Consider the following 71,931-nt stretch of genomic DNA (forward strand, 5'->3'; position numbering starts at 1 on the left):
TCACTGCAAAGGGAACTTTGTACTAGTGGCCCACTAAAGGCTGCTTTTCTGAGGGTAGAAATAAACAACATGAAATAATAGCTCTCAAAGAAAGGGTGAGCTGCACCTCACTGCACTAATCTTCAATGGCTTGAATACACACAAACATCAGACCTCTAATTACAGCAGCATATTTAAAGCATTAAATCCCCTCCCATGCAGTTATAGCAATATTGATGTTCTTATAGTGTATAGCTATTCCCTGGAGAATAAGCTACCCCAGTATAAGCCACCTTTATACCAATAAAACGTGCACAGAGGCCACAATTACATTGATAAACTTTTCAGTTAAAAATAAAACACACCCCTCACCAAAATAATTATATCAGTATAAAAATGTAGAGCAGTGGTTTTCAACCTGTGGTCCACAGAGACCTGGGGGGCTGCGGACTATGTCTAAGATTTCCAAAGGGGTCCACATCTCCATTTGAAATTTTTTAGGGGGTCTGCAAATGAAAAAAGATTGAAAACTACTGGATTAGACATAACACACCACTGATGAGAGTTTAAATATTAATACAATCAACCCAACAAAAGGATGAACAATGACATTAGAAAGAGATTTGAAGGGCAGGGACTATTTTGACATGTAAAAAAAATTTAAACATCATGATGCAGGAGGCACTCCAGATACTGCACCACAGAGACCCCCTGCTAATCATATTTCCCCTCTGTACCAAGCGTGGCTGGAGATTCAGAGGAGAAGAAAGAGGGCCCCTACACTGTACTCCCTCCCCATGCTGTGGGTGCTGACACTTTCCTCACTTTCTTGCTTAACTTCCCATTTAAAAGTGTCAACATTAATATCTACAAGCATAAAGATTTCAATGTCAAAATAATATTGCCAGTCCCCAGCATTCAAAAAAATCATGAGCTGAACCAAGCTTCTCCTCTCCCTCCTCCAATCCTCATTGCCTGGCTCATTGGTTTAAAAAACTCATGAAAAGCATAAGAACAGCCACCCTTGCCAGACCAATGGTCCATCTAACCCAGTATCTTGTCTTCTGACAGTGGCCAATGCCAGGTGCTTCAGATGGAATGAACAGAACAGGTAATCAAGTGATTCAGCCTATCATCCATTCCCAGCCTCTGGCAAACAGCAATCCCTGCCTATCCTGGTAATAGCCATTGATGGACCTATCCTTCATGAAATTATCTTTTTTAAACTCATGAGATTAAAAAAAAGGGGGGGGGAAAAGGGGGCTCTTTTAATTTGCCTTCTAGTTGACCTTTAGGGAGACTCGTGGCATGTTTTCAAGCACTTCTCTGCAAACGTAAGGGCTAGGAATTTATTGTTTTTAAAAATGAAAGCTGAGATTCTCATATAATAGCGAGAGTCGCGTGACACCTTAAAGACTAACAAATTTATTTGGACATGAACCAGAAGTGGGTTTCTGCCCACGAAAGCTTATGTCCAAATAAATTTGTTAGTCTTTAAGGTGCCACAGAACTCTCGCTGTTTTGCTAAAAATAGATTAACATGGCTACCCCTCTGGAACTCACATCATAATATGACCCCAGCACCTGGAGCTTTAAGGAAAAAAAACCCAGATATTGTGACAATTGACAACACTTTTGTATTTAAAGTTACAATTGATAGAGCAGAAGGGACTGGAAGTGGCAACAGCGTGTGGCTTTTAACCAGGTACAAACATCCATTCTGCAAACCTGATACATTAACGGCAAACATCACATATACCTCACAGCTTTTTGAGACTATCAAGAAATCAATAAACACATGCATTGCTTGCTGATGCTTTGCAAGTACATCTGCTCCTTTCTCAATGGAGTTTGCTTTTTTACAGTTAAGTAACAACAGATAACAAGAGGGAGAGCTCCAATACAGTGCAGTATTGTTCAGCCACAGAGAGGTGAATGGTTTAGGATTTCGCATTGAATTCATCCAGTATATTTTCACGGCATTCTTACATCAAGCAGAACTTGGCCTTTGCATTTCCTAAATAAATAGTTGAGCAGATAAGAACTTTCAAGCTAGACACAAATGGAGATTTCTTTTATTTAAAAAATAAAAAAAAAAGTGTTTGTACTACAGGGTGGGAAACTCTCAGAAATAGGTGCCTTTTGAGTTTTGCCCAAATGCAAAAGGGTGAACAGGGGTTGCTGCCACTTATTAGAACACATGAACAAAGCTCTCAGACCCAAACTAGAAGAGCAAACAAACTTTTTATTTCAAAAGATACACTATGAACAGGATTGTTTAAACTGGTCAAATAGAAATTGCTTGCTGATGCTTCCAAGCACCAGGGAAGCCAAAAACATTGACCCATACAATGTAGTGAGTTGTTGAGTGTACATGAAACAACATATAGATATAAAGAAGGAGCCGACTGAAGTCAATGGGATTTCACAAGTTACACCTAGGGTTCTATTTCCTCTTTATTACTGGAAATATGTGAAATGGAAAGAACCTGGTTTTGACTTTCAGAGCAAAAGGATGAGCTTTCAAAGCTTGCAATTAGATTAAAAAACAAAAACAAACACCAAATCTGATTTGGAAATCATTGGGAATGTAAACATAAAATCCCACAATGCCATTTCTACAGAGCAGCTTATCAGAACAGAACTGCACTCAAGTGGAGCTCTGTTGCACATATTTGTAATCTTGGTTTGTTCACATGAGAAAAAACTTAAGTCCCCAATGAGATAGAGTCAAGATAATTCTTAATGTTTTAAAATTAAAAAAGGAACAAGTCAGTAGAAAATCTATGTTACATTTCTGTAATACTTAGAAACAAAGAGGAAAATGAGACAACCACTTGCACAAGTCCTAATATTGATCTTTTATATTAAAAACACTTTTGCATTCTTATTTGAGCTCTAATTTGTTGGTACAATTATTCAGTGTTAATCTCTTTTTACACAAAAATGCTCAATCTCTATTATGAATTCTTAGCACTATTTTAACAATCTTTTATCCCAAACTGTACGTTAATTTCAGTAGTTATATTCTCTGGTTATAATTTCAAATAAGATTGCTTTCTCTTAATTTATAGTTCAGTTTTAATTTTCCAAGTCATAAAATACATGGTAAATTAACGTAGTTCCTTTTATTAGGTTAAATTTATCTCATAAGCAATATTTTGTTTCTGTACTAGACATAACTCTTGGTATTAAAAATGAAATCCCTGCAACTAGTTTTTGACTAGTTTGCAACTCTGTAGTCATACTCTGCACATTGACTAAACTTAGAGTGCTGTAATATTTTTTCCTTTTAACAACGTACATTAGACATCTCATTTTCACTTACCCCTTCTACAATATTTCTTCTTTCTAGCTAAAAGACCTGTTTAGTTTTCCCTCCATCCAAAGCCTTTGGATAGCCCTACCTGCTAGAGTCCTCTTTTTCAGGTAGCTTGAAGCAATCTCTTTGTTTCTGTCCCACTCAAAAATAATGGTGATGCAGGTAATAATGTTTCATTTGTTGTTTGCCTACTGGTTTCAGCATTTTCCTATGGTTTCCAACTTTGCTCTGGTCACACCTTTTCCTTGCCCATTTCTCTCGACAGAATTTTTTTTGCTGAAGCTATAGAATCATAGAATATTAGAGTTGGAAGGGACCTCAGGAGGTCATCTAGTCCAACCCCCTGCTCAAAGCAGGACTAACCTCAGCTAAATCATCCCAGCCAGGACTTTGTCAAGCCGCAGCTTAAAAACCTCTAAAGATGGAGATTCCACCACTACCTAGGTAACCCATTCCAGTGCTTCACCACCCTCCTAGTGAAAAACATTTTTCTAATATCCAACCTAGACACCCCCCCGCCACTGCAACTTCAGACCATTTACTTTTTGTTCTGTCATTTACTACCATTGAGAACAGTCTAGCTCCAGCTCCTAGCTCCTGGAACCCCCTTTCATGTAGTTAAAAGCTGCTATCAAATTCCCCCCTCATTCTTCTCTTTTGCAGACTAAACAAGCCTAGTTCTCTCAGCCTCTCCTCATAAGTCTTGTGCTCCAGCCCCCTATGCATTTTTGTTGCCCTCCGCTGGACTCTCTCCAACTTGTCCACATCCTTTTTGTAGTGGGGGGCCCAAAACTGGACACAATACTCCAAATGCAGCCTCACCAATGCCGAATAAAGGGGAATAATCAGTTCCCTCCATCTGCTGGCAATGCTCCTACTAATGCAGCCCAATATGCTATTAGCCTTCTTGGCAACCAGGGCACACTGCTGACTCATATCCAGCTTCTTATCCACTGTAACCTCTAGGTCCTTTTCTGCAGAACTGCTTCCTAGCCCATCAGTCCCCATTCTTAGCTGTGCACGGGATTCTTCCATCCTAAGTGAAGGTCTCTGCACTTGTCCTTGTTGAACCTCATCAGATTTCTTTTGGCCCAGTCCTCCAATTTTCTAGGTCACTCTGTATCCTACCCCTACCTTCCAGGGTATCTACCACTCCCTCTAGCTTAGTGTCATCTGCAAACTTGCTGAGGGTGCAATCTACCCCATCCTCCAGATCATTAATGAAGATGTTGAACAAAACCAGCCTCAAGACCGACCCCTGGGGCATTCCGCTTGTGACTGGCTGCCAGCTAGACATGGAGCCATTGATCACTACTCGTTGAGCCCGATGATCTAGCCAGCTCTCTATCCATTTTATAGTCCATTCATCCAACCTATACTTCTTTAAACTTGCTGATAAGAATACTGTGGGAGACTGTATCAAAAGCTTTGCTAAAGTCAAGGTATATCACATCCACCACGCCAGTCACCTCTTCATAGAAGGCAATCAGGTTGGTTAGGCATGACTCGCCCTTGGTGAATTCATGTTGACTGTTCCTGATCACCTTCCTCTCTTCCAAGTGCCTTAAAATGGATTCCTTGAGGACCTGCTCCATGATTTTTCCAGGGATTGAGGTCAGGCTGACTGGTCTGTAGTTCCCTGGGTCCTCTTTCTTCCCTTTCTTGAAGATGGGCTCTATATTTGCCTTTTTCTAATCATCAGGGACCACCCCCAACTGCCACGAGTTTTCAAAAATAATAGCCAATGACTCTGAAATCACATCAGCCAACTCCTTCAGCACCCTCAGATGCATTGCATGCAGCCTCATGGACTTGTGTATGTCCAATCTTTCTAAATAGTCCTGAACCTGTTTTTTCAGCACTGAGGAATGTTCACCTCCTCCCCATTCTGTGCCGCCCAGTACAGTAGTCTGGGAGCTGACCTTGTCCGTGAAGACAGAGGCAAAAAAGGCATTCAGTAGCTCAGCTTTCTCCACATCCTCTGTCACTAGGTTGCCTCCCCCATTCTGTAATCTTCCTCTTGTTGGTAACATCCTTGTAGAAACCCTTTTTATTCCCTTTCACCTCCCTTGCTAGCTGCAACTCCAATTGCACTTTGTCCTTCCTGATTTCATTCCTGCATGCTCAAGCAGTATTTTTATAATCCTCCCTAGTCATCTGACCAAGCTTCCACTTCTTGTAAGCTTCTTTTTTGTGTTTAAGCTCACCTAAGACTTCTTTGTTAAGCCAAGCTGGTCGCCTGCCATATTTGCTATTCTTTCTGCACATCGGGATGGTTTGTTCCTGTGCCCTCAATAAGGTTTCTTTAAAATACAGCCAGCTCTCTTGGATTCCTTTCCCCCTCATATTAGCCTCCCAGGGAATCCTGCCCATCAACTCCCTGAGGGAGTCAAAGTCTGCTTTTCTGAAGTCCATGGTCCATATTCTGCTGTTCTTCTTTCTTTCCTTTGTCAGGATCCTGAACTTGACCATCTCATGGTCACTGCTGATTAGGTTGCCACCCACTTCTACCTCCCCTACCCAATCTTCCATTTGTGAGCAGCAGGTCAAGAGGAGTACGGCCCCTAGTTGGTTGCTCCAGGACTTGCACCAGGAAGTTGTCCGCAACACTCTCCCAAAACTTCCTGGATTGTCTGTGCTCTGCTGTATTGCTCTTCCAGCAGATGTCGGGGTGATTGAAGTCCTGCATCAGAACCAGGTCCTGTGAATTAGAAACTTTCCCTAGTTGACTGAAGAAAGCCTCATCTACCTCGTCCTCCTGGTCTGGTGATCTATAACAGACACCCACCATATCACCCTTATTATTCTTGCTTCTAAGCTTAACCCAGAGACTCTCAACTGGCTTATCTCATTTCATACTGGAACTCAGAGCAATCATGGTGCTGTCTTACATACAGTGCAACTCCTCCACCCTTTCCCCCCTGCCTGTCCTTCCTGAACAGGTTATACCCATCCATGACAGTACTCCAGTCATGTGAATTATCCCACCAAGTCTCAGTTATTCCAATCATATCATAGTTTCTTGACTGTGCCAGGACTTCCAATTCCTCCTGCTTCTTTCCCAGGCTTCTTGCGTTTGTGTATAGGCACTTGAGATAACTAGCCTATTGCCCTACTTTCTCAGTGCAATTCAGGAGGCCTCCCCTGTTGCACCCTTCTCCTTCTGCTTCCTCTTGGTGTCCCACTTCCCCACTTATCTCTGGGCTTAGGTCCCCATCCAACCTAGTTTAAAGCCCTCCTCACTAGGTTAGCCAGCCTGTCTGCGAAGATACTCTTACCTCTCTTCATTAGGTGAATCTGGTCTCTTCGTAGTAATCCTTCCTGGAACAACATCCCATGATCGAAGCTCTTTGAGTCTTGTAGTGAATAGCCTGATTTGGCTCAGAAAAGGGCTTCTTAACCCCTTTATTCCAGTGATCCTCTTAAAATTCCTTAGAAGGAAAATTTTAAAAGCATTTTTTTCTTGCTAAAAGTCTGACATTTTCTGTAGAGTAGTTTGAAAGATTACTTCCAGCACTTGCTCCTCCTCACACATGCTTAGCTTAGGCTCAGAAAGAATAAACTTCAGAAAACTAAAATTACTTAATCTGGTACTTCTATCTCATTTTTCCCCACAGGCCCGTTGAAATAAATCCAAGAAGGAAACAAAACATTTCAGATAAAAGCCAATAAGTATTAAAGCAACCCTACCCTTATTTATCTGGCATCAGTAACTAGAATAGCTACCTGTAGAATCTTTTGGATGGCTACTATGAAAACTCCAAAAGTAAAAGTCCCCAAAGCAGGAGCAGATCCCTGGCTATAGTCACAGTCCAGTTGGGGTCCAGAGGCATGACTAAATGATGGCTGATTTCACTGCAGTCAATGACAATGCTGAACTTTGTTTCTAAAACTTTTTATTCCCTACTGGTTATTATTAATTTATTTTCCGCTCTGACAGAAGCAAATGTTGGAAGACTGGACCCTTGCAACTGGCATTTTGCATTAATGGCAAATGTTTGCTACAAGCAACGTGTTGTTTTCCATAGTGCCCTGTGTCAGCTTTTCCCAACACAGGTACACATTCTGAGCAGCCGGCTTGGTGACCATCTTACCTTTGTGCACTGTATGTAGACCCATTGCAGTCCCACACATTTAATAATAATAAAATAATAATACCACCACCTAACTCTTATAATGCATCTTTTCATCAGTACATCTCAAAGCACTTTACAAAGGAGGTTACTATCATTATCCCCATTTTACAGCTGGATAAACTGAGGCACAGAGAGGGGAAGTGACTTGCTCAAGGTCACCTAGCAGGTCAATGGCAGAGCTGGGAACAGAGCACAGGTCTCCCAAGTCCCAGCCCAGTGCTCTCTCCATTAGGCAACACTGTTTTAAGTTAAGCACATGAGTTTGCAGAATTGGGAGCTTAACTGTGTACAGAAAATGCACCTTCATTTCAATGGCTATTTATTATTGCATAGATTGCACCCTAAACGTGTTGAAAATGTTCCCAGGAGCAGAAGAAAATGCCTATCCTTTTAATCGCTGAACAACGTAAGTGGTAAGCTTTTAGAGCATGTATGGAGGGGAAGATTAATCATTTAGAGCCTGGTATCAAGGACTCTCCTCCTGCCCTCCAAATAATGTGTAAAGACAGATAAAATTCTGTTTGACCAGGTGACATTCATAGGCTTCCCAACACCGTACGTATATGTTTATTCACAAATGTTTACATAAAATTTCCTACCACTCTTTTTATAGTCTGTAGAAGCCATTTATTTCATGGCTGCACCCTACCTCCTTAGAATACCCAAACTATATTTGAAACTCATTGCCATTTAAGAGTTAATGTACATAGTAGGACCCTGCTATTATTTCCAATGTTGCATATTTTTGTCTTAAGTATCTGACTCTTCAAAGTGGTGTATGATATCAGGTACATGCAAGGGCTTTGATATTGAAGCAATGTTGATTAGCTTAAAGATTCCTTGTAATTTTCAGGGTCACCCAGGCATTTTCACTGGGAAAATCCTTGTTTATAAAGGCTCAGGAAAAATTATAAAGATGCAATCCAAATCTCACTGAAGTCAACGGTAGCCTTTCTGTTGACTTCAAAGGGCTTTGGATCAGACCTTTAAATGTACTTATGGCTACTGTTTTTTGATTGTCCCTTCCTTAACTATTCCACAGTGGATAAATCAGTTTCTGAATTAAAGCACAGACAATTTACTTGAAGGGCAGCCTACAGAAGAGTTACAATATATTTGTGTTAGTGGCCGAATGATCAAAGCCATTAGAAGCTGCTGGAGAAATACATAGCCTCTCTAAAAATAGAAACAAAACAAAAACATCATACTATGGAAAACTGGATATGAAGATTTTGCAGTTTTTTTAGTTGATTCACTATATAGACTCAGAAAATATTAAGATATTTGATAAATGCAGATTAAATAGGTCTTCAGTCAAATCCTGAACTAGACAGTCAATGCAGTAGACATACTGCACAAGGATTCTTTAATACCAGGGAATTGTCAAACACAATAAATAAAAATCAGATCAGGATTTCCAGTTTTAGGTTCAGCCCAATGAAATGTCAAAAAAAAAAAAAAAAAAAAAAACTTGGTTATTTTTGTTTTGTTTTTTAAATGAAGACCTATCTTGACATTATCCCTCATTTGTCTTTTGGCTTTGTTAAGAATCCTTTTTAGGATCAGGACCTAATGGACAGATTGCATTTACAAATAATCCCACTGATTTCCCATGTTAGTAAAGGAACTGCCTGGTTTGATCCCTTTGGAGGACTGGGGCCTTAAACTGTTCGGTGGGGAGGGGATCCTAAATCTTTCTTACACTCTGGAATTTTATCTCAAGGCATAGAACTTCAGAGGCACAGGACTCTTTTTTTATATATAACTTGAAGAAAATGTATTGAACTTGCTTAAAAACAATGCTTCCTCTTAAATAAGCAATACTCTGCCTCAAAACAAAAATGGAAAAGATCAGAAACAGTCTTAAAATAGAAAGCCTTCATATTCACTTTCTGATAAAAAATATCAGCATCATTTTGGTTGTGACCTCAATATGTAACATTTCAGACATTTGTATTTTGGGGAGAGGAATGACATTAGGAAAAAACTGGATTAGTGGGCATCAAAGCAGGAAATCTTATATATACACAGTGCCTCGTTTTTGTGGGGATGTCTTTGTTTAAGTCAGTTTAACATACAACAGAAATAATAAAGATTAATGCACAAAACATACATTATATTTATGTTAAAAATTGCTTTAAATGTCTATGCTATTGTAAATATTAAGCATTTAATGTCACTTAACTTGTTGATTGAATCTCAAATTTGTCTTTAATATAGAGTTTAATGAAGTATGTACATAAAACATTCTCTTTCACCTCTACAATATTTAATACGTACAACTGGAATTTGATTTTTTCAGACTAACATTTAAAATAAAATCTGAAATACTGAATACAGCTCTTTAAATAGTAAGCTGCAAAAGTGCAACTTTAAAACAAACAGATTAATTTCTTTCAATTAAATACCACATTCCTTAAAGCACTGCATGGAGCCTCAGCATGAAAACTATCAATTTCTTGAAAACATTTCATAATAGTGCTAAAACTATTTAATTACACTACTAAAATCTGGGTTACTCTCAAATCTTTTCAATATTAACATTTTTGATTGAGAAAATATTTTCTGTAACATTTCTTTTCATTTTAAAGTAACACCAGGCATCTTGAGTGATTTAAGCTAGAAGTAAAATCTATTATTGTCCTTTGATGGAATGAATGTAGATACAACATTCTCCTCTCGCTATTTTGTTTGATGATGGGGAAAATATCAGAGTACATCCTAGTCTCAAATAACTCTTATTTGAACTACAGTACCTCCAAATGACAGCACAAAATATCATCTTCTCTGACAACACTTCTGGGAGTAAATGTGGTAGAGTCACTTATTCCTGAAAGTATTGCTTTTAAAAGGGCAGTTCTTCTGGGAGTGTCATGTCTCAGCTAATAGAAGCTTTGGGCATCTATAAACTATATTTAGGAATATCCTTAATAGACAGCAGGTTATATGGTAAAGGATTCCTGATGCAATAAGTCCACCAGTCAGCCCATTTCAAATATGATTACTGTGCCTCAAGAACATTTGCTTCCATTGTGGGCGGCTCCTTCACATAGTTTGAAGCTGATAAACTTTTGGACCTTTTTTCAAAAGATAACCTTGGTCATTTAGAGAGCCAACAAAGCTTTCAAAATCAGATACCTGGAAGAAAAATAAAAATAGAAATATGTTTATTCAGTGTGAGAAACAATATTTATTATGTCTGATGTAAAGCAAGGTATGCTGCAATTTTTAAAAATGTTTAAAAATGTTTTACAAAAAGGAAATCACTGCAAAGGGGTTTAACTTCTGCCACACACCTTTGAATCACTTAAAGGATAAATAAAAGTTGACTGTATTTTTCCTTGCTTTATTTCACATCACTCTAAAAAATGTGGTTTATTAACAAAAACATCGAAAATGCTCCTGGTTTTGTCACATGGAAAATTAGTGAAATATACATAAGTAAAAGTTTCATGACAAGAGAAGGAATTTTCTTTTGCTAAGGGAGTTTTTTTCTGGAAGTTAAAGTGTGTTTTAAGGGGAGGGAGAGGGGGGAGGAAGTGTGGGTTAAAAAAAAAAAAGCATGAAAATCTTTTGCCAAATAAAACACCAAACACAGAAGCTCGAGGGAGAAATCCCAGCCCCTTTTAAATCAATAGCAAAACTCCCAATGACTTCAAGTGGGGTCAGGATTTCACCTTAAGTCTTTATACTATGAAAAGAGGTGGAATTTAGGGTGTGGCAAAACATTTTACACATAGTGAAAACAATAAATTGCAATTTTTCTTTTGTTTCACAAAAAGGTAAAAATAGGAGGAGTGAACTGCTTGTGAGTTTTGAAAAAGGATACCAAGCCTTTTACCCCCTAGGATACTGGTTTAGAATGGAAATAGTCACCAAATGACTAACTGATGGCCCATGTAAAAGGAGTTGGTGATCACAATTTAGGTTCTGTTGACCAGGTATCTACGTCAACACTCATAACAGCATTTAACCTGATTGGCAGCCTCATCAGAATGGGCTTGGAAACTGAAACTACTCTCTCATCCCTAGAGAAGGGCTCACATATGTGAAGAATGATATAACTCCCCACACTATAACAGTTCTGTGGATAGAGAAATTCAGTTTCCAGCACTTCTCACAAGCACTGAAATCCTTCTTAAAGAGATTTAAGAGGTCTCTTTTCAGTGGATGTTTCAGGTATTTCACCATGAAGTGAAAAGCAGAATTGGCTGCCAATTATATTCACTTAGAGAAAACCAAATGTGTATAAGTTGAGTTAAAGATCACAGGATATGTTCTACTTGCTGCTTCATGTGTTCTTGATATGTTTCCGATCTGATTAGCAGCACTTTCATATTAGGAAAGCATGGAACAGGAATGAAAACATGCAAGCATCAAAAGGAAGACCAGAACAGAAACACAAGAACATTTTCAACATGATAAGCAAAAATTTGGGGCATAAATTAGGGTGATCATAAGGATTATTATTATTATTAATAATAATTATTTGCATTATCATAGTGCCCAGGAGTCCCAGCCTGGACCCCACTGTGCTAGCTTCTGTACAAACAAGACTAAAAAGATAGTCCTGGAGCCAGACGAAGCAAAACAAATGGGGACCAACTTGTCCTTGGCAAAACAAGCCAGGGACAAACCTTAATAACAGCAGCAAAGTTAGTGCTTGTTGATGCAAGATGTAGTTAGTAAGGCTAGTGATATTAGAAACAGCTTGCAATGGAAATGACACCCGGACTGAGCTCAAAACAGCAGCAATATGTTTTGCTTGTCCCTGTTTAATGGAGAGAGAAAGTACTTGTCTGCCGTTTCTGATTTTAATTTCATTTAATTTTTCAGCTGATAATTCTAATGACTCCTAAACTGTTTTTCAAGAGAAACTTGATTTTCCCACTTACTTTTATTTGTAGCTCCTTTGCAATCTGCCGAAGCTGTTGAAATTCAAAGAGATTGTTGTATGTTCTTTCTGCAATATTATTGAGGGCAGAAACAAATCTCTTCGCTTGCGACCTATTGCTCATCCCAGAACCATGCTGTGAACGCTCAAAGTCCAGTTTCCCAAACTCATCAGAGTAAGTTCCTAACATGCTAAAAAAATACAACCAAGTGAGAATCAACAGGAGGTAAAGGCAGAAATGAATGGATTTGCTGGGCAGGGTCTTGCAACCTGTCTGAGATATAAGAAATATAAGAGTGAGTCATTGAGGTCTCTGGTTTCCAAGGGGCCCACAAATTGTGCAACTCCATTCACTAGGAATAAAGCTAGCAGTTTGGAGGACTTCACTAACCACCTTCAGCCTTAATCAGTTCACGGCAAGAATTCAGCCTATGAGATGATGAAAAGACATTCAGAAGTGAATCTTTCTAACAGGCAAATATGATGGACTCTTCCCTGTACTATTGTGTATCAGTATTCTTTATGAGTTGTCTATAATCATAGTGGTCATGATCCACATGATAAAATTATCATAAAATACAGTTTTGTACATTACTACTACCCCATTCATGCAAAATCAAAGATGGACAGTTTTTAAACAAAGTGTAAGGCTTGAGGTTGTTTTCAGCTAACAAGTTGTAGGTCGAAACTCATTTAAATGGCTAACGAGCATACCTGAACCTCAAGGACAATGGCTAGTGTAAGCATCCCATGGCTCAGGAAGCCAGATGTCCTCTTGGTGATTCTAATTCCAATGAGAACAGCACATTTGCTTTTAGAATTTCTGTCTCACCTGCCACCTATCTGTAAGGAGCCCCCCCCCCCCTTCTTCCTCCACTCTACCCCGCCCCGAGTGTAGCCCTAGGATCCTTGATGTAAGTAGAGTGATTAAAGTGTCTCTGCATGTATGCAACGACCATTATCACTGTTCTCTCCGGATGGGACAATGTCTGTATTTGTAAGTGAATAGATAAAAAATTTAAAATGTACTATGTAATCGATAAGGAAGTGTATATAATTGACTACTGTAACACCATGAAGTTGAAGCTTATTTATCAGACTTCCCGGTATCGTGAACAAACGTCTTCAGTATTGTCTGTGCTGCCTGATTCTTGGAGAAAGAATCCTTGGTGCTTTACAAAAGATGATAGCATTTGTGTGTAAATATCAATGGGTCTGAACCATATCTAATCATTCTCTTGGTTGTATGAAAAGAAGGAAAATATATTTTTAAAAGGAATACCACTATTTGTTCTGATTTTAACATTGTACATTACCTGTATTTCATTATTTCTATTACATCCTCAGCGTCTTCTTTGGTTGATTTTTCCCTTAATTCCAGCCTTGATCGTGCCTTAAACAAAAACATATTTAACAATTAAGCTTAAGTTATGTTATAACCACCACATAAAAAAGGCTAACTCTCCATCATTCAGTCACAATGGTTATGTCAAGCTCTGAGGACATACTTGGGACCTGATCCTGCAGAACTCTGACAAACATATCCACATTTTTCAGTGGAATTTTTGACTAACTACTGCAGGATAAGGCCCTATCAGTAAATAACAGCACTCCCACCTTCAAAATGATCTTAGTGGGTTATGGTCTGGAAATTGTTGATTTGCTTTTAATACTGTGTTCTCTGGTCAGCAACAAACCATGACTAATGCTATTAGAACACCGCATTAAAATATGTGGCAAGAGTGATAAGGCATGGGAGGAGCAAACACATGCTCCTCTCTGGACTTACAAGGAAGATATTTCTGAAAAGCCAGGTCAGTATCCCTGAATCCTGCTCCTCTCCATATCAGCAGATACAGCAGGAGGAAAAAATAGGAGTAGGATCTATGGAGGGCTTGGGAGATTTTTCTGTCATGGAAAGGCTTGGGAACCCCTGCACAGCTCTTTATACAGCTCCTTGGATTTTATGTGCCTCTTGCAACCAGCCATTTAAAGCGTCCTCAGGATTTGGCCGTAAAGTTTGACAGTTATTTGGTTTAAAGTTATTTTGGTCCATAAGCAAGAACCAGAATACTGATCTAGCATCCCAGTTTGCCTCTCCTTTTACAAAGGGTTTAGATATGGTTTGGGTTGGAAAAGCTATCCCTGAAAGAGCTGTGAAGTATCAAGAAACTGTATTATGTAATGAGGCACAGACTAATAGATTTTAGGGACAAATAAGCTTCAAACGTCTGTGTCTTCTACTCAGCCCCTTCAGAACAGCACGAATGTAAACAATTAAAATACTTTTTCTGCGTGTATTTTATGGCCTCCACTGGCCTTGCCTGATAGCATAGGCTTCAAACAAAGGCCTTTTTCATATTATAATCTCACATTGAGCCTTTGCTTTCCTCTAATGCACCCTGGAATCCTTTGCATCAAGTACCCAGATATTTCAAGGGAGAAGCTGGAAGAATCAGTGCAATGACTGAGCACTTCTTGTGCTGTGAAGGACTGGTTACAAGGATCTAAAGCAATTCTGATCAGCAAAACACAGAGAGGGAGCAGAAGCAGGCTGGGAACCACAAGTCAGCTGCTGGCAAATCCCTTGGGGAGTCTGATCTCTCCCCATTTCCTGCGGCTGAGAACTTGATGTCTAAGAACTTCTTTACACAGCCAGTTACTGTGTAGCAAACTGGGGTGTAAATCTGTAGCACACTACCCAGCTGCACACTAACTGGCCGTGTGGATCCTCCTACCACGCACTAAATGTTCCAACGTGCGCTTTGACAAACTACTATTTCAAAGCATACTGCATCTAAATGCACTACAGAATGGTTAGTGTGAGGCAGCAGGATCCACTCGGCCAGTTAGTGCACGGCAGGCAAGTGCATTGTAGATTTACACCCTGGTTTGCTGCACACTAACTGGCCGTATAAAGAGCCCCTGAGAAGATGCAGAGTTCATTATTCCCTGTGGATGACTTAAACAGTAATCAGTTGCAATCAGGATGCAAGAGTTCTAGAAAGAAACACTTATCCTCCTTTTTCGCTAATACACTGTTCCGATAGTTGTCAGATGTTCCTGGGGTGTCAAAAGCTGTATTAAAATGATACTTAGGTGCCAGAAGCAAAAGAGATTACAGCTGGAAGTGTACCTCTGTAAGTCGAATCAGTGACTCTAGCTGCCTTGTGGTGATAGGTGTGCTGTCTACCCCTTGCTTCTGTTTCCGGAGCTCAAGATAGAATTCCTGGAGGACCTGAGCAGCTTCTGGAGATAACTTTGGGCGGACATACTGTCGAGCATACCCAACATACTTCCTCAATAGCTGGTGTGGAATGGCATCAAAATGTTCTCCAGGCATGACCTAAGCCAATTACAAACACATATCTCATGTTCCTGGACTCTATTTGAGTTATAACATGATTACAGTATTCAATAGTTTTTATACACTGGCCTTTCACCTATGAACTCAATTCTCAGTTCTCAACTGAGTGTGCATCATCAGTGATATTAATTTGGTCACTTCCAGACAATACAAACCTCTAGTCTGCAGTGAAGAAAAGTGAAAGTGCCAAATGCAATTTGGCAATATCAAGAATTCTCTTTCAAAAAGACTCTTCATAATGAATGAAAAAGATACTGAAAAGGTGACTCTACAAAGATACTGAATCAAATCATCTGTGTGGTTTAAGCTTAGAATCTGGATATATAATTTAATGGCAAATAAAATCAAGAGCACAAGCTCTATTTTATTTCTTCTTGTATAAATACATAGTAAAACACAGTCCTTGAAGAGTTCTGATCCTGCAATTAATCCCACCCAGGTGGACATCTGTACCCATATGGAGCCCCATAGACATCAACAGAATTCATTGCAGAATCAGGGCTAAAGACAGAGACACATCAGGGAGGAGCCAAACAAAGAGACAGGTGGAACAAGTGAGGACGGAGTAAACAAGATTATATGGCTAACCAGGAAGTTAATCACTAACTTTTGTTTTCATTTAGTAGAGAAACCAGGTTAAAATGAGAGAGGAGAACGAAGGGACAAGAGAGGGAGTAGAGAGGTGGGGGGATGAGGAGAAAAAAAACCAGAGGGAGTGCAAGATGGAAGGAGAAAAAGGAGGAGGAAGGTAGGGGAATCCAAGAAGTAGCATTGGTAAATGAAGGAAGGAACGAATATCCCTGTCAGCAAAAAAAAGTAAAGTTAAAAAATTGAGCAAATCTGACAGCCTCACCAGGGTGGGAGGGTGTAAAGGTGGTTCTGTGGGAGCAGGCATGCCCCCGTTTAACACCATCCACCCTGCAAGCAACTGACAGGAACTGTGGAGCATAGGAAGTTTCTATAGACATCCCAAGGCCCTTTAAGACCAGAGTTGGTTCCCCATGTGGAAAGTGGAAGGGGAGACTACTGAGACCCAGCACCACCGGGCAGCCTGCACTGGTTCTAGTGGGAGATGCAGGGTGGGGAAGTGCAAAACAAAATTGGAGGAGAAAATTCTACCTTTAATCTTTCTGATAAAGGTTTATTTGAAACTGCTTCGAGGATGGAGGTGTTCGAATCCTGTGCGTTGGTACGAGTCACTACAGCGCTGCTGTGTACTGTCTGTTTTCCAGCTCGCATTGCCATTACATGCTCAGAAAGCAAATGGTCATGATCTTCATTCGGCGTGTCCAGCAGGATAAATACCAAGTCAAACCTGGACAATAAGGCACTCCCCATTCTAGACAAAAATAATACATTGCTTATAAAAATAGATACAATGGAACCCTATAGCAATTTTACCTATTACCCTGCTTCACAAGTACAACTCAAGAAATAAATCTGTGGTGAGTGCTGAAATCAAAGCAATATTATAATAAAGCCTACTTTCATCCTCCAGGAAACTAGAGTGCCATTATTCACAACTGAGTTAAAAAAAAACCCAAAAAACATTTTTTCTTGCAGGCTACATAATTAACCTTTCAAAAAGTGCTTACTTTAAATTCTCAGAGACCGTTTTGGCCTTGTTATAATGTCCCCCAACGGGGTTTGCTGCAGCAATGATAGAGGTTCTAGCTGGCAAGCTGCAAACAATGCCAGCCTTAGCAAGGCTGATACTTTGCTGTTCCATGGCTTCCAGCAAAGCTTGGTGTTGGTTTCCCATCTTATCAAATTCATCTATTCCACAAATACCTGGAAACATAATTAACAAAGAATAAAAGGAATCAGAAAATACACAGGTCAATAGACAAATTTATGCCACTGAGCCAGTACTGCAACTGGGGCCTGATTCAAAGTCCACTCACTGCAGTGTTCCCTCAGCATTGTCAGCATGGCTTGCTTCCTTTCCATGCTGCCACTTGGACACTACTGATGGATATGTAAGTTTGGATGGGCAAGTATTACCTGCAGGGGTCAAATTGGTCTGGCTCAAAGACAGCTCTTTGAGCAGTGCACTTTTTTCTGATGATTGCCAACTTGCATTCCAGAATCTAAGCTTTCATTTAAAGAAGTGGGAGTCCAGACTTTTTTTTAAAAAATAGATGCCTAACATAGTGGCCTCTTTTTCAAAAGTGCTAAGCACCCAGTAGCTCCCATTTAAGTCAATGGACACTCAGAAACTTTGAAAATATGGCCACTTTAGGCACCTAAATAAGAACTTTCTGCACATCTTAGAAGCCTAACTTTAGACACCCAATCTCAGCCTCATCAAGGGGGACCAAGTCCACAAAGACCAGTGGAGTCCAAGTCCCACCAAGAGGAAGCCAACCCAGAGGAGACCAGCAGAGTGAAGAATCATATTTTGAACATTTGCACAAATTTCTTAAGATCTTATGTTTGAAAATAAAGTTATTTAGAAAAAGAAAGTTAGCTTTAGATCTGTAGTTAGTGGTAGCATCATACATTAACCCTAGACTCACTATCCCAGTGCTAAAATTTAAAAAATTAATTGGTTTGAGAGAAAATCTGAAGGAAATATTTAGTTAATAACATTTGTCCATTCGATTTAGTTGAAGGTTAGTGTGTTACCTTGATCTCCAAGCACCAGAGCACCAGCTTCCAAAGCAAAATCCCCAGAGGTACTATCTCTAGACAGAGTCACAGTCAAACCAGAGGTGGTGGTGGTATTGCCACAAACGTACACACCACGAGGAGCAATATTGCACACTGCCTGTGGAAAACAATCACAAATTATAAAAGTTACAGAATCATATTATGTGGAATTGTAACCTACTTAGAATAGTATCACAAATGGGAAAAAATTAATGTGTTTGATGTTTTTGCTATTTTCAATTTAACGAGCCAATAGTACAATAGTTATTAATGGAGTACCCCTATATATACATCCAGCAATGCAAAAGGTGGGAATCATATTTGGTTGCATGCTTGTGTCAATGTACTATCTGCTATATCATCATAAACCCTGAGACTATACTACATGACATGGGTTTGGCTGTACTAGACATAAGGCACCGTAAGGGTTAATTAGATCACCTAAATTAAAAAGAATCATATTTATATTATTTTTCAAAAACAAAGCACTTCAGACATAAGCAGATATTTAAAAAAACCCACCCAAATACAGCTTTATCCATCACTGAAATGCAGTCACATAACATAGCAATTCCCTGGATCCAGCATCCAGACTGGATCAGATTGGAGGTCCATCTGGTCTAGTACTCGGCCTCTGATAGGCCAGCACCAGATGATTGGAGGAAGGTGCAAGTAGTGCTCCAATAAGCAGGAGTGGGATGTGGGATTATCTGTCCCCCATACAAGGTTTCCTCCTAGTCTCTAATAGTTAAAGACTGTCAAACTCTGAAGCATTAGGTCTCTTCAGAAGTTTATGAGAAAAGTGAAAAAAACACGGCATCAAAATGGAGAAACTCGGAGAAATTTTATGTGGAAAGGCAGACAGAATGCAGTGGCTCCAGCTAAATTTGGCTAGTGCGCTCCAGTTTATCACTGATCTTTCCCAAAGAATCTTTAGTGGCAAGTCACCAGCACCTGTTTTATGTCTCATTCAAAAGCAGCACATCAAAGTTGCAAAATGCTCCTGAAGATTATGCCAGAACAACATTTGCTCAGTACTGAATCTAAGCAAAAAGTGCTGGTTGTTGAATCACCAACACCATCTCCTAGAGAGCCTTTTCCTGGAAGCTTTCCCACAAAAATACTGATCTGGACAAACTTTACAGTGTGATATAGTCATATCTCAGGAATGGCTGCAGGCCAATTTTTTGTGAATGGCATCAAAGTATTTAGTAAAGAAAGAGAAAACAAATCTTTCATTATTTGTAAATGGACTCCCCTTTAGGCTATAACAGGAACAAGTAGTTTAAATATTTGTGTATAAGCCATTTGTACAAACTTGACTTAAGTATTGTAAACCATCATCACACAGCTGTGCCAACAGTAGAAACGGAACTGATTAAAAAACTTTTTAAACATAAAACTTTGTGCCTGCAAGTGAAGTATTTAAAGATTACTGTAGAGAGCACTCAGCTGTAGTTGGTCTGAAAAGAGGCACATAAGAATCATACTGATCAGAATTTGATTTGTAAATACTGTTCATAGAATAGGGTATATGTAACGAGATACTGCTCTCAACAGAAGATGCTTTTAGGGAGAAGGACACTGGGAGAGGGAGAATGGAGCAAAGATATGTGTATTCCATTATACTTGCTTCTCCTTTTGTTCCTTTTTTGAATTCTACCTTTATCAATAATAATAATCTTTAAAATTAGAACACATGAGCTACCAGTTTTCTGGATTTCTCTGTCAATGCAGTTTTCCTTTCATTCTGCTTTTCTCTCATGAGAGATTTATGCCAGATAGTAACCGAGGTCATACACTTTAGAAAGTATAGGAATATAAGAACAACCATACTGAGTCAAACCAATGGTCCACCTAGCCCAGTATCCTGTCTTCCGACAGTGGCCAATGCTAAGTGTTTCAGAGGGAATGAACAGAACAGGATCAAGTGATCCATCCCATTGCCCATTACCAGCTTCTGGCAAACATTGAATGTTTTTAAATTAAGTGAATGTTATCAGTCCCATAGAAAATAATGACATTTTCCTGGCAATAGTACTTAAAATTACTGCTTTTCCATCTTAATGCAGCATTCTACCAGTGACATGTTATGAAAAACATGAAATGATCTCGATAATGCATGCTTTAAAATATCTGCACAAGCACCTTAGAACTCTGAGAATTCTAAATGAATGTACCAGTAATCAGAGTAACTCCTCTTAGATCACCACATGACGTGGTAGGTCATTGGTAAATCTGCTGACAGTATTTTTGAGTGATACAGAGGTCCTAAGAGGTCTCAGATATAGCCCATGATCTTGCTATCATAATAGTTTGGGCATTCTGAATATGACCATTCCTCAAAAAAGTGATAAATTTGTTATTATTGTTGCAGTTATTCTATGGGACATTCTGTCCCAGTATCTGAAAGCCCTCTTTACCATGGGTGTTCTCAGACTCAATAAAATAACTTTTACAAACTTAGCCAAGACACAAATAGACTGAGAGGGAGATTTTCAATTCACATGGGAAATCATCAAGAATTAGGTGCCTAACTGCTGTTTGTGCCAACGACAATCTCCAAGTGATTTTCCCAAAGTCACACAAGACATCAGAGAGAACCAAGAATAAAATCCAGGCTTTCCAACTCTCAGTTCTGTGTCGTAATCACAGGACCATCCTTGCCTTCATTCATTATATATAAAGCATGCCATAGAAGTGATAGATATTCAATCTGCGTGAGTTATACTGACTGCTGTACTCAACTGACCACTTCACACACTTCTCAAGGACATTGTGGCAAAGGAAAATAAAATGAGAACACTTCAGAGATATGTATTTTATATTCAACACAGAACAGAAGGGTTGTGCAATTATGAGGAGAGCTATTGATGTTTAACAACAGCGAATGTCTAAATGAGAGTATGACAGGAGAAAAAATGTGAGTGTTTTTGTCTGAATTCACAATAACGAGGGACAAAAATGTGGGGCTTAATAAATTCTATACTTTAAAAGGGAGACTTCCTAAATTATATATAAAGACAGTATCTCATGGAGTAAGTGGCTACATGTATAGCGAAAGACTAAACAAAGGTTTAGAGTCAAAGGAAAAAATGCATTCTTTCTCCATTAGCTAAATTTAATATAGTAGAAGTAAATTAATCCATACTTGCAACATCTGACTCTTTCCCAATCCTGGATCTCCAACCACCAGAAGATGCGGATCTCCTCGCACTGGAATTCTGTTTTTGTCATCCATGTACTTCTGACATCCTCCAAACAATGCCAGTGCTAAACCTGCCTTTACAATCTATCATGGTACATACAAATGCCAGTCAGCATGAGACAACGAGCCATTGCTAAGAACTGCATCATAGGCTGGCTGTGCTAAATTCAGCCGCACAGAAAGAAAACATTGCGTCCTGCAGAAAAGAAGTTTAAGGGACTGAACTCCCACCATTGCCTAATGCATACCTATTTCTCATTTGGGGGTTTCTCTGGGGGTTTTGACACAGGAAAAAGAAAACAGTGCATCCAAAAATAATTTAAAAAAAAAATTATATAATGTTTTCCACCTTGCCAAGCTTTAAAAGGGTCTTAGAAGGTTACTGTAGCAAATTTGTAAAGAAGTTTGAATTTAGAATGAAAGCAGAGTTCTAAAATTACTTACCTCATGGCCATAAATAGTAGGACAAAGTGAGCTGAAAAACCCAAGACATTTGACATTAGTATATGATTACTACAAATCTCTTATTACCATTAAATGATCATTTGTCCCCTTTTAATTATAAAACTAGCTTATGTACTGCAACAAGTTCCACAGAAATCCACTTTCTTTTTTAATCCCCAACAAAACCAGGGATTTTTTTTTTTAAATGCATTATCAAAGTTCTTGAAATTTTTGGGCAGTCAAGTATGCTTGTCATCATAAAAAGGGCAGTAGCTCCACTTAAGTCTGTACCCACACACAAACGAGAACCTGTTACATTGTTGTTGCTGCACCTTCTCTTATCTTTTCAATGGTACTTCTTTTAATCATCATAAGTCTATTGCTCAACTGTGTTGGAGTTTGAAAGAGGTCTTGTATTCCACAGGTTTAGCTGCAACACCCTGGAATCTTCCAATGGTACCTCATGGTCCTGCCTTGTCTGTTTCATGCCCTCAGCTTGGCTCTCATGCTCCCTCCCCCAGTGCTGTGGATGCCATAGGAAGAGCAGAGAATAGAATAACGCAAGATATGGAAGCTGCAGAGACAATGATCTCACACATCTTTAAAAAAATAATAAAAAAAGTGTGTAGTGGTTGAAAAATAGGGGAAAGAGAATGAGAGCAGAAGGAAAGAGATGCCACAAGAGCACTTATTTTAAGAACAGTGTTCTTCTGAAGTACAATATTTATATTCTGGGGGCAAATGAAAGTTCAACAACTAGTTACAACTACAAATATATTTGATTGACCTCTCCTCCCACCCTGTGACTAAAAGAGGGACATAGGCACCATGTTTATATAACCCGAAAGGTGCACTTTATTTTGGTTACTTGCCCCAGATTGACTGCTTCGGAAGGATCAAGATGTAGGATAGCAAATAATGAACCACACACTTGAAAGTACAAGGAGAAAAAAGGTGTGGCACTTTTGTGTCTAAATTGCAAAAGGTGTAAGAGAACATACTTGACAATTAGCTTGAACAGATTTTCCTCAGCTTGAATCTCTTGTACAGCATAAAGATCTTTAAGTGAAAACTCCATGCATACTCGGTGATTAGTCCCATCTTCAACATTCATGACTTTTTGTCCTTTACTGTTGCTGACAGAGTTTGCCTCAATGTACAACAGGAACATACATTTGTCGTTCTTGTTTCTAGACGCTCCTGTTAGATTACAAAGATTGTCAAAAATAGGAAGCCATATTTTCATCTCTAAGTTTTGTGCTTATGCACAGATAGTGATTAAAATAATTCAGAAATATTAAAAACCACGTGCTAATTGAAACTTGGACATATTTGTAATGATAACAAAGCAAATTAAAAAGTCTAACCCACAATGACAGTGCCTAAATGCTGGAAGATATAGCCCTAGAATAATTTAGTGGATATTATTTTGAACAACTGCTTCCTCGAAGCCTGATAAGCCAAGAAAAACTTCTAGTGACACATTGAGATTCCTCCCCCTCTTATGAAGCTCTGAAAGTGCTTAAAGTTCAGCACATACTCAAGTGCTTTGCTGGATCAGGGCTTGAATGCAATACACAATCAATTTTATCTATTCATAATTTATACTTGGAAATACACACAGCATTATGCCTCTCTGAACCAGCTACATTTTAAGTGCCTTTAAAACTGCTAGTTTAGCCTGATATGCTACAAATTTAAACAGATATGTTTCCTTTACTAGTGTACAGAAAATCTTTCTATCCAACTGACTTGCTAGAACATGAGAAGCATGCCCTGACAGTTCAGACAGACACAATTCCTCTTCCTTAACAGAGCATGAGGGCTGCTGCAAAACACACCCACTACAGATTGAAAGAGTCAATGTAGGTCAGGAGATGCTAAGGTGAACACTGTTCTCCTCTCAGTTGGCATATTTGGTCCTTTTTTCTTTGTTACAAGAGCCTTATCTGTTCAACAGCTTTCCCATATACATTTTGCTTATTTCTAAAAATATAAAAAAAACCGCAATGAATCAATGACTTTAGGCTTTGAGAGAAAAATTGACAACTAGAGAACAAAGGGTAAACACCTTTGTTTAGCATTGTGCAAGATTCAGAAGGTGCTCTTAAAAACAATCTTCAAGCAAAGAAAAAAATTCAAACCATATATACTGTACCTTCTTCAGTGTTTGACACTTTAACAATTCCTGTGATTGTGACCATATCTCCTGGGACACAACTGTCTACAAGGTCCTGAACCAGCTCACATTCTATTGTGCGAGGAATTCGACCGGCTTCTCGCTGATCATCGGACATGAGCTCCTGTACCCTAAAATACACACAACATACTAATGCCCTGTCTGCAGTATTTCTATTTAAGTTCTCATATAAAGTCCTCACATTTATGCTTCAAATCAATCATTTTTATTTGATGAGAAGGGAGACTACAAATTGGTAACACTAGAAATAATGCTGTTAAATGAAAGTCAGGAAATTCCAAAAGTTTTAAGTGTTTCCATGACCAGGGACTTAATAAGCACTTCAATTTTCTTTTGCGAACATGTCAAAGCATATTTCCACAGAACCCTAACTTTATGAACTCTAGATTAAAACTGTCAACGCTACAAATCAGTGAGGTCCAATTACATGTAAATTCAAACTATAAAAATATTATCAGTTTTCAGCAATCTGCATGAGGTGAGCAGGGAAATGCTGATAATGCTAATATTGTGTCTTATTTTCATCCTCTAACTCAAAAAAGTGTTTACAGCAATTGGGTCAAGAAGTGTTCAAAAAAAGTTCATATTTGAGCCATGACAAAGCAAAGAAAACATCAGCTTAAAAGGAGAATTTTGGAGGTGATTATCAGAGAGAGAAATCATGGTTATAATGTTATCAACTTTGCCAATTTTAAGGTAGCAGTCACAAGTATAATCTTGGGTTACAAAACAGCCATGGTGGTTTTCCTACAGCTTTGTATGGATAAAACCTGACGTTTTTCTTAACTGCAGCCTCTAGGTACTACCAAAATACAAAGAAATGATCATTTGCACTATAGACTACTGTAGCTCTCCTACACTTTTCTAACATAGAAATGAGTGTTACACTTGATTAAGTGAATTTTCTTTCCCTTTTAAATGTTTTTTTACATACATACATATATATATATATATATCCTTTATTCTTTTTCTCCCCAGTCTTGGTCTATCATGAATGATATTCATTTTATAACCTTCAAAATTAAATACACATCCATCTACATAAAACTAAAAATTATATGGCGATGTTTGAAAACAAATTAGATGAAAGGCAAAAACACAACGATTAACAGAAAGCTTAACTATGTTGTATTTCAGTCCTGTTAAATGAATTCTAGGATGTGTATGTAACACTTGTAAATACCAAAGGAGGTTTTTCTTCTGAGTCCTTTTCTACATGAAATATTAACAGCACCCCCTAGTGCTACTGTCTGGCAGTGTAATGGTATAGCTCAATTTTCTAAGGGTTTGGAAATGAAAAAAGTGGAATTTAAAAAAGGAAAGGGGACCTTAACATAGATTTTGCTACTCACAACAACTTGTTTTCAAGTTTTTAATACTCAGATCTGTAAAATTTGGAGGCAGAATATCAATTTGGAGAATAGGGACTCCGTAACCGAAATCCCCAATATGGGTAAATTCAAGAGTCCCATTTCTCTATACGGATGTTCCACCTTTTGTGCATCCAGCTGGGTTACGGTATTGCTGCACAGAAGCAATGGAACATAATGAACTTTTCTGAGCATGCACTCTGCTGTAATACTGGAAATGATATGGATGTAGTGGAAATGGGGGAAATAAGCATTGGTCTTCTCTGAAAAGTGATTCTAAACATGGTATCATGGGGTGATATCTTTATTGACTCAGTGATTTCCTTTAATGGGACTGCACAAATCTTTAAGTCTCCTCCAAAGGCAAAAAGCTGCCTGTGAACTGGGCAACTGTATAAGAATATTTGACTAGAACTCTAAAACCTCCTGAAGTCAGACTGAAACAGGATCCTCCTCCTACCTGTGAACGTCAGCTCAAGTCCACATACAATTTTCAGATATGGCCTAACACTGCTCAGAGCCCTATCTCCTACCCCAAAACCAAAATCCATTAGCTTCCACTCCCACCACCTAAAAGCCTTAATGCTGTTGATTTCTGTGTGGAGGGAACCATGACATTAAATTACCCCTCTCCCTGTTGGGGCCAGCTTCCCCTATTTTCAGCTTTTGGGGAGAGAAAAGCATCTTTTATAGGTCAGTGTGCCCCCAATCCATAAGTCTTGCTCCCAACCCCCTACTCCTTCAATAGGGTAGCAGTAAAGGGGAAACTCTCCCAGCATGGCTGGGTAAACCACCAGGGCATATAATACTTCATACGCCTTAGAGTAGTTGCTATCGCCCTCTGCAGATGCATCAGCACAATCACACCTTTTCTGCAGGGTTGAAGGGTCCCAGAGCTCGGGCTCCAGCCCTAGCTGGGAAGTCTACATAGCAATGAAACAGCCCGGTAGCCCAACCCCTATGAGCCTGAATCAGCTAGCACGGGCCATCTGCAGGTTTTTCTTTGTTGTGTAGACATACCCTTAAGGTCTGCTTTCAGGCTCAGCAACTGGGCAGGAGATAGCTCCATTTCATAGGTAGCACCCTAGTTTGTTTATGAGCTCCAAACAGCCCCTTCTGCACTGTATCCCAGAGGACAGGTGCTGCAGATTAGTAGGAAATGCACCTACCAGTCCCAGCAATATGGCTGAGGCTGGAAGCCAGAGCAGGCAGGCAAAGTGACTCCTTAGAGGAAAGGCTGCAAAGAAGCTGTATATGAGGCTTTTTCTTGCTTGGGATGGGGAGAGAGCAGCTCCTGGAAAAAATGGAGTGAACTCCCTTGTGCCCTGAAAAAGAGCCCACAAAGATTACCAGTTGAGACAAGCAAAGGGATCAATTTGGAACCAAATTTGAATCCACTGAAGCATTTCTTATACTCTGTATTTAAGCTAAAGTAGGAGACCTGGAAACCACCTTTGGCTACTGCTAGGAGGCAGTTTGTACTATCAGCTGTATTGTGTTCCTAAAGGGGAGACTTAACCCTCTGCCTGGTGATTGACAGGTCTGGTCCTACCTTGTCAACTTCAGAGCAGAGTTAAAACATAAGAATAGTGAACCTAAACAAGGAAGAACTTATTTTAGTCACTGAAATGAACAGGTAGGACTACTTGTACCTACCGAGCAGATCTGTTGCTGAGCAACAAGGTGACATTTTCACAGTCTATTTTTATAGAAATAAAATAATCAAGTTATTTTTGTTTTCATACATCTAAGTCAAACCTTTAACATTGCTGTAGTTTTTGTAGTTTACTATAAACAGATCACATTATTTGTAAAATGTTATTTAAAAAGAAAGCAGGGTTACAGCAAGTGTAAAATGTTACTTCTGACACACCATACTGAAATTAAGAAGGCACAGTATTTCAAGTTATATAGTCCCCCTGATAACATCCAAATGTCAGTTTAACACAGAAATTGTCTACCACTGGAGGCACTGTGCCAAAAAAAGCCCCAAACACACAATGCAAACAAATTAAGACACCAATTCTGCAAAGACTTAAACACTATTACACACTGCTTAATTTTAAACACACACACACACACACACACACACACACACACACAAATCCTGGCCCCTCTAACGTCAATAGTAAAACTCCCATTCACGTCAATGGGGCCAGGATTTCACCCTTTGAGTAGTCCCATTGAAGTCAACTCACAAGTGCATAAAGTTCAGAGTCTAAGAGCTTTTCCAAATGCTACACTACTTAACTTTACATCCATTCTAAAAAAATTGTAAAAGATCAACTTCAGAAATGGTTTTGATTAGTTTAGACTAGAGGGAACACCTGCCGTTTATATTTATTTAAATTGCAGTAATACCTAAAGGGCCTCATTTTTACTTTTCCTGTACAAATAAAAGACAACAAAGCTAGTCCGGGCCACAGACAGCTCACAATTTAAGGTATATTTACTTGTTTAGATGTCGAAAGCAAAAGAACAGGGAAACTATTTAAATATGTGTACTTTATTCCTATTCAGGTCAACTTGTGTTCTCAGTACAACTTTAAACCAAGCTTTGACACTATAATTCAGTACAACTCATTCAACTCTCTCAGTTGACAGACATCATATAACAAGGCCTTCCTAGCCAAACATGACGATGTTTTCCTTACAGCTCATTACAGAAGTTACTTTATAATAGATGTGATCACATTTATAGCATGACCTGAAATCGTTCACAATGAAGCCATAGTCAAGGTAAGAAGAATTTCAATGAACCTATTATATTGAGTAGGGACAATATATAATATGTAACAGTGCTTTGATGAAATAATGCTTTTGTAGCACATTCTTTTGATCAATGCTTCTTTTTACACAATGGATTATATGAATAAAAATACACATTTGTAATGTGGTATCCTTTCAAATCTGTTAAACTAAATTTGTTTGTGAAAGGAACAGACGCTCTAAGGTTGCTTACTTAATAGACTGCCAGTCCACTGTAACTGTTAAAGGAGAGCTTCTATCTGCAGTGAATGATCGTCCATGGCATTCAGGCAGAGGACACTGTAACAGTATGAATGCAAGGTCAGGTTTGATGTAAAGAAAATTATTCTCTTTATTACAATAGTTTAAGGTGCTTCATTTGATTTTGAAAAACCAACAGTACTCTCTGTATGCAGCTCATTAACAGCATATAAAAAGAAAATCTAGTTAAACTTAGATTAGTGATACCAACTAGTGTGGTTAATGGAAAATTGTTGTGCAAAGTCATTTAAACACCTAGCATTCTTAATTCTAGACACTAGAAAAACCAATCTATTAGTACTACTACATCTTTTATGTCTGTTATTTTTATTTTCAGGTCCCCCAAGAGTAGAAAACTAATCACTTGATCACATAATAATATTAGACAGTTACCCTATTATTATTTTGTATATAATGTCTTCTTAGCTTGGGCTAAAATCCCAGAAGAATAACAAAACTGAAATACAACATCATGGATAGAGCTGGTCAAAAGTTTTCCATTGGAAAATGCTGATTCAAAAAAATTGAAATGTTCTATGGGAAACGTGTTGTTTCCATCAAAACTTTAGATAGAAACCAGGAGCCTGGTTTCCTGGCAGCCTGCTACCTGCTGCTCCTCAGTTTCTTGGCAGCCTGCTGGGGAATTGAGGCTTCCCAGACTCCAAGGCTGCATGCTTGGCAGGCTACCAGACTCCCATACTCACCAGCTCTATGGGGTATGTCTACACAGAAAATAAAATAAAAAAACCCACAGCAGTGAGTCTTAGAGCCAAGGTCTGCACACACAGGTTCACGCTGCAGTGCTAGAAATAGCCAAGTAGACATTGTGGCTCAGGCGGGGGCTCAGGCTGTGAAACCCATCTTCTTCCCTGGACTTCAGCAAGTGAGCTCCAACCCAAGCATAAACATCTACACAGCTATGTTTAGCGCCACAGCATAAGTTCCGTGAGCCCAAGTCTGTAGTTCCAACCTCTGAGGATCGCCACTGCAGCTGTCTTTTTTGCAGTGCAGACACACCCATGGGCTATTCAGGCTCTACAGCTGGCCAGCTCCCGGGCTACCCAGCTCACTACTTCACAGGCAGCTAGCCAGCCAGAAAGCCTGTGGAGGTGGGCAGTTGGCAAACCAAAAATATCCCACTTAGATACTCCCAAATGGATTTTTCTGGGAAATCTCTTTCTGGAAAAAAAAATTCAATTTTTATTTTTCATCCCAATTTGGTACAAAACTTTTTTCCCTTCTTCTCAAAAACTTGAAATTATTCACAGGAAGGTATTTACATTTTCTGGACAGCTCTAGTCCTAGATAAAACTGCTAAATACAGTCAGAACACTGAACAGCCCTTTCCAAAAGGGGATGGGTGTTGTTTCCGGGAGAGGAGAGAAGAGAGATTCTTTTTAGATTTGTGGAAATTTCTATAATTTTGGTTTTCCATTTTATTGAGACCCAAATCAAAGACACTTTTTTTTTTATGCCTACCTACCTCATATATTGAAGATTTACAACAGTAACATTGGGATGCACAGTGATATTTGTGTGTCAGTAACTTTTTCTAACTTTGCTGAAGTCTTAAATCCATTTCACCCCTCTTTAAATACTATAACTTTTTTTTAAATCTAAACATCACACGTGCTGACAGTTCCCAAACACAGGAGATAGCAAAGGGTGGGAAAATTTTAAAATAAAAGTATTTTAAATTACCTTTGTGGGGAGGGAATATTTTCCATCGGGCAGAGGAAAACTATGAACATCCCTGCATGTGTTGCATATAAAAGCCATCTTGGTGCATAGAGGTTTAATGTTGCTGACACGCACAACGGTGCCCCGCAAGGCAACGTACTTCCCATAACAATTAGCCCGAACATTCTTCAGTTGAGTCAATGGGTCATAGTTGTACACCCTAAATAAAAAGGTTACCATTCAACTTTAAAACTCTTGTTATCCTTAAAGAACAAAAATCTTGTTATAAAATATGTACGTGTTTACTAAACACCAACAGGGATACAGCCAGAGGAAAGATTTTGTCAACAGAGGACAAATCTAATATTTATTGTAATTCTAAGGAAAATTACCTTTCTCCAGGATAATATGACACAACCTTTAATGCCTATTAGCCTAGGAGGAATTGAAGGCTGCCTAGTCAAATTCTAATGTTCAGAATTCTCAAACTATAAAAGAATACATAGTATATATACACCATTCATTCTTCTTAACAAACCCTCTTAAGTCGCATTTACTCTATTGAAACTACCATATACGGGGACCCTGTAATAACACAGTAATCCCCAGCCATGATTAACACATATTTCAGTCTTGCTACACAAAAAGGACCAACATTTGATGACAATTTTCCGGGAAAATTCTCTCTGGGTAAATGAATCTTTCAAATCCTAATAGAGGATTAACACAGAACACACTCTTTACCTTGCATGAATATGTGGCACATTTATTATAGGTTCTTCATCAATTGATAATCCTTCTTGCTTTTGTAGTTCAGCTGCATGCCTTTCCAGGTCCTTAGTTAATACCTAGATAGACAAAAAAATATAAACACAGGCAAGGAAGAACCATCTGTAAGGTAATGGGTAATACTATTTGAAGTGCAAATTTTTAGTGTTCTCCTTTAAATTGCTGCTCTCCTCCCTGGGTTTGTCTTGATCATTCATTTGCAGGTGAGCTTTGCTACCTTATCCTAAAATTTTAAACCTCTGCACAACTCTGCTGAAGTCCTCATTGATTATTAAGCAGAACCAAGGGGATTATTTTACTTCTTTAGGACTTTTCCATTTGACAACCATAGATTTTCCTTCTATGTTTTTAAAATGGAGCATAAATTAACATCTTTGTTTTTAATAAAAAAAATGAATGCATTGTAGCCTAATCAATGGATTGGTGATTGATTAATTAATAAATAAATATTGATTAATCTCTTAGACTGCAGTTGTCAAAAAAAGGTTTGGTCTCCTTAGGGCTATGCAGCAGGAATATCATCATCAACATCACTAGAATAAGAGATCCTACAAGCACATGAGAAACAATTTCAATTTGTCACAGATTCCTTTATTAACAAATCCACTAAGCAGATAAACCCCATAAACACTGAAATACAATAGCAGATAGGGCTAAACACTCTGCGCTGTCTCTATGACTTGCATCGTTCACATCTCCAGCTGGGCGATCCTGGAATGTCAGTCTTTATCTTCCTCATCATCACTGTGATCATCATGCATGGCTGTCACCTTGGCATCGCCCCATGTGTTTCCTCCCAGCACACAGGCCAGGCAACACTTTTATTCTGGAGTTATATTTACGCTTGCTAAGGCTCATACATATGCATACAGGTTCCAAGCCCCTTTCCTTATCTATACTTCCACACCCCACTAATTTAGGAATGCCCCATTTCTCATTGGCTATCCCTTTAGCTCCCCTTATTCTCATTAAGATCTAAGTCAATGAGGTAGCATAGCAACTTGAGGTTATTACAGAATTCCTCGAAATGTTACAATCTGGCATTTTGCAATACTAACTGGCAGTTTGCAGAATATTTTCCAGTCTATTGCTGTACAGTTTCCAGAAGATCAGCACTTTTTATTGTAATCTTACACTTTACTAGTACAAGGTTATCTTCTGGTCAACTAGTAATGCCAACCTGTTTCAGGCCTAAGGCCTTGTGTGGCTATACTGAATATTTTACAGGCCTGAGGACTGTAGTCTCTCTGCTACAATATTAATAAATACTTATATTTCACCTCTATATCCTAAAAATACTTGATATCTTTTGTTCTTGGCTACTGCACACAGTAACCTCTAATTCTAAACTATGTGCCTGTATGGATATCATTAACCTCAGCATATCTGTGAACTAACATGTGGTGCCAAGCCTTTTTAAGGCACAGGACAGAGAGCCAGGAAATCTAGAATCTATTCAGTTTTGCTATGGGCTTCCTGTGCAACTTTGAGCAAGTACTTTAACATCTGTGACTCAGTTTTCCATTAAAACAATGGGATTTTTTTTTAAAAATAGGGTTGTTATGAGGTTTAGTTCACCAAAGTGGTTGACTAATATTGAGATTGTCCAATGAAAGGTGCTAAGGAAGCCCCAAAGTATTATCAGGCTATGATTTTGTAAGACACAAACATGGTATGGAGAGGAAGAGAGATTTATTTTTCAGAGAAAACCTATATATTTAATATTTGGAGGACTTTCTTCTTCCACTACTGCTCATAACGATTATAAATTAAATCATTGGCCCAGGAAACTTGATGCATGCTCTAAGTTTTTAGCTCAATAAATAAAACTGTTTAACCTTTAAAAATTAAGACCCAATTCTGCAAAATTTACTTGGGCTTCACATCTTTGAAAGCCACACGCTTCAAAACGATTAACCTTTAAGAATAAACTAACTTTTTAAAAAGTCACTATTTCTAAATGTAATAAAGAGTTTAAAAACACCAATTGAAACTTTCGTAGTTGTGGTAATTACATGTTTTGTTTCTGGTTAAAAACCTTTCCTATGGTGGACATTGGTCTTCCATATAAATGTGGTTTTAAACTTAAAGTAAGTTCAAACCATTATTACACACATACATCCTGTTACTTAGCAGCAATTTGGAGTCCATATTTACCTGATGTATTGCCAAACCCATGCAGTCCAGTATTTTCTGAGGCATATCCCTTAATTCAGTAGATATACTTGGTATCAATTCAATTAATTCTTTATCTTGTACCAGCTCCTTGTAATCCACAAGAATACTCCCTTTTCTTTCTATTTCATCCTACAAAACATTTAAAGTTATAAAACACATTTCCCCCCAAGATAAAACAAAAGATTTTGATTAATATTATTCTTGAGATATTTTAGTTGAAATATAGACAGACAAGAAAATATATACAGAACTATTATGCTATTGCTGCAGCAGTTGTGGTGGTGGTCTTACCTTATCATAAAGTTCAATATGACGTGTGAAAAACTTTTCAAATGCTTGAATCTTCTGGACAAAAGGAGAGCTGTCATCATAAACTGATCAAATACACATCGCATTAGTAATTAATCCAGAAATAACTATCTGTATCAACACAGTATATGCTTTATTTGTAACCAGAGTTTATTGTAGAAATCAATTCATCTTATTAAAGATATTGATTTAAATAAATAAATAAATGCACACATACATATAGGCATTTATTTAAATAACCCTTCTATGGAGCTTCTTCCACACACACACACTTTTTTGTACCTTTCTCTAAGGCACCTACAGCCACCTTCCTTCAAAGGACTGGATGGAATAATTTCTGGAGTTTATCACAATACAATTAGAACTAATGAGACAGAAAAGAAAAGAATTGAAAGGAAAGCGAGGTGGTGAAGGGATGCCAAATGAGAACCTACCAACTTGTAAGATGTGGACCTATAATAAGATATGGTCATAGCAGGTCTTGTGCCATGATGATGTCTTGCAGCATTTCATAAGACAGGTAGAATAGGTTCAAGTTGCCTCTCCTAGAAAGGGTGATTTTTTCCCCCCCATTATGTTGTTTATACTCCAAGATTGGGGAATGTCTCAGTAATACTCCTGTTCTTATAAGTTAAGAGCTGTGAGGATACATACTTTTAGCCAGGATGATGTGGGATCAATCCTTGAAGCAAAGGAGGCAAAATTTAACAGAAGGGGTATTTTAATGCTTTTGAGCTGTGTGGTGCAGATGGTTGTCCACCTGAGGGACTATCACAAGGCAGGACCAAAGGAAGTCCAATAGTGAGGCACTGAATTAAGTAATTGCATCTCCTGCAGATTCAGTATGATTCAACTGCAATCTGAGTGTTCGTCAGCAGAATCTGTTCAATATTTTGGTCTGGGTTTAGCATAGACTGGATGAAGATGGGGTGCATTTTACATTGTGCAACACTCATTTCCAAGCCTTGGCCCACACAGGGATTACAAGTTGTTCATTCAAATTCGTTTTGGATATGGGGGGACGATGAGCAATAGATAACACTTAGCCACTGGGAACACTGGCCAACAGTCCATCTGCTTTGGAGACAGATTACTTGAGTGACAGCATGCAGCTCTTTCAGGGTTCATATACAATTTAGGATTTTATCCATTAGCTGTCGTGGTATTTCAAAGGTGCTGTCATAACAGCCAAGTCAAATGATCCTCGAGTGCAACTGAGGCCCAAAGTCATTGGCTCAGATGGAAATCACAAAACTACTTAAGATTAATTAGAGCTCCAGATGGGCAAAGGATAAGGGCAAAAAAAAAAAAAAAAAAAGGAGGATTTGTTCATGCCTCCCTCCATTTTTTAGACGACCAAATTATTTACATTTTTAGTTTTCATCTTCTCCTACTGTACCTTGGAAAAAAGGATTAAAAAGGGTCTAACAATGAGCTATAATGTCACTCATTTCTTCAACCCTCTAATCTATTTTCCCTCTTATAATACACAAGTCTAGGGGGAAAAGGGGAAGTAAAATATTTATTCTAAACTATTTAATTTTAACATATACCTTCAGAAAAATAAAGCTTCCAGCCTTTATATGGAGTGATCTGGTCCAGTGTTGACTGAATTAATCGAGGTGGTGCTGAAAAGTATGAAAATAAATTTAGTTAAAAAAGTAAATATAGTTGCATCTAAAACCTTATTCTCAGTTACTATTTAGAACACTACTAAGCAAATAGCTGAAGCTGTTGCACACAAGAGCAGGTAGACATGCACTGCTGCTTTGAAAATGCTATATCATTTTATTCTAACATCAGAGATTAAAGATAATATGTTATGTAGAACCAATTTACCAGACTCAGACTTTCCAGTGTTTCTTTTCCAGTCTCTTCCTCCATCTCCTCTTCCTCGCCATCTTCCTCTCCAGCCTGGAAAGCCACCTCTTCCTGGTCCAGACCCTTTACCTCTAAATTGATTACTCATCTCACTATATGACTGAATTTACAAACTGTGGATTAAATTGACAGAATAAGTCTGTTAAAGAAGACATTATAATAATTTAACCAAGAGTTATTAGTATATTGTCATATATATTTTTTAAATGTAGAATGAGTTCAGGATCCTCCCTTCTCAAAACAATAGGTGATGGAACCACAAATGGCTACAGTGAGCGTGAGGTTAACTCTGGCAAATTCTATAAAACATTGGCGGACTACCCAGCCTGCTCATGACAAATAAGGATTGCAGATGAAGAATGTATTTTTTTCATTTATACTCTGAGCTGGTACTTCCAACTGGAGTTAGAATCTACCTAGGTTCTCAGATACTATGATGATATGGGTCATGTAAATGCCTCTCTCTTATGTACAGATAGGTTTGGGGAACAAAGAGCTGAATCTAAGAGTGTTTCCCAAACGTTTGAAAGCTGAGTCCCATTTCACAAAAATGAAACTGTGCCTCTGCTATGTGTTGCTAAAAGTCTACACATCTTAATTCATACATTTTCTGTGCCCTCTCAGCTAGTTCTACACACACACACACGGAAACACTGCTATATATCTTCTGGATATGATATTTCCTCTCCATTCTTATATGCTTTGATGAGCAGTAAATAGAGAATAATGTTGACATTTGAAGTAGCACCAGTGGCATCATTAAAATGCATGGAACGATTCACACCTCAAGTGCTTTTCTCAGGCTCTCTGCAAACTCAGGCAAATGTATCAGATGATTACGTTTGCTTCATGTTTTGAAAGTTTTCTTTGTGATCGTAACAGCTAGAAACTGGCCTTTTTTTAAAAGAAAAAATTAAGTTAGGACTCTGGAAAACAATATAGAAACCTGTTCGTTCCTTTCCACTCTGAACAAATCTTTTGTCACCCATCTTAAATTATAAGAAACACTGAACTAAAGTCAGATGATCCTGTTTTCCTAAGATAGACAGAAGACAAAGTCTGGGCAGATTTGTTTTGATAAATCACGCAGATAGATACATTCAGATTCCTAAATCCTGTGACCAAATGCCATCTTAAATGAGAATTGAGATTAGGAAATAAATCTTCATTTACCAAGGACAGGAAAGTTGTCATACAGGAGCATTTTGTAACTGGTTTTCTTATGACATGGCCATTACTTGGGGGAGCCTGGGTCACTTCTCATTTAATCTCTATAAATATTTAACCAAATATTTTCTTAGACCTGCAAATAAAGTAAGTATTTAATTCCACACACATATAGACATCACTACTCCTTGTGCACCCCACCAGCAGTACTACCAACTCTCAGTATAGCCAGGAGAACAGTGATAAGGTGAGTTTTGGGATTTATTTTGTAAGAATAAGGCCAGCCACAGCACGATAATACTGATCCTTTTCCATCCGTATAGGAAGTGGGTTTTTTTTCCCCCAATATAAATAGGTCACCTCTCTGAGTGGCAGTTGCTAGGTCAAGGGAAGAACCATTCATCCCAGCTGTGTCGACACAGGGGGTTAGGTCCGCCTGTTACAAAACTGCTCAGGGGGGACGTGGCTAGTTTTAGGTGCAGGCCAGTCCTCAGTTAGCGCCCCCAGACTACAACCCCACATCTACCCAAGAAGAACGTGGCCCAAGTGCAGCCCCAAGGCTCCGAACCCAACCCTCCCCCATGGACAGCGTCGCCCCAGATCGGTTCAGAAAGATCCCCGCATTCAGGGCTGCCCGGTGATTGCTGAAGGCCTGGCGCCGGCTGCCCAGCAGGGACGATGTAGAGGCAGGCGCGGCGCGGCGCGGATGGGCTGCTCCGAGCCCCAACGCGAAGGAGGGTCGCCCGCCCGCCCGCCCGGGGGAGCCGAACAGCTGCGGCCCTGGCACAACCGCCCGTGGCTGGGTGAGTGCCACTGGCCGGCGAGCCGCGGACCCAGGCTGTAGACGGGGGACGCAGAGGGGCCGCTTCCGCAGCCAAGCAAGGCCAAGACCCCGGGCTCACCTCAGCGCCTGCTGTGCCAGGCCGGCCCCACACTGAGCCATAGCTCAGCTCAGCTCAGCTCAGCCCAGCCCAGCCATTTTCTATTTTGGCGCCGGCTTTGTGTTATTACTTCCGATTCCGGTAATAATAACCAATCACAGGGTCGGGTTGGGTCTATGCCCCCGCCCCCACCCGTTGCCATGGTTACAGTAAGACACTCCCCGCCCTCTTCCGCCGGTGAAGGCAGGGCTCGTCAGCCGCGGCCTATCACGTGATATTCCCTACCCTCCGAGGTGCGCCTGCGCGCACCCGACCGCCGCCAATGGCAACTGAGGTGGGAGTTGGCCGCGCGTGCGCGGGGCGGGTTCTTCCTACGGGAAGTGGCGTGGGGAGGGCGCACAGGGAAGCGGCTGCAGAGTGCGGAGCGCGCGCGCGGGGCCATGGAAGAGAGCGCGAGGCCGGGTCTGCGCATCCGCGAGGGGGACTGCGCCGTGCTCAAGCGGGACGAGGTCTTCAAGGCGGTGCCGGTGCTGAGGCGGAGGTGAGGGGGAAGGGGAGGGCGGGGGCGCGCGCGCAGCCGGGCTGGGCCGGGCCGGGCCGGGCTGGGCCCCGCTTCTCCCCACGGGGCAGTTCTGCCAGCGCCATCCCGGGGGCGACCCGCCTGGGGCTAGCGCCGCGGGGAGCGACCGAGCCCGGGCCGCCGCCTGGCCGAGGAGCTCCTCTGAACGCTGCCCCGTGTCCAACGGCCCCGGTGACGCCCTGCGCGGGGCCGAGGCCGAGGCCGGGCTCGCTCCGGGGCTCGTATCTCGCTGGTCGCTGGCGAGCCGCCCCGTGGGGGGCGCAGGGGGCAAAAGGCGGGTCCGTGGCGCGAGTGCCGCGAAATAACTTTTCGGTGTTGCCAGCGGGTAAAGGGAAGTGATTGTTCCCCTCTGTTGGGCACTGGTGAAGCCACATGTGGAGTATCTTGTCCAGCTTTGGGCCCCCACTACAGGAAGGATGTGGACAAATTGCCCTCTGCTGGACTCTTTCCAAGGAACATGAGGAGGGGGCTGGAGCACATGACTCCTGAGGAGGGCTGAGGGGACTAGGCATGTTTAGTCTGTAGAAGAGAAAAGTGAGAGGGGATTTGATAGTGGCCTTCAGCTACCTGAAGGGGGGTAGTGGACGGGAGTTACGCAAAGTACACAAAAAACGTATGTAACTCCCCTCGACTGCTGAGCTTCTCTTCTGTGCTGCTGCGCTACTTGTGTAGCTGGTCTTAGTATGTCAATTTCTGGATTGACTGAGCGGATCTTCACTGACCGCTCAGTCGATCTAGAGAAATGGATCTGACAGCCGCAAATTTGCCGCTGGCTAGTCAGTGTAGCAGTAGCCTCTGTGTCCCGTGTTCTGCCATAGACCCTCCTGGCTGCAGCAAAGGTGTGTGTGTCTGGGGACTTCTGGGTAGGGGGGGAATGTTGGCTACTCAACCTCTCTCTGCCCTAGCATCTTGGCTTCAGTCTTAGTGGTGAAGAAATAATCAGTTACTTTACCCTTATCCCAGTCTCAGTTTGAGGAGGCCTCGTCCCCCAGTACATACCTCTGTTCACAGCTTTCCCAAGCAGCAATACAGTAAAATTCATATTATTCTTTTTAGTTTCAAATGTCCCTGGGATTCTGAATACTAGTAGTGAAAAAACTGTCAGCACTTTGTTGTGTTTGTTCTGCAGCTTCTTGGTGAAGCTATGAATAGTTACAGAGCCTCCAGAGCAGACTGCAGATTTAGGAATACATCACTGCGTTAGTTCATATTTAGTTCACATTTAGAATGTTATCCTTGCAACTGTAATGGCTAGAAACTTAACTGAAAGCTTAGAGTCTGTAGAAGTTTTTGCTGCTCTCTATGGGAAAGTCAATTTTTCAAGCTCTGGTCACTTTTCAAGTTAAGCTTGCACTTTCAGAAGAAGTGAAAATGTTTGAAAACCATTGTTGTACACGTAATACAGCTTTGACAGGAAAGAGAAAAAACACATCCAACAGGCAGATTTTATGTGCAATGCTGTTTACCTTCTCTGTTAACGTGGATGACTGGTTAGAACAAAAGACTGGCAGGCAGGACTCCTGGAGTCTGTTTACCATCTCTGTCATGTCTGCAGATGGGCCACTTATCTTCTTACCCTGTACTGCTATCTTGCTAAGACTGTCTACTTACTATCACTCAAATTTTTAGACAAAAGTGTTGGAATAAGTTAGTGATGAATTTTTGTAAATAATTACTAAAAACATCATACTTAGTATAGTGTTATTTCACTATAAGCAAAATCTTCATACCAAGAAGTAGGGCTTGCAAAATTCACTTGCCAAGAGTGAGTAGCAGTCTTTTCTGGGCAAGTTCTGTGATTTTTATTTTTGAAAGTTCTGGTTATTATGGTTGTAAATTAGCTTTCCTAGTATAAACTGATGCAAACCAATGCTGTGCTGAATCTGTTGAGACTGAAGTACCAATTCATCCCTACGCTGATGCTGAGCCAGAGACCAAGAAAAAGGAGGGATCTTCACAAATCTGGGGCTGTCAGGGTCTGCTTTGGCTCGTTGATATAGTAGAGTAGCCTCAGGAACTCTTCCAACTAATTTGCTAGTAAGCTGCAATTCTGGACTGTTGTGGTGATCAGGATGTAGGACTACACCTTACTCCAAGCTTGTCTTCTGTGCCAGGGAATCCTATCTGGGGTGAGGAGGCTTCTAGCTATATCGTTAGAAGAAATATGGCCAGGTGAGAGACCTAACAGTTACTCTGCACTCACTTTATGTCTGGTATATCTATGCAAAGTGGCTGAAGAGTAAGTGGTGAATTGCTCACAGAGAATCTGAAATAATGGCTATGAAAGTGGTAAACTCTGTCTTGCGTTGGAGAATGTTGCATTTGCATTGCAAAGGGATATCCGTTTTGACGGAGATGCTGTGACATCTTCCTGATTGTGCAAAGAGACTACTTCAGTGCTGTCACTGCTTTTCAGGTGGTGGGAGAAAGCCAGCTATTTCTGCTGTGATGTACAGATGCCACTTTTGGTGAAGATGCCTTGCAAAAGAGGCTCCCACCTCTTCCCTATGGAGCAGAGAGTAGAGAATGCCTCCCAAAGTACTTCTGTATGTGTCTTCATCTCTTGCAACTCCAGCAGATGACTGTGGACTTGTGTGTCTTGGGAGGGACAGTGTTAATTGAGATCATAGAGCTCAGGCAGTAGAATACCAAGGTCTTCAGGCCCAAACAGCATGGAGTACCTGACTAGATGGAGACTCTTTTTGAGGGGGCCATGGCTCTTGCCTGGGAATACAGATAGGAACACTAAACAGTGTGCTCTAGGCCAGAAAATATGTTTAGTCTTTAGCTAGTAGGTATTGGGTAATTTTTTCAAAGACTGACAAGTAGCATGAACTCCAAAATAATAAATCTCACTATTACACAGCACTGTTATTAAAAAAAATTTTAAATCCCAAAAGCCATAGACTTTTTTACATTCAATTTCCAGGAGTCTTCCCCCCCACCCAACCTAAATTATAAATGAAAGCACAAGATATAAGAAGAATCAATATTGCTACAGGAAATTAAATAGCTTCAATATTAAGCAGGTTATTGTACTTCACAAACTGCTAAGAGTGAGCAAATTCAAAGATAAGTCTGACTTCAGGCTTATGAATTCTTTCTAGGTATTCTGTCTACGTGTGCATCACCATGAAGTCTGAGGACACGTTCATATACATTTGCCTGGCTTTTAAGTCACAGCATTTCTAGTATTTAACCTTGCAAAATTCTACTTAAATGGGGCAAGTGAGTGTTTTAGGTAAGCAGGTAAAATAACATCACTACCATTATTAAGATGAATAGACAAGTGCTTTTTTTCATTTGGACCAGTAAATTTTGTAGTATTATTGCATGGTTGATTTAAATATTTGATTGCATTTTGGAGTACAATGATCATTGCACACTTAAAAATACATATGAATTATAAATTCCAAGCAAAGTAGTGCTAGGATATCAAGGAACTTTCTTTGCCTTGGTTTTCCTGTTGGTGAAGTTGGTCCTATTTATGTCTCTTATTGGTATTGTAAAAGAGAGTCTGGATACAAACCTGTCTATGGCACAGGAACTAGTAGGTACACTGTTAAATGAATCAGTGAGATTCTGCTTAGCATAGGAGTCCGCTTGCAGGATCATGGCCTCAAGGAGTACTTTTGTTTTTTATTTTATTTTTTTTAATCTCTAAGAGTAAACCAAAATGCAAGATTCCCTTAATGCTGAACTGTAGGAAAGCAATAATTTTCACTAAGTTGTGTGTGTGTGTTGAGGAAAACAAGTCTTTCCACCTATTACCTGTTTCTTAGACCTTTTCTCCAAGTCTGTTTTAAAGTCTTTTCAAAGGGGCTCTGCAGGATTTATAGATTTCTAAATCTCCACTCATCTTCCCTTTCTGAGCGACGGGCTCCAAACTTAACCTATTTCAGCTGTATTCTTCCATTTTCAGTCTGACATTTTTGACCTAATTCTTATTCTAAAACCTAATTCAGGACATGCCATTATAATATCCTGGAATGTTTCCTTGGAAATCAGTACATTAGTAATACTTCTGTGAACTGAAAATATATATATTTTTCTTTTATTTTCAATTTCTTTGGTCCTTTAACTTTGCTCCACTCCTGGTCAGTTTCATGCTGCCATGGACATGTCGATAATGGTAATAATGAACAATTATTTACTATACTTGTAGAACATTATATTTGAACTTGGATTTTATGGTAATTGTTAATTATAATTAGGTTTTAACATCCTGTCTGCCAATCTCTTGGGCAAATTGATACTGAAATGATGATTATTTTATTAATTCAGTTTTAAAAATTCTTTCAGAAAAGTTATTTTTGAAAAACAGTGGTTCTATCTGGATAATGCCATTGGACATATTTATGGAACAAGATTTGAGGTATCTAGTGGTGGGAGCCTTCAGCCAAAGAAAAAGATGGAAGAGACTACCACAGGTATTTGATGAAATTGGCTTGTGGTTGGAAAAACTGATGCCAAGTAAATGGCTTCCTTACTGAGAACAAAGAGAGAGATTATTTTTTCATTAGGAATTTTATGAACTTGCTGTAGTCATATTTTGTCTGTTATAAAAGTGCACTTTTTTGTCCTGCTGTGCTAATGTTTCAATGAAGAGTAATGAAAGGTTTTTAATATTGATGTGAGAGAACTTGATCTTGGGTAAAGACATACTTTATCTTTATTTTATGTATTATGGTTAGCTGATTGCTTAGGAAACATAATGTAAAGCCACTAAGCATGTGGGATGCATCCTTGGAGGTCACCTTTCTGTGAAATTAAAATCATACATTTCTCCAGTTTAAAAAAAAAAAAAATTGTAGAGCTAGAGTATGTTACAAATCTATGTCCTTTTCTTTAGAAACAAAAGAAGCAGGTACAGATAATCGTAACATAGTTGATGATGGAAAGTCTCAAAAACTGACTCATGATGACATAAAGGCTTTGAAGGACCAGGGCATTAAAGGACAGGTAACATTAATGTTTTGGTGTCGTTTCTGTGCAACCCTGATGGTTATATTTGAATTTATGAATTAGGGCAATTTTTAAATATTTTAGTAGAAACATAAACTTCACTACTTTTTTCTTTATGGCATTCTGTTTGTCACTTTTCCTTTCTACATACTTCCTCTGTAAAAGTATTTTTACAAAGACAGTATTTTCTGGAAAGTCTTTCAATTTAAGTTGACAATTGTACAAGTAGAGAGGAACATGCTTTATGAACTTTTATCACATTCAGAATTGTCATGACATCAAAAGAAATGAGGAAACCCAGGACATCAGAGAGATTGTATATAATGTACACAGTGTTCTCATTCAATTTTTTACTTCATTTACATAAGTCAGATATATAATACAATATTTTCATACTACAGCTGTATATTAAAGATCATAAAATGATATATATAACTATCGGAGGTCCAAGAAAGAGTTAGAGACATGAAAGTATGCAAAAGTTAATATGAATGTAGTAACACATACTTTTAGGTGGTATCTAGAAAGCAGACTTCATTGATAAATTTGTTTCTACATGTATCTGCATAGCTAAGTGTTAAAAAGAAACATTTTCATGATGTTCATTTTGCTTCCTTGAAGAAGGAATTATCCAATTCCATACTCTGGTAACAATAGATGAAAGGATTTTAAAGTGTTTTGTAACACTCTCCCCCTATACAATTTTGGGTATGTCTCTACTGCAATTAAACACCTGTGGCTGGCCCATGTCAGCTAGCTTGGACTCACATGGCTGTTTAATTGTGGTGTAGACGCTTGGGCTGAAATCCAGGATCTGGGTCTCTTCCCACTCATGGGATCCCAGAGCCTGGGCTCCAGCCTGAACCCGAACACCTACACCATAATTAAACAGCCTTGCGAGCTTGAGTCAGCTGACAAGGGCTAGCCACAGGTGTTTAATTGCATGTAGACATACCCTTCGTCATATAAAACTTTCTAATTTCCAGCGTTTCCTTTCTGATAGAGGTTGGGGAATGTGTTACAAGAACATAGCAAGTTTATTTGATATAAATGTGAGGTCCAGTTTTATCTTCCTGTTTGTGGCTATTCAGAGGCTCTTGTTGCTTGCTTGCTTGCCTTAGATAGAGACTGAAGAGTTTTCTTTGTTGTTGTGCAGCTGTTGATATCCATCAGTTTTAAAGGAGTGTGCTAATCACTTTGAGAGCTTTGATAACTTCTGTTAATTCTCATTATCTATTGTAGAAGACATATCTACTGGATTATTGCTTTCCTGTGTATTATCAGCATCTCTGTGCTATACTGTGTGCTGTATTGTTAATACAGTTTATTAAAGTATTCTACTTCGTGGTAACTGTGATTTCTGAAGTCTAGCTATGGACTTCACTTCAGTTGTGATGTTAGCTTCCATAGATATTGTTCCTTCATGAAATTGCAGTTGAAGTGGTAGAAAGTTAATTAATATCTGTGAGCTGCATTTTCTTGTGTCAAGTTTTCATAGATGCTCATAAATTAAAGGTGGAAAAGGATTGTTTCTAGAGGGCGCACCAGATTTTGAACAGTGATCAGTATCTACAATTGGGACCAGATTTTCAGAAGAACTCAGCTCCCTGTTAATGGACACTTCATTTTGCAGCCTATCTGGCAGCTTGAGAACAATGGAAGTTCCTGAGTACTGAGTACTTCTGGAAAAACTGGCCACTTAATTTAGATGCCCAGTTCAGAGCAGAGTTCTTCTGAAAGTGTGACCGCTTTCTTATAGGTGGGGCTAGTGGTAGAGTGGCCCAGATTGTCATGTACACTGGAAGAAGAAAACTGCTTTATGTTTCACAGAATTATAGATTTAGTGATTGAAAAAAGCCATCTAGCCCTGTTTCTCTGTCAGAGCAGACTTGTGTCTTGCAATTTTTATTTTCTTCTCTAGTGTTATGTCTAGATTTTTGTGTCCAGAGGTAGCAGGCTTCCCCCATTTCCTCTGGTAGACTTTTTTAATATAGATTTGAATGACACATGTATGTGTCACTTGAAACTAGAACACACTTCTATTGTCACTTTGGGCAATTTGTTTTTAGACATTTTCTAAACTCCCTAAATTAATCCTTCTCCTGCTACCTCCATCATCCAAAATATATCAAAGGGAAACTACAACTCGAGCTAGTTAATTTTTAAAAAGTTAGTTAAAAGTAGTTTCAAATACTATACATCCCCGTAATAACCACTGCCAGTTTTTGTGATTTTAATTAATTTTACTATTTTTAAAATATTTGTCTGTCTTCTGTAACTTTTCCTGAGATTCATACAGAGGAAACTGACTACAGGGAAAACTATGAAATGGGATGTAAACATTAGTTTAATTAAAAATCCATTTAAACGGTCTAAAAATAGAACATTTAAAGGGTTAAACACTCGGGGGTGGAAGCCTTGCTGGGCTCATCTCCTGACTGCCAAATGAGAGCTGCCTTGCTGCGGCTTCTTCCCACCGCGATAACTGGGTAGCTCTCACTCGTGGGGAACTGAGCGGAGCCCAGCTACAGCTAGCCAGCGCTCTGGACTTCGCGCATTCCTGCCAGCAATAGATGCCCAGCTGCTCTCACTGGTGGGGAGCCAGCCCAGCCTTTGCTTCCATCCCCCTTCCCCCCCCCCCCCAATTTAAATGGTAATCAGCTGTTTAAAATGTTTAAACAGCTGATTACTGTTTAAACAGTTAATCTTTTACATCCTACTATGAAATCAACTATATACAAATTATTAATTGTCCAAAGTAAACAAACTGAAAATATGGTGATTCTTTTCTATTTCAATTATAGTAATCTTAAATGATGTTGGTAACAATAGAAGATTGCCATATATTTATATTGCAGTAGCACCAGTCAGGATCAGTGCCTCATTTTGCTAGGCATTATACACACACCCGCACTGGAAAGACAGTCCCTGTCCCAAAGAACATTCTTTGAGTGATTTTTTTTAAGTTGGCACTATTTCTTCAAAGAATGTCTTTCTCTTCATTTGTGCTCTTTTTTAAAAATTCTCATTTGCAGTTACATAGTACTGTTGACAGAGACAGATGTCTTATTTGCCCCATTAATTAGTAGAAATTTACCAGGCAAACTTCCATTGATGTTAATGGCAACTGCATACATAAATCTGTAGTGGGTGAGAAACATTTCCTATATTAACACCTCTCTAACAATATATACTGTGTATGAAATAAAATAAGAAATAAGTGAATGCAATAAAAAAAATCTTCAATCTTTCTTTCCCAAGGAAATAGTTCAACAATTAATAGAGAACAGTACAACATTCCGAGATAAAACAGAATTTGCCCAAGATAAATACATAAAGAAGAAGAAGAAAAAGTAAGTTAAGTTTACAAAATAGGAACGTTTAAAGGTTCTCTAACTTGTTGCACTTTAAGAATATTACTGTATTTTTACTTACAGATATGAGGCAGTTATTACAATTGTAAAGCCCTCTACCCGCATTCTTTCAACAATGTACTATGCAAGGGAACCTGGGAAAATAAAGTAAGTTATTCCTTTTAAAATATAATAGGAAGATACATTTTTTTAAGAATGATTGGAAACGTGCTTTTTTTAAGTTATGTATTAAAATGATGAATTATACATTTATTTTTTCCTGTTAATACAAAATTTCTAAATAATGAAAAATAACTGAGGGAGAAAATGTGAACTAATATCCCATTGGACTGGGTGAGAAAAGTAAAACATCTATGTGAGACCAGTTTTGCCTATCTCATCACACAAATCCCCTCAGCTGCTGCTGAACACATTGTAGTGAACTGCCAGTTTCTGGCCATGTAGGATCCTGCCTCTGTTTAGTGGGTCAGCAACCAACAAATGGGGCCGCCTAGCAGAAATGGAGGAAAAAGTATATTTAAAAAAAAATTTTTTTTTCCCAATGTTTAAAAAACATAATTATTACTTTCTAGAAGCCTCACAAATTTTAAAAATACAGTTGAGGTTGAAAACAAATCTAGCCACATTTTACTTTATTTAAATGTATAATGCAACAATTACCTACTGGTGTATAGTATAGTTTTTTGTTTTGTGTTTTTCTCCCAGGCTACACTTATTCATTGGTTTGGTTTTTTAAATCATATAAAGTAGCCATAAGACTATTGATGAGATTGCAGTTTATAATGTTAGTCATGATTGTTTATTTTTTTGTATCTTTTCTTTCTCCCCATTCTTTCTTTTATTTATTTTATCCATCTGTTAACTCTTGTCATACTGTAAGCTTTTTAGGGCACCGACCTTCTTATTACATGTATATAGCACCTAGCACAATGGGGCATTGATTTCGTGATTGAGGCCTCTAGATGCTACTGAGAGAGAGAGAGAGAGAGAGAATGAATTGAAAATATTATAAAAATAATTACAAAGTGTTCATTACTAGGAATAAAATTGATTTTAAAGACACTTCATGTCCTTACAAAACTCACTCTGTTTCACAGAATTATACAATAATTATACAATAATACACTCTGACAGCTGTATATTGAGATCAGTGTAGACACCATTTCATCTCCTACCCTATAATATTGTCACTGAACACTCTTCTGTTTATTAAATGCCTCACTACTTCTAATTGCATGTTTGCTTTGTTCTCTGTCATCTTGGTTAACAGACTCTTAGTTGTATTCTACTGTACTCTTGATTCTCAATACCATTGATATACTTCCTGAACAATTCCTTTGGCCTGGTCTACACTCGCAGCAAAATTCAGTGGCAGTTGATGGGAGATACACAAGCTACATAAAGTACGTAGCTTGCGTATTTCCCGTTGACTTTCTAAATTCTAATTAGTGCGGCTTCCCCCCTACACTGCACCAATGGGAAATGCCCTCCCATCGACGAGTATTAATCTTTTTGCAGGGGTGGATTTACTGAGTCAACTTCTGGATTGATTAAGCGGGTCTCCGTTGCTGCTCAATCGATCCCACAAAATCAATCCGGCGGCACCAACAGTGCCTCCGTGAATGAAGACATACCCTCAGTAACCTGCCTCTTGCTAGTGACAGCTTTATGGACCAATGCACCATGCTTTTAAGTCTAGACAAAGCTGTTTGGCACTGAAAGTAAAAGAACAATTTCTTTTCTAGCTATTTGCGATATGATACTCTAGCTCAAATGTTGACTTTGGGAAATATCCGAGCTGGTAACAAAATGATTGTGATGGAAACTTGTGCAGGCTTGATTCTGGGTGCTGTAATGGAGCGAATGGGAGGTAAGTAGTACAGCGGCTCTAATGATATATAAAACTAAGGCTTGTTTGAAACTGAGGCAATAAGTATTTATTTACAGTACTTTCTCTTAGTTTAAAACAACACTTAATTATTTGCTTGTACTTTCTGTGGTATTTAAAGAGACACAGTCAAATTGAAAATCATATTTCCGTTTGAGAAGTTTGCATTTAAGGTTACTGCAATTGAAAGAACATAGAAAAATATATTCTCTTTTCAATTTGTTTACTTTGTATGTGTCACAGCACTTTGTGTATACATTTTTTTAAATGTTGTGTTGATGGTCCATTTCAGTTCCTGTCTCATGCATTAGCATGGTGACATTACTCTCAAATGGCTTTCATAGCCCATCTGCAAACTCTTCCTCAGGTCCTGCAAGAGGGAGGTTACCAGTAACAGCTAGGGTAAAACTGAAATTTGAAGAGGCAGCAGTGAGCCCAAGTACATAGGGAAAGTTCTTGGGCCTACCCACCCTAACAGATTGCCTAAAAAACATTTATGCAGCAAAGCAAGGGGGGGAGCTTATATTTTAAGAGTTTTTTTTTTTTTTTAGGGAGTGCTATCAAATTTGTTTTTTTATTTAAAAAATTCAACTTGACAGTTTCTTATTATTATAGTGAAGTGTTAGTAAATGGATCATGTAAGTAAACGATACATAATGGGCTGTTTGTTCGTCAGCAGATATACTCACACCTGGTGTTTGTTGAGGCACAAGGTGCAGCATGATGCCTTAAGTACTCAGGATTCCTATGTGTTGGCTGACAAATGCATGCCACATTGTTAGTTTTTTAAATGTTTTGACAATCCTCCTTTCAATTCCCATAGTGCTGCAAATTTCTCATTGCATTTTTTATCAAAAACACAGAGCAGTGCCAGTAAACATAGTAGAAGTCATGGGTTACTAAATTTACTGGGACTGCTCCCTGATTTTTCATTAAAAAACTTCTCCTCCTTGCCCTTCCAAGGAGGCGCTGACCATGTGCAGCAGCATCCCACCCTCTGCCCCTGCTCACCTAACCCTAGCACAGTGCAGAGGAGTGGGGTGGCCTGGAGAGAGAGCCAGCCCCATGCTAACCCGGCAGTTGCAACTCCTGTGGTTCTTGTCCCATAGGGCTAGGCCAGATGCCCCACTCTGGGCATTGCCCCACTCTGGGCTTTGAGACTTGGCGTTCAGCATTGCAGCACCATTCAGGTTTAGGCCCCGCCCCCCTCCAATGACAGAGGGTTCAGCATACCAAATCAACATAGTGCTGTGATCCCACGTGCCAGATTGCAAATATCTGAAGCAGGGAGGGTGAACCCAGCCCCTTGGGTCAGGCGCTGCTACTGCCAGGTGAGTCATGGCCATGGAATATAGTCACAGACAAATGGGAATCATGCCATCTATGACTTTCCCCCACTGTGAGAAACCTGCTGTCCTAGCCATTGGCCTCAGTGACTTTGGGGTAGTTGGGTTACTCTCTGAAGCAGAGGGAATGAGGTAGTAATTTCAAATTAATTAATTATAAACATTTGATAAATGTTTGTGGTGGAGTGACCTTGATGTTGAAAGGGCTGTAAATCTCACTGCGTGCATTTTTAATGTCCTTTAAACCATAGTTTCTCAACCTGTGGTATGCGTACCCCCAGGGTATGCAAGACACAGGCAGGGGGTACCTGGGGAAAAACAGAGTGAAAGGGAGGCAGGCAGCAGCTGCCCACTTCTGGGGAAGCTAGGCGGTGTCAGCCCACTTCCCGCCCAGTCACAGCTCCCAGCTGGGAAGCGAGCGGCAGCCCCCAGCTTCTGGGGAAGGCAGGTGGCAGCCCCTTGCTTCCTGCCTGGTCACAGCTCCTAGCTGGGAGGTGGGCAGCAGCCTGCTGCTTCCCACCGGGTCTCAGCTCCCAGGTGGGAGCCCAGTAGCAGCCTCCTGCATCTCGCGAGCAGGCCTTACAGCTGGGTGACAGCCACCTGGGCCCTGGCTCCAAGCCGAGGGACAGCCTCCTGTGCCCCAGCTTGAAGACAGGCAGCAGCTGCCTGCACATGTCCCTGGGTCCAGCCAGCACAGAAGCCTCCTCTGCCCCATCTCGGATTGGATGGCAGTCGCCCACCTCCCAGGCTGGTAGCCAGGCAGCAGCTGCCTGAAGCTTGCCCAGATGGCAGCCCCCCTCCCTGGCTCAAAGCCCAATGCCCAGAAAACTTGTCAATTTCACTGCTCTAGCTGAGCAGTGAAATTGACAACTATGACAGCCCCAGATTTCACCAGTTACCTCTTTTCCTGTTTCTCTCTCTCTCACCCTTCTTCCCTGTCTCTCTCTCACCCCTTCCTCCTCTCAAATCTATGGCATAAAATTTGGCACAGCGCTTTATATTCCCCATCATTGGCATGCCACTCAAAGCCTCCTAGCTTTGGCCAACATCACCTCTAGCCCAGGTACATACTTGAGTTGGTGTAAAGGTGGTAACCCTACCCACACTAGATCTGACATCTGTTATATCACAGCCTTATATACTCAGCCCTTCTTCCAACATATGGCTCACATTAGTCTGTAAATATAAAATCCCGTGGAAAATTGAGTATTGGGGTACTTATTAAAATTTTCAGAAGTTGGGAGGTACTTGCTTTTTACAAGGTTGAGAAACACTGCTTTAAACTATTCGGGTTACAGTTTTCATCCAAATGATTTGACAAATGTAAACAAAAAATAAGTAGCCAAAGGAAATTTTCAGATTTCTTTTAATAATTTCAAACTTTTTTATAAAGCCAGTTTCATTAGAGTGAGTTACTGCTGCTAACTGATCACATACCATGGTGGAATACAGCAAACCTTAAACGCTTATTTAACAAGTTCATATGGTCTCAAAAAGGTACATTGTGCCTTCTGAATTGTAACCTATTCTCCATGCAGTGGGCTACTCTCCATCTTTCCTGGCAGTCAAAACGGCTTATACGTTAAATTTTGCAAAGGTTACATTAGTATTAGCTTATTTCTCTATTTCTAAATTCATATTTGAACCCAGACCTACGGTGGTGATACTGTCAATACCACTATAATAGATCTGTTCCGACCATGAGCTCCTGGAGGGCACTAGAATCTATTACTGATTACCTATAAATTTGCTTTTATTTATTTCCCATTTAAAGGTTATGGATCCATTATTCAAATGTATCCAGGAGGGGGACCTGTTAGAGCAGCCACAAGTTGTTTTGGATTTCCAGAATCTTTTTTCAACACTCTTTATGAATTTCCACTCAACAAAGTGAACAGTCTTGTCTCTGGAACATTTTCTTCTGAGACTTTGCCTTCAGAGCCTGAAGATAATATTCCAGTGGAAGAAGAAAGCAATGGGTCCCTCGATGAGAAGCAGACTTTGATACAGGAAACAGAAGAGGAATCTAGTACTGAAGCAGTTATGGAGAGCAATGAAACAGAAGAGCAAGAGCAAGAAACAATGGACCTTGCTGCTGAAGATGCAAAATATAAAGACAGCAAAGAAAAAGGAAATAAAGAAAATGTAAGAATGTGTCTTTACTAGCTTTCTCTGGAGTCACTATGAGTATAGGCAAGTTAACTGTATTTCTAAGCAAACTTAGAAAACATTGACCAAAATGCTAGTGAAGTTTTTAATAGACCTCAAAGTGCAGTTTTAAACTGTACAGTAGCTGGGAGAGAGAAAAGCAGGAAAAAAGTATTTTACAATATTGTATCTTGGTTTAAAGCCTGTTTGCTGTCTGCTGAATCAGGGCCACCAAAATAGACTCTTCTTGTATCCATCAAAATGGAGCTTCAAAGTGTTGTATTATTTTGTAAATTCAAGACCAAGGAGCTGCATACGAAGTCATACAAATATAAAAGCTATCTGATGTATCACTGCCACTTAAAGCATTATTTCTGTTCTTGTATGCAAAGATTCGGGAAAAACAAAGAAAACAACAAGAAAGGAGGAGAAAACTGGTAGAAACTGCTGCATTGTTGGTAGAGAAAAATGCTGATGGGTGAGTTTGTGGCAGACCATATTTTTATCTTTAATATAAATATTTTGAAGGAGATAGTTTTCACTTATATGACAGAGCAAAAAGCTATGAAAACACACATCAGTTTATATAGAATAGCACAGTTACTTGATGTGTGGTGTCTTATTCATCTTATCCCTCTCTCTTCACTTTCATCAAAAAGGACAAGAAAAATATACCTGTTCCTTCCTGGAAAGGATACTGATATTTAGTGAGAATTATTAGCTCTAAAATCAAGAATCTCAAACTTTTTCATAGTGTAGACCCCATCTTAATATACTGCTTTGTGGCCCATTTTCTTTCCCACCTGTAATCATAACACATCTCTGGGGAAACTGCTTCTCCTAGCAAATACTTCAGTATTAAGAATATCTGGATATTTTTTACACAATGAGCACTTGTCCTTTTTGAAGAAAAAGATGAAAGAAGGAATCTTTCTTCAAACAAAGAAAAGAAGATGAAAATGAAAAGATGAAAAAAGATTCTTCTTTAAACAAAAAGATTCCTTACAGTATCTATATAGCACTCCAAATTCTACTAGATAACCCTTGGGTATCTTTTTTGTTTTTAAGTCATGCTTGGTTAATTCCTGAATTGATGGTTTTCAAAGGGAATTCAGCCAGTTTTTGCATCTGAAAGGAAGTCATTGCTCTGTGTGGCTTGTCTGCAGAGCAGAAGGGCTTAAGGGCTGGAAAGGAGTAGTGATCTCCCCCCATTTTGTTTTTAGTGATCTGGGCGTGGGCATCAAAATAACTGTATCCATTCCCCCCATTGGGTAAGGTTGACTCTATCTCCAGTATTGTAATCTCCAATGGAGAACTAGTTAATGAGTTAGAACTTTAATGTATTGTTTGGAAATTAGAAAAAGCTTATATAAACGTCTCCCTAAGCACAGTTATCAGAAGATGTTAACAGTATCTTAAAGTATGGTTTAGCAGGTAACTTTTTTAATTAAAACTTTGGAAACCAGCTATTACATTTAAATATAAGCTGCCTGGGTTAAAGAAAATTGGTTGTGAGTATGCTGAAATGAAAAGCCAGAACCAATGATTTACAGTAAAAATTTAACAAGTGAATTTGGAACTAGATCTTTGTTTTATAAAATCATAATGAAGGCAGTTTGGAGAAAGTTGGGTGTGACAATAAGCTTCTAGGAAAGACATAGATAGGCATAGAAACTTTGTATTATATTAACAAGACCAAACTTAAAAACACTTTTGTTTGTCCATATTGCATGCTATTGATGAAGGAAAGAAAAGAAGCATTTTAGTTGTTTAGATCACTGGGGTCATTGTGGGTCTTAAAATTGTTGCATAGTCACACTGGCACTTTTGTGATGCCTTTGGTGTGTTGCATTTATTTATATAACATGAAGATTATTTATCAAGCAGTGGATTGATTTAAATCAGCAAGCAGTAAACCTTGGTTTAAATAATTGAGTGTAATCTTACTTTGCTTTGTACTTTGAACATTTCGTTTAGGAAAATAACTTTCTCACTGGTTGATATAACCATTAAAATATGTTGATTTGCAACCAGATACAGCATTTACATTAAATTTGGTGATACTCTTTGCTAACCAGGAGGATACACTAATCTTATTTAAGCAGTTATACACCTTAACATACATTTATTCAGATTACCTTTTTAAAAAAAAACTGTTGGAAAAGAGTGAGTGACAAACTTTTTTATATACTAGATGATGATTTTTATATGGCGTTATGTCAAATTACATTTGGATCGAAACTGCAATTAAATTAAAAATGTACAAAAACAGCATTTTAAATTTTTATTAGCTAAATTAAACTACCCAACTGGTTACAAAGAAGATATTAAAACCAATGCCCTTAATGTCTATAAAATATTAATAAATTGGAAATGTACTTTGCTCTTTGTTTCTAGAGAACTGCATTATAGTCATTAAAGCTGTCCTTCATGTGATTAATGCAATCAGATGTCCAATGTTTTTTAACAAGTCTTTTGCCCTTTTGGAAGCAGAAAACTAACATGTAAAATTTCTGTTACAGCTTAATTGTAGCCAGCAGGTTCCATCCAACTCCTTTGTTACTTTCTTTATTGGAATTTGTTGCTCCATCCAGGCCTTTTGTTGTCTATTGCCAATATAAAGAGGTAAATTAAATATATATATTATAGTTATTGTGATATTTTAAGTTTGAGACAAGTTTAGATAACTCATTTGTTTTCTTCCAGCCATTATTGGAATGTTACACAAAACTCAGAGAAAAAGGTGGTGTTATTAATCTCAAGCTATCTGAAACCTGGCTACGAAATTATCAGGTAAGAGCTGCAGGGAGTGGCTATATAACAGGGAAATGCAATCTTGTAGAAAATATTGTCAAATACTCAATTTATCATGAATTAGTAGTTTTATCTAAACTGTAATCTCCTTGTGCCTAATTTCTGCAATGTTAGGAGAATAACATGAAGGGCATTAAGAAGAGGTTCTGTAAGTATATTAGGAGTAAGAGAAGGATGAAGTAAAGTGTAGGTCCACTACCTAGCAGAGAAGGAGCGCTAAAAATGGATGACAGCACAAAGCATGATGTGTTTAATGCCTGTTTTGCTTCAGTCTTCATTAAAAAGATTATTCGTCACCGTATGCTTGACACAATTAATATTAACAGCAAGGGGAGAGGATTATGAGCCAGAATAGTAAAAGAATGGCTTAAAGAATATTTAGGTATGTTAGATGTATTCAAGTTGGCAGGACCTGATGAACTTCACCATAGGGTGCTTAAGGAGCTAACTGAAGCAGTCTAAGATCCATTGGTGATTATCTTCAAGAACTCATGGAGGATGGGTGAGATCCCTGAGGATTGGAGAAGAGCAAACAGTATTTATCTTTAAAAAGGGGAAGAAAGAGGACCTGGGGAATTATAGACCAGTTTGCCTGACTTTAATAATTTGTTCTAGTAGCTTTCTAGTTATTGAACAATCAATTTGTGAGCACCTAGAGGACAATATAATATAACCAGCATGGATTTGTCAAGAACAAATCATGGCTAACCTAATTTCTTTCTTTAACAGGGTTACTGACCTAATGCACAGGGGGGAAGCTGTAGAATTTCATAAGGGTTTTGAGACAGTCCCACATAACATTCTCATAAACAAAGTAGGGAAATGTGGTCTAGATTAAATTACTATAATGTGAGTACACAACTGGTTGAAAAACTGTACTCAAGGAGTAGTTATCAGTGGGGTTCACTGAGAAGACCAATTAAGTGGGGCCAACAGGAGTCTGTCCTGGATTCCGTATTGTCAATATTTTCATTAATGACTTGGATAATGGAGTGGAGAGGATGATTATAAAATTTCTGGATGACACCAAGCTGGAAGGAGTTGCAATCACTTTGGAGGACAGGATTAGAATTTAAAACAGTCTTGATAAATTGGAGACTTGGTCTGAAATAAACAAGAATAAATTCAGTAAAGACAAGTGCAGAGTATTATGCTTAGGAAGGAAAAATCAAGTGCACAACAAAAAAAATGGGGAATAACTGGCTAGACAGTAGTATTGCAGAAAAGAATCTGGGGGTTATAGTCGGTCGCAAATTGACTATCAGCCAACAGTATGATGCACTTGCGAAAAAAGCAAATGTCAATCTGGGATGTATTAACAGGACTGATGTTTTTAAGATACAGGAAGTTATTATCCTACTTTACTCAGCACTGCTGAGGCTTCATCTGAATATTGTACCAATTCTGGGCACCACACTTTAAGAAAGATGTGGATAAATTAGAGACTCCAAAGAGAGCAACAAAAATGATAAAAAGTTTAGAAAATCTGATCTATGAGGAAAAGTGGGTTTTGTTTTGTTTTGTTTTGTTTTGTTTTTAAAAGCATGTTTAGTCTTGAGGAAAAAAAGACGGGGGATGGAGTGACCTTATAAGTCTTTAAATGTGTTACGGGCTGTTGTTAAGAGGATAATGATCAGTTGTCCTGCCTTCGGGGAACAAGAAATCTTCAGGAAAAAGATTTAGGGTAGATATCAGGAAAAACATTGTAGCTATAATGATATTTAAATACAAGAATAGGTCATCAAGGGAGGTTGTATTGAAGGTTTTTAAGAACAAGTTAGACAAATACCTGTCAGGGATGACCTATGTATGCTTAGTTCTGCCTCAGCATGGATAGATGACCTCTTGAAATCCCTTCCAACCCTACATATCTAGGATAACATCTAAAGCCAGCATTTCAGGTATTGTCATATATGGTACATCTCCTAAAACAAAAGTAGCAACAAGATTCATGTCTCTGCATCTGAATGGTGAAAACTGGTGCTAAGCAAGAAAAACATCCATCTTGGCTTCTTTTATTTTTCTTTCTCTTAAGAAAAAGGGGGATGAGTACAGATCTGAGGTTCCTCATAGCCTTAAATCAACAGAAACATCTTTTTGATTTATAAGCAGATTGTCCATCTGTTAAGGAGAATCCTGCATTTTATTGACTTTCTCCCCATCTGTAGATTAGTTGTGATCAATGAGGAATTTCTGTATGTTGGTTTGGGGGAATTTAGGGATGATTTAAACTATTAAAGTAGAAGTATGATAACAAAGATCATGAGGATTTTTTTTCATACTGATCTTAGTTTACTTGGTAAAGTTAGCACCTCTGTTAAAGTTTCTTACCATTCTGGTAATTCAATGATGGTGGAGATGATAGATTTGGAAACTAGCAATAGACTGACACTACTGTGTTTACGATTTAAGTAATATGGTGTGTTTAACAAGTGGAGCTTTTGGGTAGTTTTTTGAAAGGTCCAGTGATTGGGAACGCAAAGGAACATGTGATGCTTTCAACAATTTTTTGCTTGAGATGTCCTAGGTGTATAAATGTATAACTTCTATGGTAATTGAATGACAAAACTGTTTTTCCCCAGTGATGGCAAACTTACATCCCTGTGTATTTCTATAGCCAGAGTCTGAAAAAATGAGTTTGTCCTCAAAGGATTAAGTATCAGTGCATAATACAAATGTACTTCTCAGACCTCCTTTGGGTTTTATTGCTAAAAGATTCCAGTCTTTCAAAGTTTTGCCTAAATTCCTTTTTAAAACATGCTCACACAGAAAATGATTCCTCATAGAGAATGTTTGTTTCTTCTTTGTGAAGGTCTTGCCAGATCGCAGCCATCCAAAACTGATGATGAGTGGAGGTGGGGGATACCTTCTGTCAGGTATCACTGTCACTATGGAGAAGGTTCAATCTGATGCCAGCAGTTTAGAAGCACAGAAAATTGAAGAGCCAACATCTAAAAAGCGCAAACTTCAAGAGCTTCATTGTTAACATCTGTAGAATTTATTTGCTTTTCGTTCTCCGGAGTCTTATAGTTAGTAATGTAACTAATGTACTTTTCCATGCTCTTGACAACAAAGAAAAGTGCACCTGTTACACATCTGCCATCAGACACAGAGTTGTATCTTAGAGAAGATTTTGTCCATTTCCTCTGGTAACATGACAGGAAGAAGGAGAGAAATTTTAGAGGCAACTTTATGTCAGATTCTCTTTGTTGACATAGTCAAGCAAGAGACACATTAACAATTCAATAACTTCAGAAACACTTTCTGATGAACACATTGAGAGAGAAACTATTGGGTGACAGCCATGGATCAATGAAACCATCTTTGGTTGTGGCATGAGTGAAAGGACTTTGAAGTCCTTTACAGAGTTAGAGTTTGAATTAACATACTTAATTTAGCTTTTTGTTGTTTTACAACCACAGCAGATTAAAATATTTTGTACAGTAATCTGCTTCCCTTCTCAGATACAGAACCCTGCCATTTTAAGTGATTTTTTTTAACCAAGCAGAATGAATGCAGCAAAATCATGCACTTTTATTTGTAATGGGAAAATGAAAAGAAAGAGAGGATATTAAAACCAAATAATCACATCTTGGCCCCTTGTTCCTGAAAGGAAGAAATGCAAAATGTCCAGGTGCATGTTTGTAAATTAAAATACCAAATGTTTAAAATGTTTCTATTGGTTTTGCATATTTTCTTTTTTGAAAGCTGGATTTGTACTGGTTTTTATTCTTTTTAATGTGACAAATTTGAAAACTTTCATATTTATTTTACTGTTTTGTCTTTATGATATCTAGAATTTAATTTGCAAAACACTTCACATTTGCCATTTCAATTAAAACTCTCAAGTTTTCTTCTAAAAAGAGACAAATTTTGTTTTATATTATTTTGTGGGGGTGAAAAAGCTTTTAGGTGAGAGGAGGAGAGGTTATGATACAAAACCCCCCAAATTCTGTATCAGTTGCTTGGACATCTAGACCCATATGTCTCCTACTGGAATCAGCAGGCTTCTGCTTGATTTCAGGGCTCCAGATACTAATGGAGGATCAGAACTCAGGGATGAAAGTTATATTTCAGGTGTGTATTTTTAAAAGCTATTTAGACTACATTAAAATATAAAGTGTTGCACATCATTAAACGTAAAGTTAACACTTTTTGACATACTACTAGCTAACAATATAATCACAATATAAATGTATGCATTTTAAAGAAGTTATTTATATATTTATTTATCACGAGTAAAATAACTACAATAGATTGAGCTCTTTTTTTTTTTTTTTTTTTTTTTTTTGCTAATTTGTGACTTTACAATCATATTTTCCTATTTTATGAAAACTTTGTCTCCCCTGTTACTGTGTAAAAGACCCATTCAAACTGGAAGAAACTGACTATATAGGGGGAAATGGTGAAATTGACTGCAGAAAGTGCTGCCATATGCACAAAGTGAACTGGAAAAAAGAATTGTTTCCTCTAATCTTTAGGTAATTTTAGTGTTACAAATAGCAAGTAAGTGGTAAAAGTTTTTCCAATATATGACTTATTGTCCTTTTAAATAGTTATCTGGAGAAGACTTTTGGTGAATTTAATCCCATTTTTCTAGAACTTTTTTGGTGGGGGAGCAAGGTGAAGAATTCCTTATTTCACACATGCACTTTAATTCAGTGAAGGCAGAGGCTGGGATTTTCAAAGATGCTTAAAAATATTGTATATATATATTATTGCTAAGTGAGGCAGCCTGGCCTAGATGGATATAGGAATGGAAGTTAAGGGCTCATTAGTTATCCTCACTCCATTGAAAACCTGCTTTGCAATGTTGGTTTAAATCTCCATCGCTATGTTCCTCAGTTTCCCCATCTGTAAGACATAGCCAGTACCTACTTGCCACCTTCATTGAGTTGTTGAGATGCTTAATTACTTGTCTTTCCAGTACTGGGAGAATGTAAATCGGTGTGAGTGATAAATATTCAGTTTACTGTTGATTGCTTAACCTAATCTTTGAAACTGGATTACCCCGTTTGAAACATGAGAGAGAGGATTTAATAGTGATTGTCATGCAGATGTGCTAATTCAAGAAAAAATGCTGTCTGATACTTTGATTGCATAGTTTAGTAACAAGAAATAGACTGTAGAAGAGACTGAAACTAATTGCATGAACATAGAGAGAAGTTACTTGTTTAAAACCAAGTGCCTCAGGTTAGCTTGGTATCATCATTTGCATTAGACACTGTTTGAAAATCTGTTTCAGTATTAATTCCTGTCACTGAACCACATTACCTAATTTTAAAATTCACCATAATCCTTTTTCCCAAGTGATAATGCTACTTGTAAGAAGAATATGATGAGCATTCATTTAACATAAGAAATATATTAGCAGGCAAGTGAAATATTGCATTTCAGACTAACAGCTTTATGCATAATAAATACATGAAACAAAGTGCAAACCAAATTAGGACACCTGAAAGGCATCTGTGCATATTATGTAGCTGATAAATGTCCATGCATGTTGATTATAATATAAACCTGTAACAAAATCTCTAAAGCTGTCTTGGAAAGTAAAGCACTAAGACATAAATGATAATTGTTTGATAAAATTTGCAAAAGCTTCTTATATTTTGGGCTATGCAATTTTACAAATTACTGTATAATTTTAAGGGAATTTTAGCGCAAATATGAAGAATAAGATTACAGCACGTTAGGTCTGTGTGTTGAAAATCAAGTTGAGGACATGAAAGGGACTCCATTTCCCTGTTCTTTTTAAAAATAGCGGGTGGATATCTAGATGTAGTACTGGTCATGTGGACCATAAACCTAGATGACTGCCAAACAGCCAGTGCAGAAAGTAAGAGAATTTTAGTCCTTAAAGTCCACATCTCACAGTATGCATTATGCAGTATGCATTATGCATTTGCATTATGACTAAGTGGTCAGTAGACAGTAATGTGTGAATCAAGTGAGGAAGGGAGGTCGAAGTGAGAGATGTTATGAAAAAAAAACTGTCCGTGTTATAAGAACAGGAAGAATGTGGACTACAGGACCAACAGGTACTGAAAAGGTTGCCGCTTAAGAGGCAATGAGAGAAACTGGTTCAGGTTGTGCTAGTCCTATGGGTTTAATAATTTCATGTTTGTCTTAAGATGAGCCTGAAAACTATTGGTGACCAGTTGTTGAGCTGGTGTGCTGCTTTAGAGCTTGAGTGCAAATAAGATCTCTAATTCAGGTTCCTAAGGAACTGGCATTCAGATGTTCATAATTAAATGAAATAGTCCAGGCCTATCCCGTGCCAGAGAGTGACTTTTTCCAAACTTGAGTAAAAATACTGTTTTTTTTAACAAGAGTGAGAAATACTTTTTTTTTTTTTTTTTTTAAACTAATATTTTTTAAACAGCTCTGCTGTCAAAACACCTGTAGCTAAATAGTTGAATTCTGACAGGGAAGAAAGTGTCACTGATCAGAATTGGTTTTGTGAATACAGATTTTTTGCTGCTCAGAGTTTAGCTGGCTGTCAGTTGCAACCAGATAGTAAAAGTGGGATTTGTAAGTCATTCCAAGTGCACTGAGATTGGTGGTCTGATCTCTCTGCAAAGTGAGTTGATGGCATGTGATTCCTGTCAGCCTTATCTAGGGTGAATCTCAATCAGCTCACTCTCATTCAAGCTTCAGGTTTCTCTGGATGCTGAATTAAATCAGCTGCATTCACTGGGTCTAATGAAATAGTGGTGCAGACCTGGGTGTTGAGGAATTGCAGCCATCACCACTATAATTATATATACTGACCAGGAGGTTGGTAAAATGAAGCTGGATAGAACCCTGTGTGAGAAGGGAGGCAAGCAATTTGAGTCCTATCCTCTGCTATATCTTGAAGAAACAAATGGAGCCTCTCGAGAACAATTCCATTTTTGCTGGCTAGCATCCTCTCGTTTATCAAAATAATCCTCCAAGTCAGTAGTACTAGAGGCGGGTGCTGCTAGAGCTAAAAGACGCATGGACTCTGAGCATGAGAGTTCTTTACTAAGTGCAGCATCGCAACATCAGGTGGAAGCATCATTATTTTCCACAGCTAGAGTTTCAGTGGCAGCTATGGAAGCGTGCCATTTCTTTCTGACTAATATTTCTTCAAATGACCAAGAAATGGCAGGATGCAAAAGATAAGTGGCTATTCTCTGGTGGCGTGAAACTATAGCAAATCTTTTAAAAACTTTCATGAACTGAAATGTTTGTAGTTGGAGCTGTTCTAAGTATTTTGCAATTGTGCATTGATAATTTCAGTGTTGCTAATGTGTGTTTTTGGGGTTGGGGGTGGTTCTTAATGCCTGATCTGCTGGAATTAAGTTGTTACCTGTTCATCTCAACTTTCATTTTAAAAAGTAAGATATTTAGCCCTCATGGTTACGGAATAAAGCTTGAAAACATGAACCCTAAATGCTCCTACACTAAAAGGCAGATAAGAAAGAACCAGAAAGTTACTTTAAATTACCAGTTTTTAAGCCAATCATGCATTTTGGGGCATGACTCGTGATTTTTGAACATTTGGGGTTGATAATATTGGTAGCCATCAATCCACCAGAAAATAATTGAGCAATTGTATATGGAAATTTATCAGTTGTTTTTTTTTTTAAAGCATTCTTAACCTCCAAATTCAATAACTTATGGAACAGGAGCTATGGGGACCTATGGCTGGGGACCCACCTTCTGGAAGGTATTTATCACCAAAACTTTTTATAAATAAAATTGAAAATGAGTGGGGAATTTGTTGTTTCCACCCATCACAGTCCCTAAACACTGCTGAAACACTGGAACCCAATTAAGTGATAACAAGAAATCAATAGTGAATACTGAAGTTTCCTTGTTCTGCTCTCACCCATGTCAAATTTGCACTTAATTTTTGTTTAAGACATCTGTATTTATCAGTATTTTGAAAGCCAAATATTATTTCAACACCATTTGGTCTCATTGAGCTGGAACTGGGTTACATAGTTTGTATCCTTAATAGATGCTTTAAATTGTATCTGTTCAACTCAGACCAAAACATCCATTCCGTCGTCTTTTCTTTTTTAAATAAAAAATAAAAAAAAGCAAAAGAATATTAATGATTTCTCTCTTTGCATGAAAATTCTGGACAGGCAATGCAAGCCTGCAGAATTGCTTAGATAAAACTAGAATGGGCACAATGCACAGTCAATATAGCCTTCTTTGCTAGGTCTATCAGCCCTGTGAAATGGTGGAAACAGAGGCACAGGCTTATAAATAGCAGAGCTATCACAAGCATTTTTCTTGGAGCTCTATTGAATAGTTTTCCATCAGTTCTGCTGAAATTTTCTACCCAGAACACTGTGGCACACTTGAGCATTACGTGTGTTTAAATACAGATTCAATTCTTAAGTTTTAGCTAAAATACCAGAGCATTGTTCCCTATGCATTAGCATTGTAAATAGTGTTACTGTATTTACCTATATTTTGAGCCTGACTCTCAGCACACATTCACTAAGTGTTGTGGTCAAAGGGCTTTGAGTACAATTTCACACTTACATTATATGATTTTATTTTCACCATGGCACATATCCCTAAGACTATTATGAATAATGATTGTTAGTATGAATCTATTTAAATCATAAAATACTTCAAGGCAAAACTTCAATAAATTGTAAATGTTACATGCTATAATGGACTTGATTCTTTGTATTCAGTACTAGATATGGATGTCAACCTCGAATTTGGTCTGAATACTTTAAAAAAAAAAAAAAAAAAAAAAAAAGTGGCGAGGGGGTGGGGGAAGGAATGGGGATTTGTCATATTCCTAATAGCTTCTGAAAACTATTGCTTGCTTATAGTTGATGCTGTTGACAAAAACTCGTTAGAAATGGAGGAAAAAATGGCATATTGCTGCACGTGTCCAGGAAGAACAGTGAAGAGTGAACAGTGAAGAGGTCTGGAAGAGAAGTATGCAGACCACATATTTCTTCCTGCAGTATTTACACATTGCAGGCCTGCCCCTGCTTATGTGATATTGACTTCAACAGCATCCAGTGAAATCCTGTCCCTCATCCAAGTCAATGCCAAAACTGCCATTGCCTTCAATTGGGCCAGAATTTCACACCATGACTTAAACAGACTCAAGCCCTTGAGTAGTCCCCTTAAGTCAGTGCGACTAGCATGTGCCTAAGTGTTTGCAGGAGGAGGACCTTAAAATGTAGTTTTACTTTTTGAGATGCTTTGCAATGTGAGATTTAGGATGAAATATTTTAATAAGCACATGGCTAGTTGGATTAAAATTGTCCAAGGCAGAGCATATGCTGTAAAAGTAAAAATAGTGTAATACAAACAGGGAGCACATTACACTTTGTTTAAAGTGTATCCCTCCCCCATGCTATACTGTGAAAAGAGATATTGTCATGGCAAGTTTTTTGGTTTTTTTTTTTTTTTTTTAAACACTTGGCTAAATCTGGTTAAATTTGAGCCCAAGATTCACAAATAGTAATTGAAGCTATTTAAGGGAAAATTCCTTCACCTGGTGTATGCTGCCATATGATTCATGAGTAGATGTTTCTACAGCCCTCCTACTCATTGTTCTTAGCAAGGAATTACATTGTATTATGGAGACCCAAACCCTATACCAGTTGCTCATTCATTGAGAAATTGGGCCCATCTAAAACATGTTGTATAATAGAACCATCCTAGTCCACATTCTTTCTAATTTGGCAGCCACTCCCCACTTGTGTGCAAAGGATGAATAGGGTGATGGTAGTGAGGGCTCCTATTACTGAGAAATTAGGAATTAGATGGTGTAACTCCTATAGTGGTGAGCAGCTACACACACAAATTAAACTAATGAAATTACTCTAAGTAAGGAACTACTCAATTTGAACAAGTGTGGCATAATCTGGTCCTACTTTACAGTCTACAACAGTTATTATTAACAATTATTAACACATAATGAAGCATTATGAATTGCCAAAATAAACAACATGTATTTGGTGATACAATAACCTTGCTTTTTTATGTATGTTCACATAGTAGCTAATTTCCAAAACTAATTTATTGACAATGAATTTGAGTCATTGGTGCAAACTATCAAGTTTCTGGCATATTTTGCATACTCTTGCTATCTAGAATATAAAGCAAACGTGCATGTGGTTCTATTTTAACTTTTCAGAAATAACATCCAGAACTACATTTCAGTGTTGTATATAGATATGTTTATCTGGTCTGGGTTATTTGAAAATATCCACAAAATGTAGACCAAAACAAGTGCAGCAAGGAGAAGGATTTGGTCCAAGATCAATGTTTTTATTATTTCAAACTCAGACAAATATATTTCTGAAGAACACTAACACAATTATTTTTGCAAGCATATTAAAAGATCTGCCTTACGTGTAAGTTTATATATTAGAATTCATGCTAGTTGGATCTCAATAGCATAATTGCAACTTAGACATTTTCAGCTGTGAACAGTAAACTGCATTTTCTGTTTTAGGGTAAACAACACTTGAGTGGCAGTGAATTACAAGAAATATAGGTATTTTAAGTAAGTAAAGCTACACCTAGCTTTGAAATACACCATTCTTGACAGTCTTCATCCCCTCCTGTTATCGTTGAACTTCTCTGCTATTTTCCGCAGTTCCAAATCCATAGCAGCCAGATTTTCCAGCTCTTTTTCCTAAGAAGCATTGAAACCAAGATCATTTTAGAGCATGGAACCAGGTAAGCAAATGCTCTTCTCTATAACAAAAAAATAGAGACTAGGACCTGTTTACTGAACACACCTCCACTCAATTATAGATTCAGAGATGATTAAGACAGAAAGGACCACTGTGATCATCTAATCTGCTCTCCTACTACATAACACAGGTCATATAACACCTCTGAATTAATTCCTATTTGAACTAGATAGAACCCAATTGCCCATTCAGGGAATGTTCCAAACATCTTTGTTCCATGAGCTGAGGCCAAATCATAGGTCCATCCGCTTTTAAGACAGTCTTTTATGCCAGCTACTTTCTTTATGAACTTCTATAGACGTTAGTGTTGTCAATCCTACCCGCTTGGGATCACACGTATTTAGGTTAAGATCAAGGCAAGCTTGTTGGAATTTAGTGTAATCTTTGTTGTGATCATGCAGTTCTATTTTATGAAACATAAAAGGCACAATATAGAAATTCTCTCACACAATTGAATTCCTCCCAGGGAAAGTATTATGCACCTACAGCTGTGTATTAAGAGGATTGTTCTCCATTCCATGTGCACATAACTCCTATTATCTCTTTCACTGCTGCCAAACATATCAGTTATATGCAACACATCACCAGTGCTGCTGCATACGTATGATATGTGCTGACATTCTGCTGATAGATAATTCATTTAAATGGCAGTACTGGAGCATATTGTGAGGTCTAGCAATAAGGGGTTAATGTTCGTAAGACCTGCTTGCTGAACTGTTCAAACAAAACTGTCTCTAATTCTACTCTGCATTACACTCATGAAAGGCAGAATTTTATTCAATGTGCAACTCATGATATTTTTCCATTAATTTTTTTCCTGCATTAGTCAACCAGCTCTACCAAAACAGTTGGTAATTTATAATTTAAAGGGCCAGAACTTCAGCAGGAGTAGATCTGGAACTGGTCTCCTGCATGCTTCTGGGTGCAGTTCCTGGTTATGGTCTGTAAGGCAATCTGTATGATCTAGGACCCAGTTAGGTGAGAGATCTCCTCTTCCTGTGTGTCCCCATGTGGGGAATTAGACTATTGGGAGACTGTGAGGATGTGTGTGCTGTGCCTTTAAAATGAGTTCAGAAAGTGCACATCAGCGTAACTCCATTGAATTCAGTCAAGACAAGCTGATTTATATCAGCTGAGGATCCGGCCCTTAATGAAACTTCATTACACTTTTTGTGATGTTTCCCTCTGGGATTCTACTGATATTCTTGTAGGTGGAGCTAAAGTCTGAGCTTGCTATTAAGTAAGATCAGTGTCACTTAGCTTTTCATAGAAACTCATAAAAACGTACCTCCTCTTCTGTCAGAGGCCTCTGGCTGAGATTCCCCTTATCACTCCTGATAATGTGACGCTTCTTTAGGTCTTCCCCAGAATTGTACAGTTCTGGAAATTCAGCTGATTTCTTCCTGTAATTCAGAAGCTGGGCAAGTTGATCCATCCTGTCATATTGTCTTTTTACATCAAGTTTGTGGAGCCTTCCAAGATTCCTCTTCTCACTGCGCCCATGGTTTATACCATCCAGAAGTTGCTTTTTCTCCCACCAGTCATAGTCGTACTCAGGGAAGAAATTCTTCTCATTCAGGCTGGGTCTGCTATCCTGTTCACTCTCTGGAATCTGGTCCCCCATATTGTCCTTTTTCTCAAAGTGCCTGCTTTTCCACTGTAGACTGTGGTAGAAAGGACTGTACCGAATTGCAGCTCTTTTCTCATTCTCTGCAGGGAAGTGATTCTTATACTCCTCCTTCTCCCCATACCTCACTTTCTCCATATTATTCTCATTGTCTTGTGTCTGGTCCTCCTCGTAATGTGTCTTTTCTATTTCGTCATCCTTGTAGCCAGGATAGTGCCTTTTCTCCTCGCTGTCCCTCTCCTCGGTGCTGTAGTGCTTTGTCGACTGTCCCTTGCTCTCTCCATTGTGCAACTTGTGTGTCTCCTCATTTTCCCTGTCTTGCAGGTGGTCTCTGTCTTCGCTGTGATGTCTCTTCTCATCCCTGTTGCTGAGACCATGGTGCTTATCCAGGTCTTCCTCACTCTCTTCACCGTGGTGTTTCCTCCCCACATAGTGATGTCTCACTGCCTCATGTGGTTCATCATGGTGCCTCTTTTTCTCATGTCGTTCTTCCTCGCTTTCCCCGCTAAGGTGGTGCCTCTTGTCTTCCTCTTCACTGCTCTCCTTGTTCTGATGCCACTGTTCTCTGTACTCCTTGCTCTCATGACCGGCATGCCTCTTCTTTTCCTCCACATCTTCAGAGCTATGTCTCCCATGATATCTCCTCTTCTCCTCACGTTGATGCTCTGGCTCTTCATAATGATGTTTCTGGTAGTGGCTCTTTTTATCCCAGAATCGGTTCTCTTCCTCATTGGATTCCTCAAGCGGGTTCCCTTTTTCACCATTGTGAGCTCGCCTCTCTTTGGAGGAGTCACCCACTCTGTGCTTCCTGTTATAATGTTTTGGTTTGTAGCGTCGTTTTTCCTCCTCAGCTTCTTCACTCTCCTCAGATTCTTCACGTCCTCTGTGCTGATAGGAACCATGTTCCTTAGACTCATGGTGATATCTTTCACTGCTTTCCTCCTCTTCCTCCTCCTCCTCCTCCGCCTCCTCCTCACTTTCATGGCTTCTTTTTTCATTGCTGTACATCCTTTCCTCAGAGTGCCTATGGCCCATGGAGTGTTTATCACCCCTGGGAGAGAACTCCTCCATGCTTTTAGCTGCAGAGGGAGACCTTTTGTCTGTAAGCTCATGCTCTGCCTCTCCTGACTCTTCAGCATAATGCTTCTTTTCTTTGCTTCCTTCTTCACTGTGGTTATTTCTCTTATAGCTATTCTCATCATCATCCTCTTCTTCCTCACTTCCTGTCTCCAGATGGTGCTTTTTTACTTCTGTATGGATTCTATTCTCATGAGAATGACTATCCACATTGTGTTTGTCCTCCTCTCCCCTGCTCTCATCTTCCTCGTGAGGCTGTTTCTCTTCCTCACTTCTTTCCATCTGTCTTTTAGATTCTTCTTCCTTCTGACCTCGCTCTTCTTCTCCACTCACATGCTGATGTTTTTCATCCTCTGATAGTTCTTTCAAATGCCTCACTTCAAGCTGCTCCTCCTCATTTTCATTTTTCTTCTCTGCTTTGTTATGCCTGCCACCTACAAAAACAAAAATTACGTTTAAAAATGTTAACCCAACTCTTCATTAACACATTCTTCAGTAAGAATAAGTGGCCTAGTTTTCAATGCTGCTAAATTGCCCAGATTGACTTTTTCTTGGCACATAAATAAATAAAATGTATTTTTAAAGCTGGCCAAACCTTCTTAAAAATTTGCTATACATTTTTCTTTTAATTTGCCAGTGTTTTTCAACCAGTTCTAATGCTAAGCACTTTTAGCTCACATTACAATCAATGGGAGCTGTAGATGCTCACCACCTTTCAAAGTCAGGCTTTAACTGTTTAAATTCATGCACCCTAAGACTATTCCAAGTAGCTCAAATAAAGTGACTTGTATATAGAATGACCACTATACTTCGAGCAAATAGAAAAAACTTTCAAAGTTTTTGAATGCATGGTATCAGTGATACCAAGTTATGATTCTGTAGTTTTTAGACTTAAATCACACATTGTAGTGTTTTCAAAATGCTAATTAAGAGCCTGATTCTGATATCAATTGTAATAGTATTATATGTGTACATGGTATGGTGTAATTCCATTGACTTCAGTGGAGACATTTCCGATTTATACTAATGTGAGTGAGATTAGAATCAAAATCTTAAAAGATATGCAGACAGTAACAACACGGATAATTTAAAATGTCTTACTTTGTATAGACAGCATCTGTATTTCTGGTGTTCTAAAAAGAGGTCTATCTAAATTTATAGCATCCTCTAATGCCTCAAACTATTATTCTGTTTTACCAGAAAAGAGCTAATACATATGCCAGCAAGAAATTATATAATAAGATATCAAGAATAGAATGCAAGGTGTCCAACCTGTTATCAGTTTGGGCCTTAGATACAGTAGTAAGGATATGCAGACTCAGCTTAAAGAGCTGTAATACAATAGCTCAAGGCCAAGATTTTAAAAAAGGACAAATGATTTTGAATGCCTCAATTTTTGGATTTCCAACTTGAGACCCTTTGAACAGGCTTGGCTTTCATCCCATTCTGAAAATCAGGCAGTTTTAGATGGGTTCAAATTGGGCCCCGAAAAATTGAGAGATTCAACATTGCTCTTGATTTTTTTTAAATCTTGGCCAAATTTGTGTTGGCTGTATTTGAAAAGCAGTGCAAATCGTCATGTTCTAAGCTTTGGGTTAGGCTGTGGATGATCATTCTACTGTGAACAATATCATTTATGGACTTTATTATTATTGCTTTTCTTGGTAGATAAACTCGAGTCTTTATTTTTCTGTAATTAAACATCTGCTGAAAAGACAGTGTACACTGTAGTTCGCCTCGCTTTTAAGGTTAGCCACAGTTCACTATAGCTATTAATAAACTATGGAAGCAGGTTTATACCTGTCTGGGTAGCTAAAATTCCATGACACTGAGGAGAATTGTTACTAGAGCAAGACCTGAGAGGCCAATTTTCAGTTTCTCAGAGCATTACTCCAGTGCTCTGGATTCTGCAAACAGCATTGGCTGCCTAGTAGTTTCTGGATGGATTCTTAGGTGTTGGGCATGACCTATGAAGCCCTTAATAGTCTGGTACCTGTCTACTTGACACACTGCTTGTCTCCAATGTAACACTGACATCAGCAAAAGCACTCAAGCTGGAGCCTGGTGGTTTAGAAAGAAAGCAGCGGCTGGCAGACCCCCTTCCATTTTGGAATGCATTCTCCATTTTGTCCAAAATAGCCCAAATTTGTTGATATTCAGGGCTCGCTGAAAAACCCTTCTATTTTCTCAGGCTTTGCAAGAGAAGTTAAGCATAGGAAATCAGGTATTTGTTTCAGTGTCTTTTGTCTGGCCAGCTGATTGGTTTAACCAAGGATTCTTAACCCATTGTTAGTCACCAGATAAAGACCAGCTTAGATAGGCCCAATCCTCTTATCTGTTGAAGGCAATGGAAGTTCTGAAGTTGAAATCCATTGCAACAGGGTCATACCCTAAAATATTCAGCTGTTTGTAATGCTGGATAGAATACACTCTGTTTGAACATTATTTTTTTAGAGTTAACAGGCATAATCCTCTACCCCTTACTCTTCTGAGTATTCCTTATTTACAGATAGGTCTGCTCACACAAAAAAAGATTACTCAATTTAGGATTACACCTTTACTGGCCTTTGCTGACTGAAAAATAAGTTATTCTACTGTTCATGTTGCAAAATTATAACCTTTCATATATGCATTTGAGTAACAACAGGAACAAAAGATGGCTTTTCAGAACACTTGAAAAATATGGTTTGGATTCAGAGCTCATAAAAACAATGATGTCATTCAAAGAAGTACTATTAACGTTGAAGACATTTTTCTTATACATGAAATTAAAATGGCAAATGCATCTGACCTATAAAATGAGAATACATAATAAAGTCATTGTGTTTATAAAATTAACAGTCACATCTACCAAATTCTTTTCATCAGCAATGACACTAATTCAATGAGCATCTCAAATTCCTTTAATATTGCACTTACTCTTCTTAAGGATATCTTTGCACTTAGGATTTATTGGTGGAGCATTTGGTTTAGACAGAGCGGTAGAGAGAACTTCCACTATACATCTTGTTACCTAGAAGAAGCAGTAGTTGGAGAAAAACACATTTCAAGTGTCAGACTTTTAAAAATTCTGCATATGTCCAATCATGCATTATCAGAGAGATGTTTTGTGGTAACGATATTGGACTGTAACTCAAGGAGATCTCAGCGTTACCAGAGATTTCCTATATGACCTTGGGCAGGTCACTCCATCTCTCTGTACCTCAGTTCTATATTGATAAAATGAGGATGATAATGCTTCCTTTCTCCCACATTTTGTCTACTTAGATAACAGTTCCTTCAGAGCTGGGCCTTTTATTATGTGTCTGTACAGTGCCTAGCATCATGGGGCTCTGATCTCGGCTTCTATGCACTATTAGCATACAAATAAGTAAGAACAGCAACATTTAGGATTCGTACTGATAAAATTATTTTTAAAGGAGAAGGAAGGTGCCCAGGCGTTTGGGTAGAAGTCTGGTTTCAATACTGAGCTCTACTACCGACTTTCTGTGTCACCTTGGACAAGTCACCTGTGCCTCAGGTGACTCATAAGTAATTATTTGTAGATCACATTGAGATTATTAAATGAAACTGGGCTCTGCTGTCCTGATCCGGTTCATGTGCTTCTAGTTGGGCCAGGTAAGAGGGCAAGGCAGCAAGTGGGGGTTATGAAATGTCAGTCAGGAATCAGAGCAGACTGATCCAGTCAGGAAGGGCAGTAGAGGAGAGCGAGAAGGTGGTTCCTAGGCTAAGGTTGAAGGGAGGAGAATAGTAGAGTGGTTTGCTGCCTGACATCCTCCAGCCACAGAGTCATGTAGAGGGAGATGCCTGCTGGCTCTGAGCTGGAGCCAAAGGCCAGAGAGGGCTGAAGAAAAGGGGGAGTAGCAGAGGGGCTTCCTTGCTGATGTCTCCTTGGAGACTGGACCCTGAGGAACAGCGAGAGGGCTGGGGG

General features: G+C 38.8%; 3 protein-coding genes across 7 annotated transcripts in view; 1 reads left to right on the forward strand and 2 right to left on the reverse strand.

The window, feature by feature from the left end:
• Positions 1–9,300: 9,300 nt before the first annotated feature.
• On the reverse strand, positions 9,301–37,552 carry MCM8 (minichromosome maintenance 8 homologous recombination repair factor). Of its 4 annotated transcripts, XM_067565328.1 has the most exons (21): positions 37,488–37,552; positions 36,592–36,721; positions 36,203–36,312; positions 35,377–35,531; positions 35,091–35,165; positions 33,520–33,602; positions 33,208–33,357; positions 31,006–31,109; positions 30,283–30,481; positions 28,535–28,620; positions 24,161–24,312; positions 23,004–23,202; positions 22,003–22,033; positions 21,502–21,642; positions 18,327–18,468; positions 17,294–17,489; positions 16,818–17,037; positions 15,468–15,677; positions 13,648–13,724; positions 12,333–12,522; positions 9,301–10,575 (listed from the first exon to the last, which is right to left on the reverse strand). In XM_067565328.1, the coding sequence occupies exons 4-21, from the start codon at positions 35,504–35,506 to the stop codon at positions 10,483–10,485; spliced, it is 2,478 nt and encodes an 825-aa protein (XP_067421429.1). In that variant the 5' UTR covers positions 35,507–35,531; positions 36,203–36,312; positions 36,592–36,721; positions 37,488–37,552; the 3' UTR covers positions 9,301–10,482. The 4 variants fall into 4 exon arrangements, with proteins under 4 accessions (XP_067421429.1, XP_067421430.1, XP_067421428.1 ...); XM_067565329.1 differs by lacking the exon at positions 36,203–36,312 and having other exon boundaries at positions 12,333–12,365; XM_067565327.1 differs by lacking the exon at positions 36,203–36,312.
• A 280-nt stretch (positions 37,553–37,832) lies between these two features.
• TRMT6 (tRNA methyltransferase 6 non-catalytic subunit) lies at positions 37,833–58,256 on the forward strand. Of its 2 annotated transcripts, none has more exons than XM_067565331.1 (11): positions 37,833–38,007; positions 42,349–42,476; positions 42,899–43,008; positions 46,273–46,364; positions 46,449–46,532; positions 48,131–48,255; positions 51,394–51,764; positions 52,160–52,245; positions 54,290–54,392; positions 54,474–54,560; positions 57,394–58,256. In XM_067565331.1, the coding sequence occupies exons 1-11, from the start codon at positions 37,907–37,909 to the stop codon at positions 57,565–57,567; spliced, it is 1,461 nt and encodes a 486-aa protein (XP_067421432.1). In that variant the 5' UTR covers positions 37,833–37,906; the 3' UTR covers positions 57,568–58,256. The 2 variants fall into 2 exon arrangements, with proteins under 2 accessions (XP_067421432.1, XP_067421433.1); XM_067565332.1 differs by lacking the exon at positions 37,833–38,007 and adding an exon at positions 41,217–41,287.
• Positions 58,257–64,844: 6,588 nt separating this feature from the next.
• The window catches only part of CHGB (chromogranin B), a 15,266-nt gene continuing 8,179 nt past the window's right edge, over positions 64,845–71,931 (reverse strand). Inside the window, exons 3-5 of the mRNA XM_067565334.1 lie at positions 70,920–71,013; positions 66,585–68,434; positions 64,845–65,235 (exon numbers count right to left, since the gene is read on the reverse strand). Of these exons, the coding sequence (XP_067421435.1) occupies positions 65,152–65,235; positions 66,585–68,434; positions 70,920–71,013 (2,028 nt within the window). The 3' untranslated portion in view covers positions 64,845–65,151. The remainder of the gene's footprint in view (positions 65,236–66,584; positions 68,435–70,919; positions 71,014–71,931) is intronic.

This window comes from Emydura macquarii, unplaced genomic scaffold (assembly GCF_026122565.2).
Source record: "Emydura macquarii macquarii isolate MOO-44397 ecotype Brisbane River unplaced genomic scaffold, CSIRO-AGI_Emac_v2 contig_2676, whole genome shotgun sequence".
Lineage (NCBI taxonomy): Eukaryota > Metazoa > Chordata > Testudines > Chelidae > Emydura > Emydura macquarii.

Coding starts and splice junctions, on each gene's coding strand:
- MCM8 (XM_067565327.1), bottom strand. CDS start 35,506: ATGAGTAATCAATTTAGAGGTAAAGGGTCTGGACCAGGAAGAGGTGGC. Junction 17,038..17,293: donor ACGGTCTCTGAGAATTTAAA/GTAAGCACTTTT, acceptor ATTTTTGTCTAG/AATGGGGAGTGCCTTATTGT. Junction 15,678..16,817: donor CTTTATCAGAAAGATTAAAG/GTAGAATTTTCT, acceptor TAATTGGCTTAG/GTCATGCCTGGAGAACATTT.
- TRMT6 (XM_067565331.1), top strand. CDS start 37,907: ATGGAAGAGAGCGCGAGGCCGGGTCTGCGCATCCGCGAGGGGGACTGC. Junction 38,008..42,348: donor GTGCCGGTGCTGAGGCGGAG/GTGAGGGGGAAG, acceptor AAATTCTTTCAG/AAAAGTTATTTTTGAAAAAC. Junction 54,393..54,473: donor TCTATTGCCAATATAAAGAG/GTAAATTAAATA, acceptor GTTTTCTTCCAG/CCATTATTGGAATGTTACAC.